The 58,554-nt window shown below is 39.8% G+C and overlaps 2 protein-coding genes across 2 annotated transcripts; both read left to right on the forward strand.

Moving 5' to 3' along the window:
- Positions 1 to 9,982: 9,982 nt before the first annotated feature.
- On the forward strand, positions 9,983 to 19,640 carry LOC143878893 (uncharacterized). The gene is made up of 2 exons (XM_077381108.1): positions 9,983 to 10,733; positions 19,048 to 19,640. Exons 1-2 carry the CDS (start codon positions 9,983 to 9,985, stop codon positions 19,638 to 19,640), a joined length of 1,344 nt encoding a protein of 447 aa, XP_077237223.1.
- Positions 19,641 to 25,908: 6,268 nt separating this feature from the next.
- LOC143878894 (cadmium/zinc-transporting ATPase HMA2-like) lies at positions 25,909 to 51,633 on the forward strand. Its single transcript, XM_077381110.1, has 7 exons — positions 25,909 to 26,152; positions 26,283 to 26,420; positions 42,793 to 43,102; positions 45,721 to 45,923; positions 50,344 to 50,549; positions 50,679 to 50,903; positions 51,260 to 51,633. The coding sequence occupies exons 1-7, from the start codon at positions 25,909 to 25,911 to the stop codon at positions 51,530 to 51,532; spliced, it is 1,599 nt and encodes a 532-aa protein (XP_077237225.1). The 3' UTR covers positions 51,533 to 51,633.
- Positions 51,634 to 58,554: the final 6,921 nt, after the last annotated feature.

A 58,554-nucleotide genomic window follows, 5' to 3' on the forward strand; every position in this document is an offset into this window, starting at 1 on the left:
CCCATTGTGTGATGAACGAGGTTTTGTTCATGTCCTCAGGCGCTATCTTGATTTGATTATAACCAGAGAAGCCATCCATGAAGGATAACAAGGCATGGCCAACAGTATTGTCGACCAAGATTTCGATATGGGGTAAGGGAAAGTTATCTTTAGGGCTTGCTTTGTTCAAATCCCTAAAGTCCACACACATTCGCACTCGGCCATCCTTCTTTGGGACTGGTACAAAGTTTGCTAGCCATCCAGGGTACTCTACCACTTGTAAGAACCCTACGTCGAGTTGTTTTGTTACTTATTCTTTAATTTTTAGAACCCATTCTGGTTTCATCCTCCTTAGTTTCTGCTTTTTGGTTTCACCCCTGGTACTAATGGAAGCTTATGCTAGACGATTTCCTCGCATATTCCTAGCATATCCTCGTAGGACCAAGTAAAGACTTCTTTGAATTGTCGCAGAAGGTTCACTAGTTCCTCACGCTCCTTGGAAGTTAGTGTTTTCCCGATTCGTATTTCCTTAACTAGTGTTTCGGTACCAATATTTATTACTTCAATTTCTTCTTTTAAAGGCTGAGCTCGACGCTCCTCCTCTTGTTTAAGCATTTGCTGTAACTCAAGGGGAGGTTCGTCGGCCTCCTCTTCGGAGGAAGGTTGTTCATTTTGATTATTCTCATAATTAGAAGCACAAACATCAGAAGAAGACACCAGAGGGTACTGAGAAATAGATTTCATTGAAGCGAAAGCAAGTATATTCTTATTGAAACTATCCTGAACAGGCTCGCGATTCACAATAGAAGTAGAAACAGAAATAGAAACATCAGAATTTTTAGAAATGACAAATGGATAGGCGAGAGGATCAGCACTCCAGTTGGGAATGACACAATCAGCTGCGGCAATGAAGCTCTGAGGATTAGCATATGCAGAATCTTCTCCAATCGCTGCAATAGTAAGGCAATCTCCCAGGGAGAGAGAGTTCAGGAGGTTTGGAGCCAGGTAATCCTGCCAATCTTCCTCTGTAACTGTGGTCTCAGTTGGTTCTGCAAAGAGGGACCCCAAGAGTCCTGGAGTAAGGTAGTCCTGCCAATCGATAGGGGGTTCTGCAACGGTACTGACGAGAGGTTCTTCTGGTATTTCCAAGCCATAGAAGATTTCAATCCCACAGAGAATCCTTCCTGTTTCTGGCTCAATCCATGGTCCAGCAAACTAGTCATAGGGGGTGGTTTCTCCTTCTTTGGCGAAATTTCCGTTCAGAGACAATGAGTATGAGGGTATTGAGATCACTCCCCCATTTCTGCGAATTTGATTTCTTCTCATCATCTTTTCTTTCATCTGATTCTTCTCTTTGTTTGTAGGCTCATATCCTAAGCCAAAAGTTCCTTCCATGGTTCAACATCAGGCCATGACACCATACCCTGTTGGTGCCATCCCAATCCCACCCCAGGGAAAAATCCCTAACTTTTCATCATCTTGGCAACTGAGGGGTTGAGGGTGCAAATGACCATAGGAAAAGTTTCTTTTGCAGCTTCTTCACAAGTGATATGTGCACTTTCTAAGGAAAAACCATTCAACATGATATCCTTTCCGGTGACAGAGAGTGACTTTTCTTTTGAAATTTGAGTGACTTCTAAATCTTCATCACCTCTTATGGTGATTATCTTGTTGTCCTTGATGAATTTTAACTTCTGGTGAAGGCTTGAAGCAATGACCCCCTCTTTATGCAACCAAGGGCGGCCTAACAGCAAATTGAATGAGGTTTTGATATCAAGGACCATGAAGTCTACTTTGAACTTCTCACCTCCAAGAAGGATTTCTACGGTAAGAATCCCAATGACATTTCTTCGGGTGTTATCATAAGCTAGGATTCCTTGCTGGGAATGAGTGAAACTTTTGGGTCCAAAACCCATCATGGTAGTTGTCTGAAGAGGGCAAACATTTAAGGCTGACCCATTATCAACTAGCACAGAGGGAATTCTCATGCCCTGGCAGGCAATAGTAACATGGAGGGCATGAACGTGATCACGACCTTGATGTGGCAAATCCTGATCTGTGAAGGTTATAGACTTGGCGGCACTAACCATGGCCACTAAGTCATCCAATTGATCTGGGGACGTTTCAGTTGATACTTGTACTGCATTCAATTCTTTGAGCACTGTCTCTCTATGCTGATAGGAAACTGTTAGTAGACCCCACACTATGATGTGGGCCTGAGTTTTCTTCAATTGTCTGACAATCTCATCATTCTCTTCGACAATTCTCTTTTGAACGTGATCGTCCACTACATCTGTGGCCAAGGCTGCTGGGTTTTCAGCTCGGAGCTCAGGAGGCTTGAATACCCTACCTCCCCTCATAAAATGCTCGACCTCATCACATTGAAGCTCAAAAGGGTCAAGGTTGTCATATTGGAAGATGAGAGGGGATGGAGGTTCAATTTTATGGTTCAGGACTAAGAGTTCAACTTTTCATCAACCTCTTCCCAACAGAAGTAGTAAGGCTCAAGGCTGGCATCAATTGCACATATTAGGGTTGAGGGATCAAATTTAGGAACATCAAGGATGATCATTCCTACTTGTGCGGGTGGGGGTACTGCATGGTTTGGGAGAGGGTTATTGGTGACGTTGGGTTTAGGAGGAAAAACTAGAAGACCATTCTCAAGCAGGTTTTGAATAACATGTTTAAGGGCTATACAACAATCTGTAGTGTGCCCGGGACCTTGGTGGTACTTGCAATGCTCACAGGGATTGTAGCTTTTCGGTAGAGGGTCGAGTGGACGGCGAGGGGCGGGCAATGTGATTTGTTTCCCGGCCAGGCATTGTTTTAGAACCGCGGAGGGGGGAGCAAGTAAGGGGGTAAATTCTCTTTTTTGCCGAATAGGAGGTTTAGGAGGATCCTGGCTGTAGTAAAAAACCATCGCTTTTTGAGCTTGGCTAGATGCGGCAACATTATTGACTTCTTTATTCAGAGGGAAAGGCTTCTTGTAATCGCTTTTTGCTGGAACAGTCCTGGCCAAAATTCCCTTGTTCATGGCATCTTCAATCTGGGTCCCAGCATTGATGAAGAGATCAAAAGTAGGACAGTATTGCAATGTCATGTATTGAAGCATCGAGAGAAGGAGGTTATTCAGCATGATCTTGCACTGTTCATTCTCGGTAGGGCGGTCCATCATTGAGGCTGCCAACTTCCTCTATCTTTGCACAAAAGTGATAAATGTTTCCTTAGGCTCTTGTTTAGTTGCCTCCAGATCACAGATAGTCACCTCAGACCCATCATCGTATGAAAAGTGCTTAATGAACTGCTCGGTGATCTCATTCCAGCTCTTAACCTTCATCTTATCTAAACCCAGATACCATTTACGTGCAACATCGGTTAGCGAAATAGGAAAGAGCTGGGCCATCTGTTCTGAATTCGAACCTTGGGACTGCGATCATATGATGAACATTTACACATGAACAGTAGGAGAACCAGTACCATAGTACTTGTCAAAATCTGGAATTTGGAAATTCGGTGGTAAACAGACATGAGGGAACAATGTTAGATCATCTGGGTTGAAAATGCTTGATTCTCGGCTCTTAATCCCTTTGACTTCTTGGAGTAGCAACTCAAATTTGTCAGCAAGGGACTTATCTTCTGGGGTATGGACTTGGGTGCGATTTTCCTCACCATATTGTTCTCGATCTTCCATGGTCAAAAGAGACTGGGTTGAGGGTGAACCTCAGATGTGGTTGCTATAGACTTACCCTTTTGCCGTGGGAGTACCAAAATTTTCTTCCCATTGGTCTTTCATGATCTTGTTCTCTTCATGAAGTAGGCTCATCTGATGGGTGAGTTCGATCAGCAATTCCTCAACACGAGGAGGCTGAAGGTTTTCAATAGGTTTAGACATTGAGACGAGAGTGGGAGAAGATGGAGGTGAAACTCTCACAAGACGAGCGGAGACTCGGGTCCAAGCTGCTTTTGGATGATCAATGGTGAATATAAGAACTCATGACAAAGAAAATATTGGAAGTTTAGACACAATAGTGCTCGTACTTAAAGGACTAGTTCTACCCACATTCTTTCAATGAAAAAGATGGTCTTATTTATTTGAAAATTGAAAGAATGCTACCAACGGATTTGTATGGCATGAACCTAAAAAATGGATGCCCCTAGTTCGAAGGAAATAACATTTTAGGGGTTTTAAGGATGCACTCAAAGAAGATGCCCCTAGTTTAAGGGAAAATGAAATCCTAAGCTAGGGTTATGAGATGAGTCTTTGAAAGGGAACCCTAATCTAAATGATATCAACCCACGATCAATGAATCGTTGATCAATGAGAGATGGAATTTCCTAGATCTAAGAGCAACGAGATTATTATCCCAACCTCAAAGGCATTTTCTTTTTGTGCTTTACTTGGAGGGCGCAATTTCTAAACCCTAATCTAGAGGAACCAAGAGATTTGGTTCATGACTTTGTTCGTGTTCCTACGACATCAGATGTAGCCTCAAGAGATCGGCTACCTATTCTAAAGATGGGAAAGGATTTCCAAGTCTAAGCTGAAGTACACATGTCCGATCTACATGAATGTGTAGGGTAATTTAGGGATAAGGCCAAGAGTTCTCTTAGCATGAATCCGTGTTCGATATACTTTACCGATGTCCAGAGTAGCAGTACGTGAACCAACAGATCCGTTTATGCACCATAAAGGTACTAGGCTAAGAGTGGAATGCTTCTCTAACACAGAGGCACCTGGTCATGACCTCCCAGTCAACCATGCTAGATAACACTCCGGGTTCCTAAATAGGACGTGTGTATATATGATATGCAAATGCAAGTGATGTAAGTGTCTGCAGTTTGGGGATTCGCATCTAATGCCCTCAAGTCTTTTAATTAATCTTTTGAAGGTTTGGGTGATTACCTTTTATGAACATGGATTATTGTTTTCACTTTTTCCTTTTTGTTCATGAGTGAAGCAACACCAAGGTTCATCTTTTCATACATGATTACATTTTGTTCTTTACATTTTATGATCATGTATTTGGTTCCATTTTTTATTTTTTTCAACACAAGTAAGCACTTAACATCTTTTAGTTCATTTTTATGTTTTTTTTAATTCTTTTTTTTTTTCAATTGTTTGAATTTTTCACATTTATTCCCTTTAATTATAACCTAAATGACTAAAGTTTTTAAAAGTTATAAAGTTAGGTAATCAGTCCCCAGCAGAGTCGCCAATCTGTGGATCCCGCCAGGAGGGTGTCCCATGAGGGTGTGTGTTGTGATGATAGTGCCTTTGTCTATTGATTTTGAATATGATTGCTTTTCTCGTAAATTTGGGATGAAAATCCTAATTTACGAGAGAAGCCATGACCAGAGTCGTCACCTAGACTAGGGATCTAGGACCTATAATTAACTCTGTTAATTTGGTCTATGATTTAAATCCTAGGTAAGTTACCTGGTTACGAGATCGGAAGGTGTATAGCACGAAGTGTACAGCATCGATCTTGCGTGACAAAAGTCAGACTTCCACTTTTAAAAGCTTCAATTGTTTAGGTTTAACTAGGGGGGTGAATGTGAATTTTATTAACCTAAATGCATTCTAATTGTTTAGCCGTTCACAGTTTAGACTCATGCGGGCCAGGAGTTTCAGTCCTAAATGCCTAGCTAAGATACCTAATGCCTAGTATGGGTCCTATGTAGTTGACTGAGACTGAGAATTAGATGTTGTTGGATGTTTAGAAGCTTATGAAAGCTAATCTCTATATGCCTAGTATGCAGGTTCTATATGACCCTAGAACTAATGCAGTGAATCCTAAGAGCCTAAGCTAAGACTTGAGTTTGAAGTGAGGGTTTAGATGTCCTAGATTTCAGGATTCTAGGTGAAGGGTTCTAGGATGAGGTGTCCTAGTTTTAGAATTGAAGAGTTAGGATAAGGTATCTCGGGACCCGGGTTGAGTTGGATTGGGTTGACTCGGTTGACTTGGGTTGGGTTCGGGTTCAACTCGGGTTGAGTTGAATCGGGTTGACTCGGATTGGACTCGGGTAAAGTTGGGTCCAATTTGGGTTGACTTGGGTTGGTCACGGGTAGTATTTCAGGTCCAAGTTAGACTCGGTTTGGACTTGGGTTGAACTCGGGTTGGACTCAGGTTGCAATTCGGATTGGACTCGGGTTGCAATTCGGGTCTGAGTTGGACTCGAGTTGTGGTTTGGGTCCGGGTTAGGCGAGTCCACTATGCCAAATGAGCCCTATTAGGTTAGAGAGGCTAACTAGATTAGGCGAGTTAGAGTCTGCTAACTGAGTTGGGTAAGTTGGGTTGGATCAGGTGAGTTACTAAAGGAGTTGGACCTTATGTGTGAGCCAAGTGGGCTCGGGCTGGACCGAGTTGGCTTGGGTTGGGTTAGAGTTGATCTCAGGTTAGGGTGGTGTTGAGTGAGGTTGGGTTTGGGTCCACCTCAGGTTGGGTGTGGGGTGGATGGGATTGGACATGGAGTACAGCTTGGGTTGGGGTTGAGATCAGGTTGCGGGTTAGGGGAGGTTGGGTTGCGGCTAGGGGTTGGGTTTGAGTGCGGCTCAGGTGAGGTTGGGTTCGAGTTCGACTCGGGTTAGGCTCGGGTTAAGGTGTAGGTCCGAGTTGGACTCGGGTTGGGGTTTGAAATATGCCATCTTAGGCATCTAATTTGAGCTAAGTACATATCAGGTGCATACCCTATTAGGCACGGGGTGCACGTCTTAGGCATTGGGTTCCTGAGATTTAGGCACTGGACGCACATCTCAGGCACTGAAACAAAATCACTTCATGACTTTTTGACCTTCTTTTCTGTACAGCCATAAAACTGAAATTTTCTTTTTTTTTTTGAAATGTGAATTTTGGAACTTTCTAGAATTTTTATTCTAAAGTTGAAGTTCTAGGCCATTTCACCATTTCCAATGACTAAATGGGAAGCATTTTGAGTATTAGGGATTTATTGGGGAAAATTCATTTTAACATTGGATCTTTATATGAACTATTTTATGTTCAATATTGAATGAAACAACATTTTTTAAAATCACACACATGTTACAGGCTACCTGATATGGGTTAATTTGTCTTTGTATGCTACATGGGTTATTAGGTTGTATTGTCTGTTGTTGTTTCCTTTATTTTCTTTGGTTGGTATTTGTAGTTGAAGGAGTTATTAGTGTGATGTAAAGGTAGTGGGTGTATGTGTCTAGTTAGTGGGAGAAGTTACAGACAGTTACGGGGCAGTTTCTCCTTGTACTTAAATTCTGTATTGTGTTAATGAAAGACATATCTATGTTTTCCAGAAAAATATCTCCTGCTGTAATCTTTTGCAGAAATTTTCCAATTGTTTATCACTTTGAGCAGTGTTCAAACGAACACCATAGCTCGGGGTGGCAGGAAGAAATCTCAGCAAAATTCCTTTTTGAGGAATTTAATTTCAGATCATAACAATTTGGTATCAGAGCAGGGCTCTGGGATGGCTGATGGTACACGTGGAGCCCAAATGGAAGAAAGAATGCGTAGCTTACAACACTCGCAAGAAGAGTTGAAGGAAACGACTGAACGCCATGGTGAATTGCTTGCAGAGATACTGCATCGTTTGGACGAGTGGAGGGCAGATGGAGGAAACCCTGAAGGATCAATCGGGCGTTCTCAAATTCGCCAAGGCACGGGACAATCATTTGGCAGTAATGGCGGCATACAGACACACACTATGAAGTTGGATTTTCCACGCTTTGATGGGAAAAATCCGAGTGGATGGCTTTTCAAAGCGAAGCAATATTTCAGCTATCACCAAGTACCTCAAGAGCAATGGTTAACAACTGCCTCTTTCAATGTGGAAGGAGAAGCTTTGGAATGGTACCAATGGTATATGGAATATAAACCACAAGCAACATGGGACCAATTCATCAAAGCCATGGATGCTCGCTTTGGACCCACAAGAAGTGAGAATTATGCAGCTCGATTGTCTAAACTTCAACAAATGTCTTCTGTCATGGATTATCAAAGGGAGTTTCAAAGACTTTCAAATAAAGTTAAAGGACACTCTGAAGAATACTTAATTGAGGTGTACCTAAGCGGTTTAAAGGATGAAATAAGGGTAGGAGTTCAAAAGATGAATCCCACCTCCCTTCCCGAAGCATTCAGTTTAGCTCGGTTGCAAGAGGAAGAAGTGAATGTGAGACGCCGGTTTATGAGGTCCGAAGCTCCTCGGCCTAGAGCTGTTGCAACCACCAATCAACAAAAGAGTCCAGTTCCAATGATTACAAAACTGACACCTGCGGAAGCTATAGATAGAAGGGAGAAGGGTCAATGCTATCACTGTGATGAAAAGTATACTCCCAATCACAGGTGTAGAACCCAAAAATTATTTTGGGTAGAAGGACTCTTGGAGGAAGACGAAGATGAAGATATTCCGGCTGTAGCAATTGAGCAAGACAATGAATTTAAAGAAAATGAGGATGATGTGGCACCTGAGATCTCTGTACATGCCATTGCTGGAACCCGAGCACCACAAACAATGAGGGTAATGGGTATGTTAAGGCATTGCCAAATCACTATTCTTATTGACAGTGGATCAACTCATAACTTTATTGATCCGATTGTCATCCAGCGTACCAACATTCCAACTCAGTCCGATGCAACCTTTGAAGTTATGGTGGCTAATGGTGAGAGACTGAAGGGAAATGGACGCTGTAGAGGAGTTTTCATGCAAGCTCAAGGTGTACCAATAAAAGCTGATTTTTATTTATTATCTCTGGGAGGATGTGATGCGGTTCTTGGAGCAGCCTGGTTGCACACGTTGGGCCCTATTTTGTGGGATTTCTCATTCTTATCCATGAAATTTAAAGATAATGAGAGAGAGTATACATTACAAGGCATTCCTTCTACTAATTCTGAGGTGGTGGGACCTGAGAAGATTGTTAAGCAGTTAAGGGGAACTGAAAAGGCGTATGTGTTGCAACTTTGCAACATGGCAATGGTGGCCAAGCAAGCAGAAATTGATCCACATGTGCAGCAAGTATTAGATCAATTTTCAGATGTGTTTAAAGAACCTAGTGAACTGCCTCCTCCTAGATCGCAAGACCATGGTATACCTCTCATTGATGGGGCACATCCAGTATCAGTACGGCCGTACAGGTACCCCTATTTCCAGAAATCTGAATAGTTAAAGAATTATTATCTTCTGGGGTTATCAGGCCTAGTGTATCCCCATTCTCATCTCCAGTTCTATTGGTACGAAAACACGATGGATCCAGGAGGATGTGTGTGGATTACAGGGCATTAAATAAGGTTACAATTAAAAACAAATTTCCTATTCCTGTAATTGATGCATTGTTGGATGAATTGCATGGGTCTGAGATCTTTAGCAAGCTTGATTTGAGGTCTGGTTATCACCAGATACGGGTGAAGGAGGAAGATATTCCCAAAACCGCTTTTAGAACACATGAGGGTCACTACGAATTTTTAGTGATGCCTTTTGGTTTAACCAATGCTCCCTCCACATTCCAGGCTCTCATGAATGATGTATTTAGGCAGTATTTAAGAAAATTTGTGTTGGTATTTTTTGATGATATATTAGTCTATAGTCGATCTGCTAATGAGCATTTGCAACATTTGAAAGCCACCTTGGAAGTCTTACGCAAGCACAAATTATATGCAAAGGTTTCTAAATGCTCGTTTGGGTGCAATGAAGTCAGTTATTTGGGGCACATTATCTCTAAGCAGGGAGTTGCAGTTGACCAGGAAAAGGTGATAAGCATGGTTAATTGGCCTAGCCCTACTTCAGTGAAAGCATTGAGAGGGTTTTTGGGACTGACAGGGTACTACAGAAAGTTTATACAAGGTTACGGTAAAATTGCAGCACCCTTAACAGCTCTATTGAAGAAGCATGCATGGGGATGGAATGCAGGGGCAGAACAGGCATTTCAGAATTTAAACGAGGCAATGACAAAATCTCCCGTCTTGGCTCTTCCTAACTTTTCTCTCCCATTTATCATTGAATGTGAAAGGAGGCAATGACAAAATCTCCCGTCTTGGCTCTTCCTAACTTTTCTCTCCCATTTATCATTGAATGTGATGCCAGTGGGCTAGGAGTTGTAGCAGTTTTAATGCAGATGGGCCGTCCCCTTGCATATTTTAGTCAAGCTTTACATGGTCGTAATCTTTCTCTCTCTACATATGAGAAAGAATTACATGCCATAATCATGGCTGTAAAAAAATGGAGGCCTTATTTACTTGGAAGAAAGTTTGTGATTCGAACGGATCAACGAAGTCTTAAATTTCTCTTGGAACAAAAGATTGCAACACCTATGCAGCAGAAGTGGTTATCAAAGCTTATGGGATATGATTATCAAATTGAATACAAAAAGGGAGCTGAAAATAAGGTGGCTGATGCCCTTTCCCGCATCCAAGATGGAGAAATTTTTGCAATTTCCAATCCTGTGCCAACATGGTTAGAAAGGGTGAAAGAAGAAATCATTCGAGATGCTTATCTCCAACAAATCAGAAACAAAATTGAAGAAGGAGAATTGGATGTGGCTAAATATAAGGAAGTTGATGGAATTCTATGGAGGAAGGGAAGGATCTTGTTGGGACCCGCTTCACCACTAAGGAAGGAATTTTTTTTGGAGCATCATGCCTCACCTACCGCTGGACATTCTGGGTTTCAAAATACGGCAATTAAGGAGAATGACCACTTCTTTCTATTGGCCAGGGTTAAGAAAAGACATCAAAACTCCAAGAGTGCGGCATTTGTCAACAAGTCAAGTCAGAAAATGTGGCCCTTCCTGGACTTTTGCAACCTCTCCCTATCCCAGAGAAAGTATGGAGAGATATTTCCCTTGATTTCATTGATGGCTTGCCGGTTTCCACTTCAAAATCAGCTATATTGGTGGTAATTGACAAACTCTCAAAATATGGGCATTTTATTCCTCTCTCTCACCCTTACACAGCCCAAACAGTAGCAAAGTTATTTTTCGATAACATATTCAAGTTGCATGGTATGCGGTCCACCATTGTTTCTGATAGAGATTCACTATTTAAAAGTAGCTTTTGGAAAGAATTGTTTAAATTACAAGGAACCTGTAAGCCCAAGGGTTCCCCATGGGTTCATTCAATCATCTTGTTTTGATGATTAACAAACGCAAATTGATTAGTCATTTATGGATTAATTGTTTGCCTTGAGTGTTGTGCTATACACAGGGAATTCACATGTCAATCCATGGTAGCACACACCATTGATGGCCTATGCTTGAAGATGAACCAAAGAAAGGATAAAGGAGCTAGAGCATATTTGGACAAACCATACCTTGGAGGATCAACCAAGGAGAAGTTCCACACAACCATCTCAAAGCATTGAACAAGCAAAGGAAGATCAATGAAGGCCAAAGCTTGTGGATCAACAACTTGCAAATGAGCTTGAACCAAATGGTGGCATCATCCTTTGAAGATGTCAAGCAAAGAAGCTCAACCTTGAAGATCCCAAAGCAAGCCATGCACTCAAAGAGAAGATCAAGCAATGGCTACCTCAAGAGTTCATTCAAGAGAGTGGTAAAAAGGGTAGATTGTATCACCTATCTCTCTTGTGTTTTCTCTTATCAATGCACATCTTAAAACCCCTAAAAATATGTTTTTGAAAGAGAATAACACACCCTTTAAGGACTTAAATGGATAAGTGAATGGCCATGGTGGTGTACCAACATGTTGGGACCCATATGGCATTCAACACAAGAATGAACAAAACAGAGTTCCGAAGCAATAACCTGGACCAGCAACTAAAACCTATCAAAACTTGTTTAAGAAATTTTCAAATATTTTTGAAAATATTTTTAACAGATAGCTCTCATTTTTCTCATATCCGTAGAGTATAAGAACATCGAAATCCGACGAGAAATGAGGGAGATATGAATTTTACAAGTTCGACACTGTTTGCTGGAAACCAGTCTCGGAACTCCGAGAATTATTCTCGGAGCTCCGAGCTCGGAACTCCGAGAACATTCTCGGAGCTCCGAGAAATGCACCAGGTTCTAAAAATAAAGGCTCTGTTTGGATTCTCGGAACTCCGAGAATTTTGCTCGGAACTCCGAGAATTTGCTCGGAACTCCGAGAAATTTCTCGGAACTCCGAGAACACTATGAATTCAAAAAAATATAGCCGTTGTTGTCCAACGGCTAGTTGAATTTTTGACCCAGTTTTGACTGTTTTACCCCTCAAACGGTCACATAGAGTTGGGACTCTATATATACCCATTCAAGGGTCCAAAACACATGAGGAACATTTGTCCAACTCTAATAAACCCTAGAAATCCATTTGTGAATCATTTTTGGGTTAATCTCTCACCAATCCTTCATTGTGCCTTGACTTTGGGAAAATCCACTTGAGATTGGTTAGGTTTAAACTTGTTTATCTTTGAGAGCATCCTTGGAGCTACAACTTATAATCAAGCCTAGTAAGAGGCTAATACTTCTTCTTCTTCTTTATTCGATCGGTGGCAAGGGCATCCGTGTTTAATTCCCTTGGGAGAAAGCGCTTAGAACTCGGCGAAGAAGGAGAGTCATTGTAAAGGTGGAAGGGCATCCTTATCTAATTCCCTTGGAGTGTAAAAGCCTCGGAGCCGGGCGTAGTGGAGGTCTCAATAGTGGAAATCCTCAAGTGCGACCTTGAGTAGAGTGGAGTAGGCCGTTTGCCGAACCACTATAAATCTTTGTGTCACTTGTGTTGGTATTTCTCTATAGCTCTCTCCCTCTCACTCTCTTATTTATTTGTGCTTGCATTTTTACATATTTGGAATTGAGTGAGTAGTTAGCATTTTGGTTTTGATTGAATATTGGTACCTTGCTAACTAGGCTATAAATCACCTAATTAAGTTTACTAATCAACAAGGGTTTTTGAACTTATATTAATTTGTAATATTGTTTAAGTTCAACTATTTGAAACTTAATTAAACAAGGGATAAGTCTTGGGTGAAATTTTAGTAAAAGTTTTCAAAAGGTAAAAGTTTTATAAACATCCTATTCACCCCCCCTCTAGGTTGCCAAACCAAGTCACTACTTGGATTTCAATTGGTATCAAAGCTTGGGCTCTTGATTAAGACCCTAACCGGTTAAGAGTTAAAAGATCAATTTTTTTTTTGGCAACTTAAAAGATGGAATCTAAACTACCTATTTTGGATGGTTCGGATTATGGATCATGGTTGATCCATATGAAGACATACTTAAAAGGTCTAGATAAAGATATGGTAAAGATAATTGAAAATGGATTTATTTTAAATACTAAATCTAAAGGATTAAATGAATATAATAAAAAATTATCTTTACTAAATACAAAAGCCCTAATTGCAACATGTTGTGCATTACCACCACACATTTATGAGAAGGTATCATCATGTACTAATGCTAAAGAGATTTTTGTGATTTTAAACAAACTTGAAAAATCTAGTCAAAGTGAAATCCTATGCTTAAATGGAATAATTGAGAAGTCTAATGAAAATGTATTGAAAAATATTGATTTCACATTTGAAGAACTACATTGTGCTTTTCAAGATTTGAATAAGAAACTTGAGGATCAACTAGCTAAGAATTCAAACTTGAAAAACAATATAGCTAGTATTAATAAGGAGTTTAGGGAAGTAGAAAAAGATCATGCACATCTTAGTGAAGAAAATGAAATGCTTAAAAATGATTTTATTGAATTAAGTGAAACTATTGTATCACTAAGAGAAGAAAACCAACTCCTTAAAGAAGAAGAAGAAAAGATAAAAATGTTTCCATCTCTTGAATCAATCAACTACAAAATGAAAATCAATGATTTGATAATCATGAATGAAACATTAAGGTTGGAAAATCATAAATTACAAGAGAATGTAAAATTCAATTACCATCATGATCACTCTTGTAATTCATCATGTTCATCCCGTCCATCTACCTACTCTTATGCATCTTGTGACTATTGTGGTAGATTTGGACATTACAAGTTTAAATGTACATTTAAACTTGTAAAAAGTAGTAAGTTTATTTGGGTTAGAAAAGATAAATTAACTAGAACAAACTTGCTTGGAACCAACATGGTTTGGGTTCCAAAATCCCCTACTTGAATCACATCATATGATTAGTAGATTTAGGGGTAATGAGATTAAAATGAAATATCTTTTGATAGATTTGTTTGTGTAGATACCATGTACTTATTCTTGTTTGATTCTCATGTATTTATACGTTCTACTCTAAGTGCACACACTATGATTTAGATCTTATTGCACTTAGTATTCATCCACATTCATGCCACTATAGAATTTAATGTGAAAACCATAATTTGATCCTAATAGAATATACAACCACATCACTTGCCCATGTGTTCAAATTAAATCTACAAGTATATCCTTAGCATTTGAACCCATATTGGTAGTTGCTAGTAATTACATTAAATGATCACATCTTTCTAGCAAAACCAAAGGAAACCCATAGGTTTAAGACTTGAACCTAAATGGTTTTAAAATCCTTGGTCTCTTCCCAAAATTCATAAAAGGATATAATTTGTAAGGAAGTTGAAAATATGCCTAGATTCAATGTATCACTTGAAATGAAAATATCATAGGAATCTAGAATCATATTTGGGCATTTAAAATTCACTATGGTGGTTGTGTACACTAGATTATGATGGGAACATATATCTCCCACACATCTTGGTTTTCAATGGGCTTATGCACTATGTGCTTAATGCCTTATCTTTACATTTGTGGTATGTGAATGTAGGAAGAAGATGTTTGGACCATGTACCTTATGTATCATGATCATTGTGTCCAAACATGGTAGACTATCCATGGAAGCTTTGATATAGATCATATCTTCCTCATGATTACCCATAGTGGTATACTCTCACTCATGAGCCATGGATGTCTCTCTTAGACATGGTTCTTTAATGTCCATTCTTCTATGTCTAAGTTCTATAGAATCAAGTCAAATTGGAATTCTTATATATATATTCTATAGATATCACCCCTTGGTTGATTATATCTACATGTATGAGATGTCAAACTTTAACTTAAAAGTCACTCAATTGGTGCCCTTAGCCTTCTTAGATTCTAAGAGGGAGATGGTACACTCACCATAATTAAAATATCTAACAAATGGGCATTGTGCCAACCTCTCAAACATGAATAGGTATACATTTACATGTGATCTCCCTGGCTAGTTATATATGTTGCATACTTAGGGAAGTAAAACTTAAATTTGAAAAATATTATCACATTTAGGGGGAGCATGAGCCAAAGATTGAACATCTTTTGTGCTATGCTTGTTTATCATGATGAGTTAGACTATGACTATCATTTTATCATGATAAACCGACACTTGGAGAGTAAAGTATCTTCGTAGCCCAAGGGTTGATCTAAAATCATTCATTTGAAGATCCCTTAGAGTCTATGTTAGGACTACCCTTTGGATTCATGCATTGCATGACTCTCTTTCAAAGGGGGAGCTTAAAGGTCAAGATTTGTCCTTAGTGGCTTATCATATGATACTCAATGTATATATCATTTGGATTATGATAAGTACACCCACTAGGAGCCATGATTGCTCCATATGTGGTTAGTTCGGGCTTATCTTATGCTCCTAAATTGGTATCATCTAGCATGTGACTGTTTTAAGACAAAAAGCCCATAGCCTAGGACTTAAAGTCATATCTTTTAGGCTTTTAGACTTATCTTGGATGATCTAGATTGGTATCATCTATTCCAAGAATAAGTTTTGATGGCCAAGCATTCAATTGTCATATCTTTGGCCTATTGTGTAATGTCATACCTTGTTTTTATATATGGCAAATGACAAATACAAAGGGGAGAGATTACCTTTGCTATATTCATGTTTAAAATGACTATAATGACTTGCTTATATAGTTCATTTTTTCATTCCCCACCTATATGTGCTTATATGTTCATACTTTAACAAAAAAAAAAAAAAAAAAAGGCTTAAATGTTCATCTTTTTGAATTTTGTGCTCAATCTTGAATATCTTTCTTGTTTCCCATTCATAGGAGAAAATTATACTTTGTAATCTTAATCTCTATGAATTTGATTGCTTATCATGTGTACTTTCACTTGAAAATTTGAATTTTCATGATAAGTTTCACTGTCATGCCATATATCCTAATAGTTAGCCATATTAGGATCAAATGTCCATTTCTATGCATGACAATTTAAGAATATATTTTTAACTTGAAATATACATATTCTTGCTTATCATGATGAGTCTATACTTACACATCACCTCATGATAAGATTCTAATAGGAATTTTAAAAACAAAAGGGGGCTTATCATGCTAAGTCTAAAACTTGCTTAATTTCTTTCATGATAAGTAAAATATAAGCTTTAACTTGCTAATCTATTACTATATTATGGGTCATAGGGTAGATTTATATTGGAGTTATATATATACTAAGATATACCCTAAAAAGTTGTGCTAAATTTGGAATGTCTCTTTGTTTTTCCAACATAGGCTTGACCTGTTTTGTGTCATTCATTTCCTATGTTGATTATCTCTTATCATGCCAATATACTTTAGATTATACTTTGATTTTAATTGGTAACTCATGATAAGTTATTAGGGGGAGCATCATATTCTCATTGAATATCTTTGATGCTTTATATAATTATGCTTAAATGCTTAATCCTTCCTTTTTGCTAATGCCAAAAGGGGGAGAATTTGTATAATTGATTAGATCCATTATCATATGCATTCTTGTATTATAACTTGTTAAATATAACTCATGCATATGTTGAGGGGGAGTAGTAATGATTAAATTGTTTATCCAATCCTCATAAGAGGTTCCTCCCACCTATCTAATCAATTTGGTTTGTCATCATCAAAAAGGGGGAGATTGTAAGCCCAAGGGTTCCCCATGGGTTCATTCAATCATCTTGTTTTGATGATTAACAAACGCAAATTGATTAGTCATTTATGGATTAATTGTTTGCCTTGAGTGTTGTGCTATACACAGGGAATTCACATGTCAATCCATGGTAGCACACACCATTGATGGCCTATGCTTGAAGATGAACCAAAGAAAGGATAAAGGAGCTAGAGCATATTTGGACAAACCATACCTTGGAGGATCAACCAAGGAGAAGTTCCACACAACCATCTCAAAGCATTGAACAAGCAAAGGAAGATCAATGAAGGCCAAAGCTTGTGGATCAACAACTTGCAAATGAGCTTGAACCAAATTGTGGCATCATCCTTTGAAGATGTCAAGCAAAGAAGCTCAACCTTGAAGATCCCAAAGCAAGCCATGCACTCAAAGAGAAGATCAAGCAATGGCTACCTCAAGAGTTCATTCAAGAGAGTGGTAAAAAGGGTAGATTGTATCACCTATCTCTCTTGTGTTTTCTCTTATCAAGGCACATCTTAAAACCCCTAAAAATATGTTTTTGAAAGAGACTAACACACCCTTTAAGGACTTAAATGGATAAGTGAATGGCCATGGTGGTGTACCAACATGTTGGGACCCATATGGCATTCAACACAAGAATGAACAAAACAGAGTTCCGAAGCAATAACCTGGACCAGCAACTAAAACCTATCAAAACTTGTTTAAGAAATTTTCAAATATTTTTGAAAATATTTTTAACAGATAGCTCTCATTTTTCTCATATCCGTAGAGTATAAGAACATCGAAATCCGACGAGAAATGAGGGAGATATGAATTTTACAAGTTCGACACTGTTTGCTGGAAACCAGTCTCGGAACTCCGAGAATTATTCTCGGAGCTCCGAGCTCGGAACTCCAAGAACATTCTCGGAGCTCCGAGAAATGCACCAGGTTCTAAAAATAAAGGCTCTGTTTGGATTCTCGGAACTCCGAGAATTTTGCTCGGAACTCCGAGAATTTGCTCGGAACTCCGAGAAATTTCTCGGAACTCCGAGAACACTATGAATTCAAAAAAATATAGCCGTTGTTGTCCAACGGCTAGTTGAATTTTTGACCCAGTTTTGACTGTTTTACCCCTCAAACGGTCACATAGAGTTGGGACTCTATATATACCCATTCAAGGGTCCAAAACACATGAGGAACATTTGTCCAACTCTAATAAACCCTAGAAATCCATTTGTGAATCATTTTTGGGTTAATCTCTCACCAATCCTTCATTGTGCCTTGACTTTGGGAAAATCCACTTGAGATTGGTTAGGTTTAAACTTGTTTATCTTTGAGAGCATCCTTGGAGCTACAACTTATAATCAAGCCTAGTAAGAGGCTAATACTTCTTCTTCTTCTTTATTCGATCGGTGGCAAGGGCATCCGTGTTTAATTCCCTTGGGAGAAAGCGCTTAGAACTCGGCGAAGAAGGAGAGTCATTGTAAAGGTGGAAGGGCATCCTTATCTAATTCCCTTGGAGTGTAAAAGCCTCGGAGCCGGGCGTAGTGGAGGTCTCAATAGTGGAAATCCTCAAGTGCGACCTTGAGTAGAGTGGAGTAGGCCGTTTGCCGAACCACTATAAATCTTTGTGTCACTTGTGTTGGTATTTCTCTATAGCTCTCTCCCTCTCACTCTCTTATTTATTTGTGCTTGCATTTTTACATATTTGGAATTGAGTGAGTAGTTAGCATTTTGGTTTTGATTGAATATTGGTACCTTGCTAACTAGGCTATAAATCACCTAATTAAGTTTACTAATCAACAAGGGTTTTTGAACTTATATTAATTTGTAATATTGTTTAAGTTCAACTATTTGAAACTTAATTAAACAAGGGATAAGTCTTGGGTGAAATTTTAGTAAAAGTTTTCAAAAGGTAAAAGTTTTATAAACATCCTATTCACCCCCCCTCTAGGTTGCCAAACCAAGTCACTACTTGGATTTCAGAACCCAACTCCAAATGAGCTCAGCATATCACCCACAATCCGATGGGCAGACCGAAGTTCTCAACAGATGCTTGGAGAATTATTTGAGGTGCTTTGCTTGTGCTCAACCGAAAACATGGGCTAGGTGGATTACTCTGGCCGAGTGGTGGTATAACACCACATACCATTCAGCCATCAAAACGACGCCATATGAAGCTTTATATGGTGTAGCACCACCTACACTATTATCATAGTACCAGGATCTACAAAGGTACAGGCTGTTGAAGAAGAATTAAAAGACAGAGACAAGGCTCTACAATTGATAAAAGAGAATCTTTGGATGGCTCAAGAGAGGATGAAAACTTTTGCAGATAAACATAGGACTGAGAAATCTTTCAATGTTGGTGATTGGGTGTATCTAAGATTGCAGCCATATAGACAGGTTTCTGTGGCAGCAAGAAGATCAATGAAGCTGGCAGCTAGATATTTTGGACCCTTCCAAATCCTCCAAAAGGTGGGACCCGTAGCATACAAATTGGAATTGCCTCAAAGAAGTAAAATATTTCCAGTTTTCCACGTGTCACAGCTGAAGAAAAAGATTGGGGAGCAAATTCAGCCAAGTACCAATTTACCACCATTATCTGAAGATGGAAATCTTCAGCCTTATCCAGAGTCAATCCTTGCAAGAAGAATGGTTAGAAGAGGGAATGCAGCTGACACAGAAGTCTTGGTTCAATGGCAAGGAACACCAGAAGCTGATGCAACATGGGAGAGGTTAAGGTGGCTTGAAGAAAAGTTTCCCGATGCGAACCTTGTGGACATGGTTTCTCTAAGGGGTGGGGAATGATATGGGTTAATTTGTCTTTGTATGCTACATGGGTTATTAGGTTGTATTGTCTGTTGTTGTTTCCTTTATTTTCATTCCTTGGTATTTGTAGTTGAAGGAGTTATTAGTGTGATGTAAAGGTAGTGGGTGTATGTGTCTAGTTAGTGGGAGGAGTTACAGACAGTTACGGGGCAGTTTCTGATGCAGGAGTATAAAGTCACATGCAGCCACATTTATTATTTTGGCCTTTGTCTTTAATACTAGTCTTTGGTCTTGGTCTTTAATACTAGTCTTTGGTCTTTAAAATTTAGTTTTTGGAAAGTTGTAGTTTTCTTAGTAAGTTGTGGTTTATTTTAATTGCCTTGAAAGAGTGCTTTGACTAGCTAGTAACTTGTGTGTGTCTAGGAAATGTCTCTATGCATTTATGGAGTCTTGGACTACAAGTATTTTGTTGTAATCTCTATAAGCATGAATGAGAATGGAGGAAAAGGGACTTTTGATTGCTGTAAAAATATTCTATGCAACTTTCCTTGCTTTGGAGTAGAGTGATTCCTCCTACGAATCAAGCTTGTGGCTTGGTCGCGTCGAGTGACTTCCGCGATTAGCAACGTTGAGTGATGTCCATTGCCTCCGGTTGAGGATTCCCGGAACTATCCTTTCCTCTTGGATCAGATCATTTTGATCTTAGCCATCCCACGTGGGCTCCGGCCTGCGTCAAAGTGGTATCAGAGCTACAAGAACCTGTGGCGCACTTTGTTCACAATCCAGAATTTTGCAGTCCAGAAAGTTGGGGTCTGTTTCGTGCTATTTTTGAAGGGGTTATCGGTGTCCGATCTAAGCAAGCCATATACCAACGGAAAGTTCGTCGAGTCTACTTTCCAACGCAACAAACGGATCGAAAATCAGAGTTTTCTACAAGGAGATATTAGCGTTTTACTAAAGGCCGACGGAGGAAACTGCAAATCCGAATTTCCTTCATTTTTCAAGCTTATAAAATGCGGCGTGGACGACGAGCCCGTGGACGACCTATTACTGAAATTTATGATGATGATGTGCGAGCTGAACTTGCCGAACTCCGTCAATCTAATCAAGAGCTTCGACAAATGGTGAATGAATTTTTAGAACGAGCGCCGGCACCCTCTTCTCCCCAAAGTAGGAGGAGTGCATCATTTGGTTGTGAAAGGATGAATATGAATGAAGACGGTGACTCATCTGGTTCCGTTGAAACTTCAGCAGCTCCACAAAATGATCGATGGAATATGGAACGCCTGGCTAGAGCTCTTGAAGGATCGGATAGAAGCATTCAAGTTAATGTTTCTGATTTTGAAGGAAAACTCAATCCGGATGAGTATTGTGATTGGATCGCCTCTTTGGAAGCATTCTTTGAGTGGAAGGATCTCTCTGACGAGAGGAAGGTACAATTCGTGGCTACAAAATTGAAGGGACATGGTCTTGTTTGGTGGCAACAATACCAACGAAATCGAGATCGACGAGGTGTTCCAAGGATTAGGTCATGGGCAGAAATGAAATTGAAGTTAGATGAGAAGTTTCTTCCTCTGAACTACCCTCAAACACTTTACAGTAAGTTTCATCAATTGCATCAGCTTAATGATCAATCGGTAGCCGATTATACAGAGCAGTTCCACAAGTTAATGAGTCCAATCAATTTGAACGAAAGTGATGACCAACTTGTTGCTCGATATAGAAGTGGTTTGAAATTTAGTCTTCGTGGTGAACTAATGTTGCACTCTATCCAATCTCTTGAAGAGGCATATCAAATGTCATTCAAAGCAGAAGATAAGTGTAAATGGAGCTCCTTTAGAAGAGGTGAAAATTCTAAAGTTTTAAAAGAAAAGGCGATTGCGCGAGGACAGAGGAATTCTGCACCTACTTTTGAACATCCAAACCCACGTGATGGGGGATGAAACAAGGATCGTGGTAAGGGTGTCTCTTCCTCAAACAAATATTTTAGATGTGGAGAACCGGGCCATCGATCTTATGAATGTCCAACGAAGAGGGCTGAAGTGAACCTTGCCGAAGAGGGATTTCTGGAAGAGGAGAAAGAACCAATTTATGATGAGGAACCCGATGGAGAAGTAGAAGAGGAGTATTGTGAACCAGATTGTGATGCTGAAAGTCTTGTAATTCGTCGGGTGATGACGGTTCAAGAAGATGACCAGTGGCTAAGGCATAATATTTTCCGAACTTATTGCTTGTCTTATGGGAAGAAATGTATTTTGATGATTGATTCTGGCAGTTATGAAAATATGGCGTCAAAGACTATGATTGATAGGTTAAAGCTCAAATGTGAACGTCACCCCAAGCCCTACAAAGTGTCATGGTTCAAGAACGGAGGTGAAATTATGATATCACAAAGGTGCCGAATCAAGTTTTCAATCGGAAAGTATGAAAATGAGATCTACTTTGATGTTCTTCCTATGGATGCTTGTCATCTACTTCTTGGGAGGCGTGGCAATTTGATCGGAATGCTCAACATGATGGAAGGAAGAACACCTACTTTCTTGTTAAGCATGGGGTAAAGTATATGTTGAATCCGTTGAAAGATATTCCTACCACTGTGCAATCTGAAAATAAAGTAAGCTTGTTGTCTTATAAAGCTTTTGAGCATGCTTTTATGAAAGAAGATGTTGCTTATGCTTTGGTGGCTGTGGGAGAGAGCCAAGATGATGTTAAAGTAATTCCGGAAGAAGTTTCAAAGTTGATGGACAGGTTTAAAGGCTTGGCTCCTGAAGAACTACCGGCTAGTTTGCCTCCACTCCGTGATATTCAACACCACATTGACCTCATTCCAGGTGCTACACTTCCTAACTTGCCTCATTATAGAATGTCTCCTAAAGAACATGCTGAATTACAAAGACAAGTTAAGGAATTGGTTAACAAGGGACTTATTAGAGAGTCACTTAGTCCTTGTGCAATTCCGGCTCTCTTAACTCCTAAGAAAGACGGAACTTGGAGGATGTGCATTGACAGTAGGGCAGTGAATAAAATAACTGTGAAGTATAGGTTTTCAATCCCTCGCCTTGATGATATGTTTGATATGCTTGCCGGTGCAAAAGGTTTTTCTAAAATTGACCTACGTAGTGGCTACCATCAAATTCGAGTCCGAATGGATGATGAGTGGAAAACAGCCTTTAAAACAAAAGAAGGCCTCTATGAATGGCTTGTTATGCCATTTGGGTTGTCCAATGCGCCAAGTACTTTCATGAGGCTTATGACACAAGTCTTGAAGAAGTTTATGGGCAAATTTGTTGTTGTCTATTTTGACGACATCTTGATTTACAGTGAGGACAAAATTCAACACTTAGAGCATTTGGTGAATGTGTTTCAAGTCCTTCATGAGAACTAGTTGTATATCAACCTTAAAAAGTGTTGTTTTATGGTTGACAAAATTGTGTTTTTAGGCTATGTTGTGACTGCAGGAGGAATTCAAATGGATGAAGAGAAAGTTCAAGCAATTCTTGATTGGCCTACACCTAAAAGTCTTACTAATGTACGAAGCTTTCATGGCCTAGCTTCATTTTATCGTCGGTTCATCAAAAGTTTCAGCACTATTATCGCTCCCATGATGGATGTTTTGAAAAGAAAGGAGTTCCATTGGACTGATGAAGCGGAAAAGAGTTTCCAACTTCTCAAATCAAAGCTTGTTAAAGCTCCAGTGTTAGCCTTGCCAGATTTCACAAAAACATTTCAAGTGGAATGTGATGCTTCTAATATGGGCATAGGTGCCGTCCTAATGCAAGGTAAAAGGCCGATTGCTTATTTTAGTGAGAAGCTAAGTGATGCCAAGCTGAGATATTCAACTTATGACAAGGAGTTGTATGCGGTGGTGCAAGCTATGAAGCATTGAGAACATTACCTCATTGGAGTGGAGTTTGTTCTTTATTCTGACCATGAAGCATTGCGGTTTTTTAATGCACAAAAGAAGCTGAATTCTCGTCACGCGGGCTGGGTATCCTACTTTCAAAGGTTCAGTTTTGTTTTAAATCATAAAGCTGGTTCTTCTAACAAGGTTGCTGATGCACTAAGCCGAAAGCACAGTTTATTGGTCACTTTATCTTATGAGATTGTTGGGTTTGATCTCTTACCAAAACATTATGCTGCAGATCCATTCTTTTCTAAAGTTTTGCAGGGGTTGAATGAAGGGAACAACAGTGATTTCATGATCATTAATGGCTATCTTTTTAAAGGGAACCAGTTGTGCCTACCAGAAGGTTCAGTAAGGATGTTTGTCATTAATGAGTTGCATGGTAGTGGACTTGGTGGACATTTTGGGAGGGACAAGACAGAAGCACTTGTAAAGGAGCGTTACTTTTGGCCTACCTTGAAGCGTGATGTTGCTCGGTTTGTGGAAAGGTGTTTTGTTTGTCAAAAGGCCAAGGGAAGTTCTCAAAATACAGGTTTATATCAGCCCCTTCCTACTCCAGAAGCACCTTGGGAAGATATATCTATGGATTCTGTCCTTGGTTTACCGAAGACACAGCATGGGAATGATTGCATTTTTGTTGTTGTTGATCGATTCTCAAAGATGGCACACTTTATACCATGCAAGAACTCCATGGATGCCTCTCATACGGCTACTTTATTCTTCCGCGAAGTGGTTCGTTTACATGGAGTTCCAAGGACCATTACTTCTGATCGTGATGTGCGATTTATGAGTCATTTTTGGAGAACAGTTTGGAAGCTTTTGGGAACTCGATTGCAATTTCTAGTGCCTACCATCTACAAACTGATGGCCAAACAGAAGTTGTGAATAGATCACTTGGTAATTTGTTGCGAAGTTTGGTTGGTGAGAATCCAAAGAGATGGGAATCTGTCATCCCTCAAGCTGAATTTGCCTATAACAGTTCTCTTCACCGATCTACTAAGAAGTCTCCATTTGAAGTTACTTATGGTAGAAATCCTCATCAAGTATTGGACTTATTGCCATTGCCAAATCAGTCCCGAGTGAGTATGGATGCTAAAGAATTTGCTGCCCACATTAAAGCTATTCACAACCAGGTTCATGAGCACTTAAAACATTCTTCTCAACTCTATAAATTAAGTGCTGATGTTCATAGGAGAAATAAGGAGTTTCAAGAAGGTGATCTTGTCATGGTTTATCTTCGGAAAGAAAGATTTCCTGCTGGAACTTATAACAAGCTTAAGCAAAGGAAGTTTGGGCCGTGTCGAATACTCAAGAAATTGGGACCAAATGCTTATCGTATAGAGCTGCCAGATGGGTTATCAATCAGTCCTGTTTTTAATGTGAGTGATTTATACTCATATCATGGTGATTTGGACAAAACTTCACTGGAAGTTGATGATCTTTCTGCTACACCTGTGAATCCTTCACGTGAAACAATTGATGTTTTGGATACACGTTCCATAACTACTCGCCGTGGGACTTATACTCAATATTTAGTTCCTTGGAAGGGAAAGCTAAGCACGGAGGACGCATGGGTCTTAGTTGAAGAATTAAAGAAGATGGATGAGCAACTTTGGCAGGAATTGACTTCAAACTCGATGTCGAGTTTTTCTCAAGCAAAGGAGAATGATGCAGGAGCATAAAGTCACATGCAGCCACATTTATTATTTTGGCCTTTGTCTTTAATACTAGTCTTTGGTCTTGGTCTTTAATACTAGTCTTTGGTCTTTAAAATTTAGTTTTTGGAAAGTTGTAGTTTTCTTAGTAAGTTGTGGTTTGTTTTAATTGCCTTGAAAGAGTGCTTTGACTAGCTAGTAACTTGTGTGTGTCTAGGAACTGTGTCTATGCATTTATGGAGTCTTGGACTACAAGTATATTGTTGTAATCTCTATAAGAATGAATGAGAATGGAGGAAAAGGGACTTTTGATTGCTGTAAAAATATTCTATGCAACTTTCCTTGCTTTGGAGTAGAGTGATTCCTCCTACGAATCAAGCTTGTGGCTTGGTCGCGTCGAGTGACTTCCGCGATTAGCAGCGTTGAGTGACGTCCGTTGCCTCCGGTTGAGGATTCCCGGAACTATCCTTTCCCCTTGGTTCAGATCATTTTGATCTTAGCCATCCCACGTGGGCTCCGGCCTGCGTCAGTTTCTCCTTGTACTTAAATTCTGTATTGTGTTAATGAAAGACATATCTATGTTTTCCAAAAAAATATCTCTCTGCTGTAATCTTTTGGAGAAATTTTCCAATTGTTTATCTCTTTGAGCAGTGTTCAAACGAACACCATCGCTCGGGGTGGCAGGAAGAAATCTCAGCAAAATTCCTTTTTGAGGAATTTAATTTCAGATCATAACACTACCACGGTTATGTCTTCATTGATGAGTATGGCCCCACAGAAAGCGGTCTTAGCGGAAAATGGACTCATTGTGAACGTTGAAGACGTGCAGGTGAGCATGATCCTAGCCTTTAAAGCCGGGGAAGTGATTCCTATTGATGGAATTGTTATAGAAGGGCAGTGCGAAGTGGACGAGAGAAGTTTAACGGGCGAGTCTGTACCTGTTGTTAAGCAAATTCAATCGCAAGTTTGGGCAGGGACCATAAATTTAAATGGTAGCTTCTTTATTCTTTTTCTTCACTTTCTTTTTCCACGGATTTTATTTTCTTAAAGATTTTAAAGTCAAGGCCTAAATATTAACAGATTATTGTAATTACATTTTTTTTCTTTTGGGAAAATTTGCAGGTTATATTATTGTAGAAACCACTAACCTAGCTGAAGACTCTGCAGTAGCTAGAATGGCAAAGCTACTAGAAGAAGCACAACACAACAAATCCAAGATACAAAGAATCATAGACAATTGTTCTAAATTTTACACACCAGGTTAGCTGTTGAATACTTTTGTTTAAATAAAAGACATTTTTCCTATAAATCTCTAGTTTGGAAACGATTTCTCAAGTGGTACTTTAAAATTATGAAATGACCTAAAAGTTTTAACTTTTTGAATAATATTTCTAAAATGTCTCTAAATACTAAACCAAACTCTTTTTAGCAAATAATTCTCAATCACCTCTAAAATTCTTACTTTTTTGGCCACAAAATTTCCAGTCCAAGTGTTTCATATATTAAAATGGTTCAAGTTACAAAAAAACAACAAAATCTTTTGGACAAAAAACATTGTGCATTAAGAGTTGCTCATGCAAAGGCACTTTGTAAAAAAATGTGTATTAACTTTAGTAGATTAGGAACTTGGATGTAGGACATTAGTAGTAGGTTTCCTATTCTACAAGGATGCTAGGATTAGTAATATCTTTCTCTCTCTTTTAATAGGATTAGTATCTTATTTTCTTATTAAGTCAATAGGAAGTTTTACTTTTAATGGCATTAGTTTCTTATTTGTGAGTCTCTTATGTTGGCAAGAGTTATATTGTTGATTTGGTAGGATTTAGTTTCTTGTTTATCTTTAAATATTAGAGCATGTATGTAAAAATAAAATCAATCAATAATATTGGAGTCAAAGTTTCTCTTTATCTCTTCTTCTTCCCTTTTCTCTCTTTTCCCTAGTGGATTCTAGGATTCTTCTTCTTCCCTAGTGGATTCTAAGACAATCTTCAGATCATACGCTTCGGCTACGATTCCCGTTTGATCTTCCGTGTTAGCTGGTACCAAACCGGATACAAGAACCTGCTGCGCGGGTTTACCCCAAGACCAAGCTTCTGCTCACGGTGAGGTGCTCCCATCAAAGAGAAGACATCTTGCTGCCAGAAACAGGTGCATCCTCATCTTTCATCTCTATCCACAGTTTCTTTCCTCTTTTCTGACGATCCAATTAATCCCAATTAGAAGAAGTCCATGTTACGAACCTAGATCGGTTCGCAACGGTTTTGATCTTCTTAAAGGGAAGATCGGCCATTAATCCACTTCGAGGAAAGGATCAATCCTCCTTTGTGCACAAGACACAATTTCTGTAACAAATTTCTTCATTCATTAAGCTCATCTCTAGAACTACAATAACTACATTTAGAATGGAGTCTTAACTACCAAGAGAATAGGAAAGCAAACCTACAAAATAAGAAACACTATTCAAGTTCTGCAACAACCTACATCTACGTGCCAACACTCCTACACAATAGCAATAGTGTCTAGAATATTGCAAAGTGATAACAACACCTCACAATTCTTATTGACTAAAATCTATCCAAAATTCATGTGGTTTATCTCAACAAACACCTCATCATGCTTATCCGCAACAACCACTTCATGGGCAATTCATTTTGCATGTAACAATCCACCCCTCTTCAAATCAACCTTGTCCTCAAGGTTGGAGATAATGCACTCGTCAGGAGAAAAATGAATTCTTCTTGAGTAGAATTTTTTGAAAGTCTTCTCTCTTATCCTTTTCTTTTTTCCTTCTTGCTCCCTTTCTTCTTTTCTTCGTCCTACGACTAGTCTCCATTTTGTATGGCATTATCAAGGGTTGAGGGAACTCAATTTTCAAATTAATCTGACCGTATTGATCACCAAAGGTCCATAACCATAATTTTTTGAAATTTTGACACACAAATGGTCGTGGAAGATATTCTGCCCGTTGGCGTTGTATATGTTGCAAGGAACGACGGATTTTCTAACGACGACCTTGTCGGAATTGACAAGGCTGACAAACGCCTTTCTTTTGTGGCTTTTTCTCCTTTCCTTTTCTGTACTTGGGAAGACAAGAATTCATTAAATCTGAAACATTTGTCACATAGATGCCATAAAATCTACCTCCACCATTACGATCTTGGTTGTTGGAGCTTTCCTTCGGGCCGCGCGTACGTGTAGCCGTCATCTCGTCAAGCCGAGTTTTCAGAGCAGAAAACATCACCTCCATCCCCTTGATCATCCTCTCGTGTCCCACCGCAAGAGAATGTACCGCAGTTTCCAACCGTCTGATCCATGGATCATCCATGCCTTGCTCTGATACCACTTTGTTACGAACCTAGATCGGTTCGCAACGGTTTTGATCTTCTTAAAGGGAAGATCGGCCTTTAATCCACTTCGAGGGAATCCTCCTTTGTACACAAGACACAATTCCTGTAACAAATTTCTTCATTCATTAAGCCCATCTCTAGAACTGCAATAACTACATTTATAATGGACTTAACTACCAAGAGAATAGGAAAGCAAACCTACAAATTAGGAAACACTATTCACGTTCAGCACAACCTACATCTACGTGCCAAACTGCCAACACTCCTACACAATAGCAACAGTTCCTAGAATAACGCAAAGTGATAACAACACCTCACAATTCTTATTGACTAAAATCTATCCAAAATTCATGTGGTTTATCTCAACAACCACCTCATGATGCTTATCCGCAACAACCACTCCATGGGCAATTCATTTTGCACGTAACAGCCCACCTCTGTATCACCACCCTCACCCTTGTTGAAACCCATCTACTAATTCCACCCAACCTTACCTTCCCAAATCTCTTCTCTACACTCACATCAAACTGCCCCTTGCGGCCTTGCTGTCCCTAATTTCAACCCAAAAAACAAAAAAATCATTTTCACTACGCATCCCATCTTCAACCCCTAAACTTCAACCCTTGCGAAACATCTTGCCGGTCCTTACCTCAGCGAAAGCAAGTAACATTTCGGGTTAACCCAATTTCGATTTCGGAATGGACCGAAACCTGAAATTTCGGATTTCGGTCGAAAGTTAAAACCTTGCCTCCAATAACATCCTTAAAACGCAGTCCCAAACACCTTTTGTCACCATTTCCAGCCACAATTCCAAGGAAAACAGCCTTGGTTAACCCTTTCCTACTGCTTTTAGCCGTCCTAAACTGGCCATCTAATTTCTTACAATTTAGCATTCTTGCTCCCTAATTTTTAGAAGTTTTAAGCCATCCTTGCACATCCCTGAGTAATAGACCTCCATGAAAGCCAAAATTTCCTAAAATCTAGCCATTTTCCTAGTTTTTCGAAAACCTGTGATTTTTCCTGATTTTTAGCCATCTTTCTGTTTAACACAAATTCCACTTTGCAAGTTCTAGTTTCACCCAACCTGCAAAAGCTACATAAAACCAAGTCGGTTGTTTTTTTAAGTGGACACAAGCCACTTATTTGATCGTGAACCTACAACCACATTACTCTATGGCGGCCTCTTATTTCAACAACCCTAGTACCCATTAAGTACATGATTTGTTTATTAAAGAATTGACACCGGTTACCTATCAAGAGAACTTGAAGATTCAAGCTAGAATGAGACGTGAGAAAGCCCATAAGACTAAAACCCGTGCCAAGAAGAAAGCGAACTGTCTTACTATTCAAAAGAATTGGCGCATGTAACAGGCCATAACAGGCCAGGTGAGAATATAAGGGGCATATCAGTTCGGTGATAAGATTTAGAGTTGGTGGCTACAAACGATCACTCGAGTTGCTTACTTGCGCAGAAAATATGCCGTTAACATCATTTAGAAAACCTAGAGAGTTCGGATCACTCAACTGAGAATCGTGATGAAATTCTTAGTTGCAGCGCACAAGTCAGAGATGATGGATGGAGATTTACCCCATTTCTATGAAAATGCCATTCATACCGAGCATAGTGAAGGATACATTCTGCCACATGTAACTCAGATCGAAGAGTTTATTGAATGAGTAATTTGTCGTCAAATGAAGTCGAACATTATGTCTCCATCTGCCAGATTACCAGGCAGATTGAAGTATCTGATTTGATAGAAAGGATTTTAATTCGAAGTCGAAGCGAGCAGTTCATTCATTCAGATCTATTTCACTGGGTCTAGATTTCAGGTTATTCTTTTTATTTTTGTCTAAACATAAGGGCGAGTTTCTTTCAAGTGAGAGGGACTGATGTAGGACATTAGTAGTAGGTTTCCTATTCTATTAGGATGCTAGGATTGTAATATCTTCCTTTCTTTTTTTTCAGATTAATATCTTATATTCTCATTAAGTCAATCAGAAGTTTTGCTTTTTATAGCATTAGTTTCTTATTTGTGGGTCTCTTAAGTTGGCAAGAGTTATATTGTTGATTAGGTGGGATTTAGTTTCTTGTTTTTTAGTTTCTTGTTTTTCTATAAATATTAGAGCATCTATGTAAAAAAAATAGGGAGCTGATATTTACGCCCCTTTTCATTCTGCGGACACCCGCATTTAAACCTTTTGACCGGCTGAAATGGGTTCTTGGTTATAACAGCAATAGTAGTTCTACAATGACGTCAATACCCTTCAATGAAACCCTAATTCCATCTCTCTCTCACGATCAGAATCTGTAACCCTAGTTTCCGCATCCTCTCGCCCCAAATTTGCATCCAATATCTGTAACCCTTGTTACCTCTTTCTCTCGCAAGGCCAAAATCAAGAGCTTCATGCTCTCTCTCTCTCTCTCTCTCTCTCTCTCTCTCTCTCTCTCTCTAAGTTCAAATCGAAAGAAGAGGTTCCCATCATCACTATTTTGCCGGCAACATTTGTAGCCTTTGCCCACGATCAGAGGTATGCCTCTCTCTACTCTCTATACTCTACTCTCTCTCTCTCTCTCTCTCTCTCTCTCTCTCTCTCTCTCTCTCTCTCTCTCTGACTGTGAAAATATCCAATGACTATGAAACCGGAGTTTTTCATTTTGGGCGATTAGATTCGCTTTAGAGTATGCCTCTCTCTCTACTCTCTACTCTCTCTCTCTCTCTCTCTCTCTCTCTCTCTCTCTGACTTGTGAAAATATCCAATGACTATGAAACCAGAGTTTTTCATTTTGGGCGATTAGATTCGCTTCTCAAGTGTTCGGTGAAATGCACCAGAGGGATTAGTTTTTCTTCTTGTTGGCTTAGATATTGGGTTTGGTTGTTAATTAATGGCTGTATATGCTATTTTTTTTTTTTTTTTGCTTTTCTTTGTTAAGACTAGAGCTTAGTTATTTATGACTGTGAAATTTCATTATTAACAACAAGTTATTAGATTGGAAATGAGTTAATGATTTTAGTTGTGAAGTTAGCTAATAAATAAAATTAGGTTGTTCATAGGATTTTGTTTTATGATTTGGTTCGATAATATTCTTTGATCTCGGCTTAATATACAAATTGTAATTCTAATTAAGAGAAGTGTTAAATTGTTTTGTTTGTACATAATACTTATGTGGCTTTTATCTTATTGTTTATTCCCAAGAAGAATTGCATCAATTGCTGGTAAGTCAATGCGTTTGTAGCCACATGGCATGTGCTATTCATTTTAATCTAACTCACTAACATTTTTTTTTCACTTTATAACATATATTTTTTTCCTACGATGGACATTCAAAGCCAAGAAGAATGCCCTAAGAATATGGAAATGCTTCTACCTCTAAAGATGGAGTTTGAAAATCGAGAAGAGCTTCTTGAGCATGTGTCTAATTTTGCAAAATCCCAAGGGTACATTATTGTAGACACCCCATTTTGACCAGACCCTAAAGTCCCCAAAATCGAATAAGAACTTCAAAAATTCGAATAAATCCCAAAATCCGAGTCTCGAAGCCAAATTCAGGGCCCCCCAGATAAGATGAAGGAAAATGATATATTTGTCCCTCTTATTACCCTGGACAGCCCACCCCTTTACCAAAAGAGTAGTCATAATCCCTCTAGAAGGGGGGCTGTCCAGATAAGAATGGGGTTGAGAATATGTTGCCTTTTCTATAAAATAGGCTGTCCAAGGAATAAATGGGGGCTGTAACTTTATCATTTCCCATCAAATGGCCAACAATTAGGATATGGGTAAAAGAGTAAAATCCCCCTCTCCAAAAGGGCATTCTTGAAAGACTTGTATTGCTTCCTCTATAAGCAATGAGCAAGGACCCTAAGATCAAAAAGGGGGCAAGTGTAGGGCCATGATGGAAAGCACATGTTTAGAGTCCTAAACTTTTCCTCAAGAAGAAATGATCTAAACCATTAAAGGAGATGGAGGGTTAGGATTAGAACTAGGTCCCTAACCCTAGTTATAAAAAAGCCAAAAAAGAAAACAAAAAAAAAATAGAAGAAAGGAAAGGGGAATCTTCATTTTCGTAGCAAGAGAGGAGCAGAGAGAGAGAGAGGAGAAAACCTTTCTTCTCCGACAAGTTGTGCCGGAATCCGGCACCTATCCCACCACCATCCGCCACCATAACCCTCATCTTCTCTTTCCATTTAACCTCTATTTTTCACCCCAACCACCTACCTCCACCATTTTTTCCTTTTTTTTTTATCACTCAAACCCACATCTATAAAACCCTCCATTTTTTCCGGTAATAATCCCTCACCGCCACCTCTATTTCCACCACCACATCCGACCACTTCCGCCTTCTTCTCCACCTAGTCATCTCCACCATCACCTCCATAACCCCCATCTCCTTCCTTCACTACCATTTTTGCCACCCATTCAAACCCAACTTCATCTTCTCCAACCCTATTCTCGGCCGGAATCTGACAACCACCACCACCACTACCATCTCTGCCATTTCCCCCAAAACCCATTATCTCAAACCCATCTCACATCCAAACCCACACCCAAACCCACTCTCGAAACCTCATCTTCTCCACCTCCATTAAACCCATTTTTATCATCTCAACTTCCATCTTCTCCTTTCCTTTGAAACCCCATCTTCAACCCCCATCAGCCACATACGCACAGGGAGCAGCAGAAAAAAGGAAAAATGGGTTTTGGTTAGTCATCTTCTCCGGTCATCCTCACCGGAATCCGGCAAGCCCATCCCACTCCGGCCAGCCTCTTGCCTCCATTGCAATCCACCATTTTCTTCTTCTTCTTCCCAAATCAGCCCCCATTAAACCCCACTCCATTGTAGCCCCAAACCCACTTCGCCAGATCCCATCCACCACCGTCCTCTCCTCCATTTTCGCCCATTTTTTTGTTTACCCCATCATTAGCCACCTCATCCGACCATCACCATTGGCAGCCATCATTTGAAACCCTTTCCCTATAACCCATATTCACTTCCACTATCCCTATCGACAAAGAAACCTTCTCTGCAACATCCTTCTCTAGAAATTGCTCATCATTTTCATTGCCTCTGCCTATCATCAAGGTGAAATATAGAGGAGTGCTTGGAATTCTCATATTCAGGTAGCTTCTGCATTCTTTTTTAATGGTAATCTAAGGCTAGTATGTTTGCTCTTGTTTAATTTCTTCCATGGCTGAATGGGGTTTGATGTGCGATTTGATTTCCATTCGATTTATTTTGACATGGCTTTAATCTTTGAACAGAAATATGGTAGCAGATTTCTCTTCTTAGTTTCGGCTTTGCTTCGCATTTTGATGATCTATGATTTCCAAGATTTTTAGCAATGCTCTGTGTTAGAAACTGAGTCAGTTTTTTTTTTTTTTTTCTTCTTTATTTTATCATCCCGTAACTACAAACCAATTGGATGTTACATGGTTTGTGTTTACTTAGCAGGTGTTCTTGATGGTTGTATGAGGCTAGTCCATCCATTGTTAAGGCAAACAATATGTTTCATGATGTGAAATGCCTGCTTGATTGGTAATGAGATTTGATAAAGGGATTTTCAAAGACAAGTAGTGATATCAACATGCCTATTGTTTTGTGGGTCTCTTGCATAGTTTTAGTTTGGGTTCTCTCATTTTCCTTGTGGTAGATGCAGTCAAGTGCAATTCAATATCTGATCATGTACATAGCTCCCATCCGGACACATGTGTTTTAACTCCATACATGTTTAAGCTATTCCCCAATCATTTCTTAGAAGGCTTCTCTTTTAAATTTTGATGTACTTGAAAGGCAAAGATACAAGGAGTGAAAAGTAGGCCAGCGTATCATCCTTAACATGGGAATGTTGTTGGAGGATAAAAATGTAATCCCTACACAGGAATGTGAGCCCATGGAGTAGTTGCTCTCGAAGTCGTATAGTCCAAATTCATCTTATCTATCAACTTGTGTTCATTTCAATGAAAGGGCTCCATTTGGGAGACAATTCTAATATCGTTGAGACATGGTAAAAAGGTTTAGAATAGGTCTCACTGGTCAAAGTTTGTCCCCTTAAACCCATATCTGTTAAGGACTTTACATCTTTTCCCTTTCATCAGTGGTATTTTGATCATGATAAAGATTTCTTGTTTTAATATGACTCCGGAAATTTTATTTGCATGAGAATGTGCAAATGAGAGCATGAAAGATCAGCCTGAGTATATGAAGTAAAAGGATCCCCATGATTCAAGTGAATATTATTCTCATGTAAACCATCTTGGCAGTTGATTAAGTGACCAAAAGATTCTAAATCCATGCCAAGTTCCCAGTTGTTCCATCTACCCTTTTATCTTTCTTTTAGATAAAGGACATGGATGTCACTAGTGTAGTCCTACTAGCTTTAAGATTTGAAAAGTTCATTCTTATTACATGATTTGTCTACATCAAGCTTTTGACTGAAATTGAGTAAACTCATCACTGTACAATTTGATAGTCGCATCTCTTGATTTCAGGGACTGTCCTGTTAAGTTTGAGATTAGAATTGAAAAATCTTATCTATTTTATAGCTTGGTTGTCATGTTTTGTTCGTTTAATGAAATGCTCTGATCAAATTTGAGGTTGGGATTAAAGGATCCCACCAATTTATGGTCTGGTGGTTACGTTCTTTCATCCTATAGACCATTTGTTGAATCAGCTCAAACATCTACTCCTTTGTGGTTCATTGTTCATTTTGAAAGAGTAGCCGATATTAACACTAGGAGGTTAACATTGATGGTTAGTACCTTGAACTGTGGCTGATATTAATCATTGTAGATTGTCTTTAATATTCATTGCTCATTATATGTTGGATCCCTTGTATCGCATTTTCTCTTTTGTGTCAAATTTTCAAATCACGGGCGGTGAGAAATTAAACTTTGGTCTTTAGGTCCCTCATCTTGTTCGGCTCAGTTTATTTTTCTCTTTGCTAGAAGCATCCATTTAGGCTCAGCTTATGTCTCATGTATGTTTCAGGGTTCTTATGGGGTTTCCAGATCATTTATCGATTTTAGAAATTCCCTCTCAGGTTGGACTATGACGGAATGCTTCTTGAGCCAAACCCTTCCCTTCCTGCCTTAGAGCTTTCGCAGGTTAAGGGATTTCTACCTTCTAGGGTCGTTCGTGGGGTTTAAGAGTCTGTCCTACCATCGTAGAGTTTATGAGTCTGTCCTACTCCATCATAGGGTTTAGGAGTCTGTCCTACCGCCATAGAGTTTAGGAGTCTGTCCTACCACCTATAGAGTTTAGGAGTCTGTCCAACCTCTATAGAGTATAGGAGTCTGTCCTACCCTGCTAGAGTTTACTAGTCTGTCCTACTCTTTATAGAGTTAGGGGTCCATCTATCCTCTATAGGGTTAGGAGTCTGTCCAACCGTTATAGAGTTTAGGAGTCTGTCCTATCCCTTCATAAAGCTTATGATTCCGTCCTTCCATCTTTCAGAGTCAGTCTTTGCATCTTCCTAGGCTTCGTAGTTTAGAAAAAATCCGAACTACGGATGGTTTGATCCCTAGCTGAGGGGTACGTAGGCAGCTCAGGCTTGCAACTGGCATCCTGAGTCCAGTCACCATTTTATAAATATTTCTCACTATTCTGTAAGTAAATAAACCAAAAACCTTTCAAAATAAATATGTTCAAATCATTAAAAAACACAAAAATTATTTTCAAAAGATCTTCCCATAGAGTTAGGAGTCTGTCCTAGGCGTTTGGGGAGTTTTAGAGTTAGGAGTCTGTCCTGGTTGTGTTGATATGCTGTGTCTTGCCGTGTGAGTGTCCCTAGAGTTACGAGGCCTCGAGTCGTGATCGGTTGGACACTTTGTCGATCCGATGGCTAGACTAGAACGTATTTAGATAGCCCATCGTTTTCCTTAGGACACACAGCCTTGTCACGCATAGAATGTAGGGCCCACCTGCATTAGTTTAAGGCTAAAAACCTGTATTAGCTAAGGCATATAGGGAGTCCTAAAAATCACAATTCACTTGAATTTAAGCAATCACACAATAAGCTTTAAAAACTAGTCGAGTCTAGTTGATAGAGTTTAGGATAGCGGTCCTAGAGGGTTAGGCATCGTAGTTTAGCATAGGTCGCCGAACTACGTTGACTCTGATTCTTCCCGAGGCCGGGATACGTAGAGCAGCCAGGATGGATGGCCATCTTGGTCCGAGTCAAGTATCACCTTAGAGTTTAGGGTTTGTCGTGTCGAGTCATGAGTTGTGCTGTCTGTTTTGCTATATTTTCTTACTTTCATGTACAGATCCTATACCTTTAGCTGTAGCATGCATGTGTTTGTCCACCAGAACTCAGACATTAATTAGGCATGACACTCATAACCTAGCTATTCTTAGGTGGCGTGTCTTTCATTTCTTTTTGTGTGTGCTTATTATTCCTATCTCCAAGACATGCAGGATTAGATAGACGTTATCTCGGGGATATTCGTTGTCATTTCGCATGATTTTCGCTCAAAACTCTTCAAGGTTAATAATAAATGGCATAAGACACCAGGTGCTTGCACTTGGGCGAATTGGGGGTGCCTAATCCCTTCCCCATTCGTCACCAGGCACGGACCTTTTGTATCTCTGGTTATCCGTTGCGATAGAGCACAGTATGGGTTCCAGGGCCCACTTCCTTGGATGGCAACTCTTTCTTTGTTTAAGGTGCGTCTCGAATCCGGGCCAGTCCCTGAATCGAGAGGTATCTCACTTTACATCGCCACTCATGCTATGAGGGGCACTCTTTCGAGAGTTCCTTGGTGGAGCTCTCCTTCACGTGGACGATCTAGAGACTTTCTAGGGGGGCTCGTCCCCCTGCCTCTCTCGAATCAGGGTCCACAATTATAAGCATTAAGAAATCAGAAAAGGACAAGAAAGTTATCATTGGATGTGATAGAGGAGGTATTTATAGAAATACTCATTAGATTCCAGATAATCTTCGTAAAAAAGACAGTTGCTCACGCTTGATAAATTGTCCATTTAGAATTGATGGTAGAAGGATCAGCAATGGTTCGTGGATACTCAACATAAAAAATTTAGAGCACAACCATAAAGCTTCAGAAGACATCTCAGGTCATCCCTCCAGTCATCGGCTTTCAAAAGAAGAGGTTTTGCGACTTAAGGAAATGACTATTGCAGGTATACAACCACGCCAAATGCTTTCTTCTCTTAAGCAAAGTAATCCACAATTTTTATCAAGAGTGGTTATATGGTGGCCGACCTTTAGATTGTAAAGGGCAGAAGGAGACAAAGCCTTTTTCCTTGGTTCAAAACTGGGCTTTCCCTTGGATTAAAAATCAAGGGGGAGAGGTTTTCTCTCTCTCCGCCCTTTATATTAAAGACCGGCCACCATATAAGTTCTCTTTTATCAATATCAAGAGATGTCTACAACTGTATTGCCAAGGTTCGTAAAGAGATACTAGCAGGCCGTACCCCAATCCAAGCCTTAGTAGATGAACTTGCCAATGGTGGTTTCTTCTACAATCTTAAAAATGATGAAGAAGGTCGTTTGACACATTTATTTTTCGCTCACCCTCGATCAATAATATTGAGCAAAAGATACTCTAATGTTTTTATGATGGATTGCACCTATAAGACCAATAAATACAAGATGCCATTATTTGATGTTGTTGGAATGACAAGCTTTAGTTCTTCATTTTATTCAGCTTTGCATTTCTACCGAAAGAGGAAACAGAAGATTATGTATGGGCTTTGGAAATGCTTGATGACATGCTGGTGTTTCTCAACAAATAGTATTTGTAACAGACAGGGAGTTGGCCTTGATGAAAGCCATACAGATTGTATTTCCAAGATCTATTAATCTTTTGTGTGTATGGCATATTGATAAAAATATTCTGTCGAAATGTAAACGCATTTTTAAGATGACGACAATTGGGAGGAATTTTTATCTGGTTGGAATACTTTGATAAACTCTCCAACCGAAAATGCATATCTTGAAGCTTGGAAAGAATTTCAAGATAAGTTTAAAGAGAAGATGATTGCTATCAATTATATTTCCAACACTTGGCTACCTTATAAAGAATATTTTGTAAAGGCATGGACAGATAAGCATCTTCACTTTGGGAACCGTGTTACTTCTAGGGTAGAAGGTGCTCATTCGCAACTTAAAACATACTTGCAACTTTCAACTGGTGACTTTTATTTGGTTAAAAGGAAACTATGTCTAGCTATTGAAAACCAGTTTTAAGAAATCAAAACCCAGCTATCAGCAGAAAAGATTAAAGTTCCTCATAAGTTGCGTATCACCTTTTTCCATGAGCTCGTTAATCATGTATCCGTTTTTGCATTGGATAAGCTTTTCCAACAATTTGAGTTGGCTACAACTAATTCAACTTTGCGCACATGCATGAATCACTTTACGGCTACCATGGGGCTTCCTCGTGCACACAAGATCAAATATTTATTGGATGAACGTAAGGTATTGTATCCAAGCGATGTCCACTCACAATGGCGAATAGATGATCGAGAAATCGATGATATGAATTGTGTTAAAATTAGTCGAGAAGAACAAATGAAAAAAATAGTTGAGAGCTTGAAAGATGAATACCCAAAATGGCCTTCCTCTCAACAGGAGATTGTTTTAAATCAACTTTCTCAGGTTGTGAACACTTCTACACCTATGCTTCATGAACCTAATGTTCAAAATCCGAGAGGAAGTCCACCAACATCAAAGAGTCGAAAGACAATCAGCAGCACAAGACGAGACCCTTCATCATTCGAGATTGTGGAAGCAACAAGAAGATGTAGTATATGCAAAGGCATTGGCCATAACAGTCGTACATGTCCACGACAAACCGTAGGTACCTCTTCAGCAGCTTATTTTTTTATGCCCGTTCCAATTGGGGTTCCAATTGGGGTTGGAACTGAAATTGGCATTTCAGAAGTGGGCACTTTTCCTAATGAAACTATTGGATTTGGGAACAATTAGCAAATGGTAAGTTGCTTATATTGCTTGCAAGGTCAAGTTATGAAATTTAATAATGTGATGGATTTAAGATTTTCTTTGCCGCAGATGGAGTTTTTTTCTATATACCCCTCCCTCAAATTCTTGCAGAGGTGCTTTTTTGTCATATTGTAGGAAAGGGAAGAATCTTTTGTCATGACCCCTTAATGACCCCATAATGAGTTTTTCATTTGTCATGACCCCAAATGAGTTTTTCTTTCCTTTTTAAAAGGACATTGATGTGTTTTCTTGAATTATTTTGTAGGAACCTTGGGCGATCGAAGTGGCACTCATTCAAATCTGAAGCCTTGGGTGTTTTTTTTTTTTTTTTGACCATCAAAGTGTCACTCATTCATTCGAGCACTTCTTGAATGAATGTGTCATTGATTTTGTAGTGTGTGACCATTTTATTATGTAAATCGCCCCATGGGTTCATTATTATTGAAATACCTTCCAATTTACTTTTAGATTTTCATCAATTAAATGATATGAATTCTCGCAATGTGTTGAAAATGAATCAAATCGGTGCAAATTTACGAATCTTGGTGGATTCGAACCACCATCTTCTTGAGACAAATTTCTCAAGCTCTCTACCCGTTTTGAGCTAAAGATCCATTTGAATTAGAAAAGCATCAAAGGCAATAAGACAGCTAGAGGATGGTGTTTTGGACGGTGACTTGTTCTAAAAAGACAGCCAAATTCCAAATGGCTACTTCCATAATGAGAGCATATACTTTAATAAACATGTTCTATATTTGATATGAAAAAATTCGTATCAGGAACATAACCCACCTCTTTAATCCTACAGATCAATATGTTCAACTCTATTGATAATATTTATTTGTGTATGTGATTTATCTCCTAAAATAAAGACATGGATCTTCTTTTAAAGTTCAATCCAACTACAACCAAGCTCTTTTCTTATCCATTAATCCGAGGAGAGATCTCAAATAATAGAATCCGGTTTACATTCCATTCCATGGATGAATTTCACCACTTCTTCGAGCTTTCATGCCCTTCCGAGAAGATCAACCATGCTACCGTAAAGTCTCTTCATCTTCATCGATCGAAAATAGTACCATCCATCTTCAACCAAACCAGCATGGTTGCAAGCAAACAAAACACCCACCGGTAAAGAGATACTATTTCAATCCAGAAGCTTCATGGATTCGAATAGTTCTAGAGCTTCTTGAATGCGTCCGTTCTGAGCCTGACCTGCTATCACTGTGCTCCAAGAAATCGCATCTCTTTCCGGCATCCGCTCGAAAACCAAATTCCCTTCCTCCACACATTTGCAATATGTAACCAAAAGTGCGTTGTCTAATTCATGCATAAGGCGTACAACTCTATTTGGCATGGTCTGAGACACTTCAACAAGCACACACTCTCTATTATCAACCTTCAAATATAAGACATGCCATTCAATAGCCTCAATGGAAATACTACAATTGTGAGCTGTTCGGTTCCAGTTTTGTCTTAACATTTCAACAATTCAATTTCTGGCAGCTCTATAACCAATTGTAAGGCATCCAATTCAGAGAAAAAAATCTGCAAAAATAATTCCTTGAGACCGAAATTGAGGACAAACTATTCAAACGTGAAACTTTCGGGTTTTAAACTTGATTTCTTGGCACAAATTCAGCCCATATGGAGTTGATTCAACAACAATCAAAATTCTTTCCCACTATACTGTTAGGGATTGAATTCACATTCACAACCTCCAACAACAAAAATTTAAATTGTAAGCTCAATAAAAAAGGATCTGAGCGAAGGTATAGAAATACACAATTTCTGCACTAAGGTGCTGCCTTGCCTTATTTTGAGCGATTTCATGGCGTTGATGACCTTGAGGAGGTTCCCTTGGTAATAGAATTTTGTGAATTCATTGATGAAGGTTGAAGGATCTGAGCATGTGGGGTCTAGTTTGTTGGAGGGGTCTTGGAGGGAAGCTTGGAGACATGAAGGCAAAAGATCGCATCTTCGCCTTGGGTTTCTCCTACTTGGCTAGAAATAGCCGTGTCCATGGCGAGGGTTAGGGTTATGCTTAGGAGAAGAAACCTTTCCCTGCTCTCAAAGAAAAACTGCTACTACTGAGGATAGATTGAAGAAGGAAAGTTATTAGGGAGAGAGAGAGAGAGAGAGAGAGAGAGAGAGAGAAGGGCGGGGGTTCTAGATTGGGCTCTAGGCGAGAGAATGGGGAAACTAGGTTTAGAAATTTTGATCGTGAGAGAGATGAAAGAGGGGTTTCATTGAAAGGATATTTGCGTCATTTTATAATGACTGTTTTTGTTGTAACCTAGAACCAATTTTAGCCGGTCAATAGGTTTAAATGTGGGTGTACGCAGAATGAAAAGGGGCGTAAATATCAGGTCCCAAAAAATATCAATCAATAATATTGGAGTCAAAGTTTCTCCTTATCTCTTTCTTCTTCCTCCTTTCTCTCTCATTTCCCTAGTAGATTCTAGAATTCTTCTTCTTCCCTAGAGGATTCTAGGTCAATCTTCGGATTTTATGCTTCGGCTGTAATTCCCGTTTGAGACGCCGTGTTAGACTTCCTTAAAATAATGTTTAAAACTCAATCAAGATATTAGTGATTAATTAGAATCAACTGAACCTATCTTTAACTTTTTGCAAAAAAGGATACTGAGAGATGATATCCACAACTGTCTCTCGATTACAAGTCCTCTTTGGATGTCACCAAAGTATTTGAAATTCAAAATGGAATATAAGAATATTTTGATTTAATCTTATTTCCAAATGGAATATTTGAGGCCTCTTTGGAAGCCATTAACTATATAATTCCTAAAACTATTAGGGAAATGATATCCCCCCCTCCCCACTCCCGACGGATAAATCCCCCCATTTAACGTTATTCGTTAAGTTTTAAAGGCAAGAAAACATTAAAAGGGGTGAATTTATCCTGAAGCAGTGAACCATTCTCCCAGTTTCTCAAACTATTATAGCCATTATTTGGAATAATCATATCTAACTTCATCAAAGGGAAATGATATCTGCGCCAAGGTGTTTCGATAAACAAGCACTCCACTTGGCGTAGATATCATTTCCCTCATCAAAACCTTTTGCAAATAATCTATAGAAGATTACATGCAATAATTTTTAGAAGTAACGGAAGGGGCTCTAAACTTTTTTCACTGTCTTCTGACAACTTGGTGGGTGATGCAACAGCCAATAAGCAAAGTTTAAAAATAGAGGGGATGAAAATATCAATTTGTACAAAGTCCAACCACTCTCTACCATTTTAAATGTGTGTATGTGCATGGGAACTACTGCCTGGTTCTTACTTCCCTTCTTATTTTTTTGCAGCTGTACTGTTAATTTCAGCAGGTATTGCAGTGATTCCAACTGCATTTAAAGTTCATGATCGGAAATGGTGGTATAGCACAGCATTGGTTATTCTGGTAACAGCATGTCCATGCGCGCTCATCCATTCTACACCGGTTGCAACATTCTGTGCACTTACTAAGGCGGCGGCAAGTGGGATTTTAGTGAAGGGAGGAGATTATCTTGAATCACTCGCAAAAATTAAGATTGTGGCTTTCGACAAGACGGGGACAGAGTTCACGGTGACAGAGTTCCGATCCAACAATCCCGACTTTAGCTCCGACACATTGCTGTAGTGAAGAAATTTCTCTATTTTCTTTCTCTCTCTTTCTTTGAACAAAATATAAAGGGAAATATTGATAATTACGCCCTTTCATGTGCCAGGGCCACCCCCTCCCAGTGGGTTCTTAGCTAAGAAAAGATGTCACAAAAATACAAAGGGTGGCCACGGTAAACATGAGGGCGCCGTTGTAGTGGTTTTGTAACTAAAGAAAGTGGTCCTAAATAGGGGTGTAAATGGATATTCGAGAATTCGATTACCATCCGCATCCGACTCCATTTAAAGCGAATATTATCCGGATCCGTTTCAAGCGGATATTATCCGAATCCGTTTATGAGATATCCGGCTCTTAGCGGATGCGAATCTGGTAAATGGTATATCCGAGAAGTAAATCCTTTTTATTTATTATTAATAATATCATTAATATTTATTTTTTGTAATGACACACTATCTTTTGTTTCTAAAAGAAAAGTGAATTTTCTTTTTAGAAAAAAACAAAAACAAAAAGTGTTTTGGGTAGGAAATGAAGTAATCTCTCATTTTAAGGGCATTCTTGGAGTTTGACATGGCTTCTTTATGAAGCAACAAGTTTGGGTTGTAGGATGAAAGAGACAAATGGATGATGGTGATTGAAAGAAGATGTCATAGTTTCTAGAGAATTCTAGACCAAAAAGGCTATAGTCATTGATGGTAAATGGACGGCTCAGATCAATTTTTCAACTTAGGGTTATATAAAAACCCAAAATGCAATTAAAAGATGAGACTTCTAAGGTTTGCAAGGAGAAGCAAGAGAGAGGAGAAAGGAGGAGGCTGAGACACCATCTTCGGCATTCCTTGGTGCCTCAAATCCCACCAAAATCCACCGCCGCCCCTTACCACCTTCTCACAGCCACCTCTATCACCGCCAATTACCTCCATCTCTAACCCAATCCCCATCTCCATCCTCATTTCTCTCTATCTTCCACAATCAGCACTCCCACTTCCCCTGTTCAAAATAGCCCAAACCCATTCCATCATATATATATATATATATAAAAAAACCCAAAGACCACTACCAACACCATCATCCATCCCCACCTCCTCTCTCTCTGACTTTGTTTTAAAAGGAAGAAGAGGATCTCATATATTTTAGGGTTTGAGAGTTAATTTTGTGAAGAGAAGGTAGAAGTCTGGTTTTAGGGTTTGGAAAATTTATTCGAGGAGTAAGAAAGGGAAGAAAGATAAAGTGCTGCAATAAAATGTTCGAATTTACCGGATAAACGGATACGGATAATATCCGAATTCAAAAAAAATCCGACGGATATGAATTCGGTAATAGATATTAAATATCCGTCAAATTCGAATTCGAATAGTGTATACTGTAATCGAATTCGGATATAGCCATATCCTATTCGAATTCGATCCGTTTACACCCCTAGTCCTGAAGACATTAAGTGGGTGGCCATGGTTAAAATACGGGGTGCATTTATCATTAGCAAGGTTTTAAATTTTGACCGAAATCCAAAATTTCGGGCTTCCGTCGAGACCGAAAGCAAAATAGGGTATACCCGAAACGGTATAAAATGTCGACCGAAATTTCGTTTCCCCTGGTATTTCAGCCGGAATTTAAGGAATTTCACCTAAAAATGGATTTTTCCCTTTATTTAATAATATCCCGAAATTTCAGCCGAAATTACTGAAATTTTCTACGAAATAAAATATTATTTTATTTTATTTCGCAGATTTCACCCGAAATTTTGAAATTTCGGCTTAAATTTTCGGTTTTGGTGAGGACCGAAACACTCAGGCGCTTTCCGAAACTGAAATTTGAAACCTTGATCATTAGCCCTATAAAAAAGGAAACTATATATGTGAAATATCTTTTCTTCTCTATCGGGCACTAATCCAGTTATGTTACACGGGTACAAACTAATCCAATTATGTTATTGATAGGTGCACCACGAAAACCTAGGATCAGGGCATTCAAATGTTATTCAATACCTAGATCTTGAATATGCCTTGATCACCGAATTCAATCAAAATCAAATTAATATTTTTAGATCTGTTGGGAATTATACTAATCTAACTAAGCAAAGTACTAGATTACAAAGAAGAATAGAAGCTCATCTCAATCGCCATAAGGGATGATCGATCTGGGCAAAATCCTCTAGTAGTTCTCTCTACATGATCTGATCATTGGCGGGTATAGTTAATTTAGTGCTACACTAAAACACACTTACCTAAATAGGATGCAAAGCATTGATTACCCGTATTCCCTTTATTGATCAGGTGGTCAATGAGCAAATCTAGTAATTTCAAACTTCATTTCAGTCTTCAATCCATCACAATTCATTTTGATGGGGCCCTATTAGGGACGGTCTACAGCTAAAAAGCTATTTGATCTGATGGTTAGGATTGTCTGATCAGTGTCACTCTCGGGTATATGATCGATTTGTGCTTCCTAAATTAAATTATAATGACTCGATAATTAGAGAAGACAAGGAAGTGTTTTCACGTATGTTACCTTATCAATTACAAAACCTCTCTTCAACTGACAAGTACCGTTTATTTAGTAGTATATGTTCCTTCAAAGCATGTGGTCATTTCATGTATCATTTATTAGATTTAAAACAAAATTCGGAATGTTTCAGGATTTCAAGCATAGAGAGTAAATCAAGCCATCCGATGGCAGACGCACTTGTTGGTTACAATCGATTGAATGGGGTCGAACCCAAACCGGAAAATGTGAAGGGATTCCAAATTTTTCCAGGAGAAGGAATTTATGGAAAAATTGATGACAAAAACATTTGTATTGGAAATAAAAGGCTTGCAACCAGAGAGGGATGTGTTACAGGTACATAAATTCTCTCTATAAACTTTTGTATGATATTTCTTCCCCTTGTTTTATCAACTTTCACCTGTGTCTCTTCATTTTATACTAAACTTTTATATGATATTTCCTTCCCTTGTCTTTGCATCTTACTGTTGTCTCTACTTTTTATACTCTTTGGAAACTTGGTCCTTAATCTTTTTTCAGCAATGAAAGATCATGCCTCTCTGGAAGCCATTATTATTATCTTTTTCAAAACTATTATGACCATTATTTGCAAATCATATAGGATACTGATACTTGCACTACCGTGCATGTTTTGATAATTTTGCCTTTAATTGGCTGCTGAGAGCTTTTTGTGAATTGTAATAGCTTTAATTTGATGGCTGTTGAAATGATACTGATATTTGCACTACCATGATTTAATAATTGTACAAACTCAGCTTGCCTTTTCTTTTTTAGTTAGGTTGTTCGGAGCCGTAATAACATTTGACAGTTGTTTATGAATTAAAAATTCCCTCCTCATTGGATCCCTCAGCTACATCGCCCTCAGACACAGCGTCGACATTTCTTATTTTGGCTTCCTCCATCACCAGATTCTAACCATCCTCTGGGGGCCTCGTTGAGCTAGCGACGGCCTCCCCAAAACTGTCCAATGAGGCGTTGGCGTCACCTGGCACTCCAGAGTGCCCGTGAGCCTCTTCATGTACTTCGATATCCACCACACCATCATTCTTTTTACCGCCCGTACCACCGGGATCCATGTCATCCACGCCCTCTTCGCACATTGTGATGGCCTCGACCTATTCTGTAAAAAAGACGACCTCTGGATTGGGCGGACTTATCCTAGACAGCCGGGCAGCCCAAGGTAGGGAAACCACTAGCGGCTCAACCAAACCCGCCAATAGGTCGGGCAGGATCTGTGTCTTCCGCTTATCTCCAAACTTCTTAGGACTCAACCCTGCATTCATACGACTAGCTTTGCTCAGTCTTTAGGCTGAAGTGCCCCATTTCCCTCGATTTCCTCCTCCATACATGCGAGAGTCTCCTTGTCTTCCACAATAAGGGCAGGGATTATGTTAACCTCCTATAATCGCTCCTTCGACAGGATCACCCAATCAGTTACCACGCCCGGCAAACAGAAACTTGCCCTTCCAGTCTGGCACCTTTTGGGGAAAACTGCTAAAAACCTTCACTCCTACTGCTGTGAAATATTGAACCACCCTTCTTCGGCATGGCTCCAAACCACAAAAAGGTACCTGAAGAGATCAAGGGAAGCCTCTCTATCCACCACCCATGTCAGGTACATAAAGCCAATGATGACCCCCCACCCGTTCGACGTAATCTATGCAGGCGCAATACCATAGAAGTTGATAAGGGTTAGGATCAACTTGTACATCGGAAAGCGAAAGCCGGCCTCAAACATGGCTTCATAGACCTTCAGGTTTTCACCAGAGAAGCATGCCCTCTGTTGGTATTTAGGGGCAATGAGGCCTATATTCATTGGGACGTAATAATCGTCCGACATGCGAACAACGCCCTTGAAAACTAAGCCGAAAGAAGCCTCGGCAGCAGTGCAATGAGGCCTATATTAGTGGGGCATAATAATCGTCCTACATGCGAACAACGTCCTTGAAAACTAAGTCGGAAGGAGCTTCGGCGGCAACGAATTCCTCCAAGCGAGCTATGAGTGGTTGACTGGTGGAAGACGAGAATGCTCAATCTCTTAGAAGCAGCAGGAGAAAAGCAAGAATGATAAGTTCAACGGACTTGAAAGCACCACTTCATCTTCCCACCTTTAGCACACGCCAGGTGGCCCCATCTTTATTGATTGGCTTATTGAAGCATCACCCTAAACATGATCCCGTACAGGGCAAAACATGCCCAATCATTACGCCCAAAAAATGTCAAATTTACAACAAAACACTCCTACTCGTCAAAAAAGAATGCATAAAAATAAGGACGCCAAGCAGCATGCAAAGACATGAAGGATCATCCAACCAAGGACCTACGACCTCAGAAATGCCTTACATGAACTGGCCAGAATGCTTCGGAAGTGCCTCCGGCCCCATCCACTGCGCAGCCTAGACGAGAGAAATATGTCGCAAGCTAGACAAATGCATCCTTGGATTCTTTTACAGCCTAGACGAGACCATCTAACCTTAAGGGGTTCGCCATATGATTCATCATTGTGGCCTAGACGAGCGAAACATCTCGCGGGCTAGGCGAATGCGTCCTTCGATTTCTCAACAGCCTAGACAAGAGCGCCTATCCTCGCAGACTTCTCCATTTGATTCCGTGAAGATTCCGCTTCACGGCATGGACAAGAGCAATATCTCACGGGCTAGACTAATGCATCCTTTGGATTTCTATCAGCGCCTAGCCTCAAGGAATTACATATGAGTCTGCTCCACGATCAAGACGAGCGAAATATCTCGCGTACTAGACGAATAGGTCTTTGGATTTCTTCAACAGCCTAGATGAGAGAGCCTAGCCTCGCATTCTTCGCCATATGATTTCGCTTCACGGCCTAGACGGGCAAAATATCTCACAGGCTGTACGAATGTGTCCTTCGATTTCTTCTACAGCTTAGACGAATGCACATTCACCATATGATTCTGCTTTGCAGCCTAGACGAGCGAAATATCTCGCGGACTATACGAATGTATCCTTGCGAAATATCTCGCAGACTATACGAATGTATCCTTGCGAAATATCTCGCGGACTATACGAATGTATCTTTGGGTTTCTTCTGCAATTCAAGAAAAATGAAAAAATTATACAAACAAGGCTCTCGGCCTTTCTTATAAAGAAATAAAAATTACATGCACGGTTGAGACTCAAGGACTGGATGACAATACAAAACAGCAACAGAGACCCCCTCCCTTGAGACGAACCAATCCTTGTGAGGATCCTCTCCTTCTTTGCTGCTCCAAGCTCCCCATGGTTGATGTCTCCAAGAAGCCAGCGACGCCAACCACCGTTCCTCCATCATCCGAAAATGCCACGCCGACATTTCCTCAAGGTTGAGGAGTTGCTTAGCACGAGGGCCTCTAGCAGTTTGGGCGCCCTCGAATCGCCATCAACACTATGGCCTCTTTAGAGACGTCTGGCCGCCACACTGCTCGTCCAGACAGAATCACCGAAGCGAGCTCACCACCTCCCCGCACCCCTCAACCCATAGGGACGGAAGAAGCCCCTCCGTAGCCGGAACCCGTTGGAGCCAAGCTCGATGCACACCCCGAGCCAACCCACGCCTTGACGCCATGGTTGAAACTCGATGTAGCTCTCCTCACCACGGTCAAAACTCAAGACAGATCTCCTTCTTCGTCCAAGAGCGAAGCCTGTTTACCCAAAGACTCCATTATTCCGGAAGCTAAGCCTCCCCTCTGCATGAACACACCCTCTCCATCATGTGTCTCCCCCTCATCTGGTACCATCACCCTCGGCTCCGCCTAAGGAAGAAGAAAAGAGCTAAAGGAAAGGACGCCTGAAGGAGAAGCCGAAGAACTCCGTTTATAGACCCATCTGTCTCCTTGAAATCTCCAAGCAGCATTTACTGCAAGAGTCGCATCTCTCTAAACATTGCGACACGTGGACGACCTCAGACAAGGAACAACTTCCCATGCTTACGACGTTACTCACCCTTCTCCTACCATGAGGAAACGTGCACTAGCTGTGCCGCTTCGGTTCACAACCCCACTCTACATCTCGAGAGAAGGGCAAACCCCGGCACCTCAAGCGTCATGGTCGATTTACGCCACAACATAATCTGACAAGACAGGAAGTGGGGGGCTTATATGATAGAGATCAAAATTGTTGAAGCCCCTCAGATGATGACACGTGGCAAGAGAAAGAAAAGCACCCAAGCCTACTTTCCAAGCACGCCACGAGCAGGAGCGTAGCATGGAGATCTGTACCTGCCACAATCACCCATCAGCACTTGCGGAAGATCTCGCCCGTATAGAACCCCCGAATTGTCTCCATCAGTAACAATGGTGTCACCATACCCTGATATGATGCATCGCCATTGACTTGAAAAGCTCTACCACATCACAAAGATCTCCCCAGCGATATGCTCTGTGCCATACCGCCGTTACATCAACCCTGGAACAACGGAACCTCCTACAAAAGGGGACCCTCCTTTCCATTCAAAGGGATCAGCTCCCTACCAAACCAACTCACCACGTGTGTGGTAACGCACTGCCTTTACTATGCCAAGTTCTCATTCTGTTGATCTCAATACTGACTTGAGCTTTTGAGGTTCCTACGGAGTTCAAACTCCATGTGGTCCCCAACCTGTTGTCCGTCAGCGCAGGTCACGGATAGAGTTGACATCAGGCGGGATTGACACTGTCGCGCCCGTACATCCGATTGCTCGGACAGATTTGACCATCATCAAAGCTCATGGCTGCTGTCATTTATTTTTTGCTATTCATTTTAGGTCCAATGGGAGAGGGGATCAAGGACGGACTCACAGTAGGACTAGGATACGTGGTGATGGAAGGGAAGGTAGTGGGAATTTTCAATCTCTCAGACATGTGTCGAACTGGGGTTGCACAAACTATTAACGAGTTGAAATCGTTGGGGATCAAAACCTCCATGCTCACTGGAGACAGCCATGTAGCAACCTTACATGTTCATGATCAGGTATGCTCAACACCAGTCTAAGTACAGTTCCCTCAAATTGGATGGTTACGATCATTTGTAATTTCACTAATATATTAAATGAATTATAACTATACCACTAAATAGCATTTGCCCGTGTGTGTGTTGAAGTTAGAGCAAGCAATAGAGCTAGTACATTCAGAGCTCCTGCCGGAAGAGAAAGTGAGAATCATCAAAGAGCTCAAGAAAACAGGGCCAACAGCCATGGTCGGTGACAGAATGAATGACGCTCCGGCATTAGCTACGGCCGATGTTGGTATCTCTATGGGCATCTCCGGCTCCGCAGTCGCCACTGAAACCGGACATGTAACACTAATGTCTAACGACATTCGGAAGGTACTATGAAACAACCAATTTCTCCAAAAGCTTAAGCTGTTAGAATTGATGCAATTTAATCATTTATACTTCAAACACTCCCCCTTATTTGTGGCCCTACTTTTGGGTTGGCCATACACGTGGATTTTAAATATCAAAGAGTTGTTGGGTTTTGAAACCAGAACCTTCCATGAGGTGACCGCTCTGATAAAATGTGAAAAATACAAATTTCTCCAAATGCTTGAACGTAGTTGGTGTTACTTAATCTTCAATTAAACACTCACTCTCACGGGCTCTTATACCATGTGAAACAACCAATTTCTCCAAAAGCTTAAGCTGCTAGAGTTAGTGTTATTTAATTATTTATACTTCAACAGGAACCACAGGCCATCCGGCTCGCACGTAGGACGCGTCAAAAGATAATCGAGAACATCGGATTATCAATCATTACAAAGGCCGCCCCTGTCGGATTGGCTATTTCCGGCCACCCTCTCGTGTGGGTGGCAGTCCTCTCCGATGTTGGCACGTGCTTGCTTGTCATCTTCAATAGCATGCTTCTCCTTCGACGAACTAAGACTCCGAAGAGTAAGTGTTGCCAATCCGAGCAAGGCTCCGACCCAACCCGAGAAGCATTGCTGTTGCATGTATAATTCATGTTCGACAAAAGCATCAATCAAAATAGAGACATGAAAGGGGAGGAGGGAGTGTTGAAAGAAGGAAAGATTTCCACGAAAGCTTAGGAAGCTTAACAGAAGCAATCAATTAAAATATAATTATATGTTTGGAACTGTGAATATGTTAGGGAATTTTGTTTATTGACATAACTTAAATTCATGATCTATATCTGAACTTCATCAATTTAAATTTCAGCTAAGATCAGCTCCTTGACAAGCTTCTAGCAGATATTCGTCTTCAATTCTGATTGTTTTACCCAAAATTTAGATGAATTTAGCTCAGGAGTTAGGGCTACTTACCACACATGCAAATTGCAGGAAATTATTAGATGAAATTTCAAGACAAGAGATGGGAGACAACAATTAAGATGCTCGGTCACGATTACAGCACAGGAAGGAAAAAAAACCTTGCAATATACAAGGGAAGAATAAGACAAGAAAGAAGAGCTGAAATTACCAGATCTGATCAAAATGATGGAGGGAAATGCTATTTATAACCCACAAATGAAAATCAAATGCAAATGAGACACAAAAGCACTTATTATTATTGCTAATAAAGGCCTAAACAAGCTGTCTCGTGTGACGTTTCTTTTAACACTCGGATAGGCCATCGGCTAGCCCACCATGCATGAGAGGAGAGATAGGAGGATCCCTTTGCATCAGACACTCAGGGTAGACAGACCGTCCGACTCGGGATACACGACAAAACCACACAAACTAGACGTCAGTGCGAAAGATAGACAAACTAAAGAACCAGACTCACCTGGGAAGATGAATATGCATTGCTTCCTTAATCTGGGTACAGCTACGGAAAGTAAAAGGGTACAAGTGCTGGAAAAGTAAAGTTAAAGTGCTAATACATGTTTTGAATTTGGTTCGGGGACCTCTTTCTTAGAAACTGATGCCTCATTGTATAGCTTTATTTTATTAACCATTCCTCATTCCCCCAGTTTTTCTAGGAGGGAAACTTTTTGGTAAATATGCATCATGGGTCACCTTATTGTCATGTCCTACATAGGTGGTTATCATTCACCTTCCAACGATTGGAAACAACTATGCCACATCCTTGAGTCAACCCAAACAGAAAGCAGCGTGCTGATTCGGTCCACATTCATGGCCACCTCAGATGCAGGTTCTTTCATCTTGGGTCCTCATTGTCCAAAACTTTCTTCAAGCATGTGCTTTCCTTTCCCCCAACATCACAAAGAGGAGCTCCCCATATAGGCCTCCAAATCCACCCACCTGTAATCACATATGAGGTCTTGGCCGTTGGACGACCCTTCTTGGAAACATTGGGTGGATCGAGTTTCCAACGAAAAAGGTGATTCCTGGAAAGAAATCGGCATTTATCATGCTATTCATCTGTCAAAATTTCGTATCTGCGCCGATCCTTCCGAATTAGCTGCCGCCCTCGATTTTTGGTGCTCCGTTACCGACCCCCCTCATTTCAAAATAGGTCCCATGAGCACGACGCTCCTTGACATTGCAGGTTTAACTCGGTTTCCTCCTTTGGGGATGAATACTCTGTCTGTCTGAACATTACCGAAGATTATCACAGCTTAGTGGTTGACAAGAAATCGGTCAATCATACTTATGAAACCTTGTACCAAAAATAGGATGGAGCAGTGACAGACCAAGAATACCTAGCCTTTCTTCTAGTTTGGGTATGCCAATTTTTTAGTCTATCCAAATTCTTGCAAAATCATTAAAGGTAGTCTAAAACTAGCAATGGCTTTATTCCAAGGCCAAAAATTTGCCCTAGGTTCCATATTTCTTGCAAACCTTTATCGCAGATGCCGCGACTTCATTTGAGCGGGGCGTAGGGGGTAGGGGGTGGGGGTGGGGGTGGGGTGGGGGCGGGGGTATCCTCTAATGGCCCGCACCGGGTTCTTCAATTGTGGCTCTATTCATATTCCTAGAAACTCGGCCGTCTCTTGCGAGTATTCAGGATCCTCTCACCATCGGCTTCGAGTATACTTCGGATGAGAAGGAGTCTCTCACCTTTTGGGACTGCTTGCTTTTCTTTTTGATCTGAAAACTTGAGTGATTTTCCTCCCCATGTTCTCCACCTTTTTGGGCCCATCATTTTTTCGAGATTCAATTACCCTTTCTACGACCTTGGACCAAAGACTCTCAACCAACATTTGGGCCACCTACCTGATCCCTCGTGATCTTCATTTTGGTATTTTTCTTAGATGCTACAAGCATGGACAAGTGCAGGGTAGAAGTGTACTATCCTCAGTTGCTTGCTCGCCGATTTGGCCTCCCACAGTCTATCCCTTATCCAGTTACTTATTCAGCCAATACTAACCTCTTCGACAGGTTGATTTTCTTTTCTTTAGCTGAAACAACAACAAGCTCATCTATTTATGAAGAGTTGAGATCGGCTTTTAATCAACATAAGTTCATTGTTCGTCCCTAGTCGACTGACACTTTCAACCTCTGGTGGGAGAGGTATAGTGGACCATTTCTAACCGTTTTCCCGAAACATCTTACTAACGATCCTGATGTAGAAACTTTTTCGGACAAGTACGAACCAGACTCTGAGGCTATGAACCCATTTTCCAAGGGAAAACTAGGTAAGATCCTAGCCAAACCTCCTCCGCTTCTTTACTCCATCATTCCCTTCTCTCACAATCTGTGTTTTCTTGATAGGTATGTTAGCCCAAGGGTTCCTAAGGGTTCAACTAATTACCTATGTTTTGATGATTAACAAACCCAAATTGATTAGCTTTTATGGACTATGAGTTGCCTTGAAGTGTATGTGCATTAGACAGGTTTTCAATTGTCATATCTCATCTAACATTACACATGTTAGCCCAAGGGTTTCCGTGGGTTCAGCTATTCCTTTGTTTTGGTGATCAACAAACCCAAATTTATTAAGTTTTAAGTCCTGATGAATTGCCTTGGACTGTTGTGCTATAGAAAGGCTATTCACAGGTCAATCCATGCTAGCACACCACCACACATGACCAATGCTTGAGGGTGAACTAGTCAACTGTCAAAGGAGCTGGAACAAACTTGGATCATCATGCCTTGAAGGTAAAATCAAGGAGAAGCTCAAATTCAAGCATCCCAAGAAAGCCATGGACTTTAAAGGAAGATCTAACGAAGGCTAGTTCAAGAGACACTCAAGAGAGTGCACATTATGGTAGATTGTATTTCCTTTCTCTCTCTCTTATGTTTTCTCTTGATCAAGGCACACTCCAAAAACCCTAAAAAGTATTCAAAACGTGTTTGATAACCAAAGCAAAAGATTGTGAAATACAAAAATAGTTTTCAACTTTTTAAAGAGATTTTAATGCAGACCGGTCGACCGGCCTACCAGGGTCGACCGGCCCCTGAGAAACACAAAATCGTATTTCCAACAGCATATGAATCTCGGACGACCGAACCCTCCGGTCGACCGGACCTGAGAAAAGTTTGTTTTTAAAATATGAACATAAGCCTTCGGGTAGACAACCGGACCTCACCGGTCAGCTGGCCCTAGTGGAAAAAATATAGTCGTTGAGGCATAATGGCTAGTTTCTAAAATGACCTAGTTTTTACCAAAATGTCCATCAACGGCTAGCTAGCTTTGGGTAAAACCTATATATATATATATGTGTGTGTGTGTGTGTGTGTGTGTGTGTGTGTGTGTGTGTGTGTGTTTGAACTTGGATTTATTATTGATGAAAAGGTTTTCCATCCCATCTAAATCCTACATAAACACTTGCCACCCATTTTTCCTTACATATCCCTCTCCATTTCTTGTGCCTTGATCTTGATTAGATCTTTGAGAGATTAAATTAGGCTTTACTTGTAATTTACTTTGAGAGAATCATTGTGAGCTAAAACTTGTAATCAAGCCTATGAAGAGGCTAAAACTCTTCTTCTTCATTAAACTATAGTTGTAAGGTGGAAAGGGCACCTATTCCCTTGGAAGTTTATAAGGGCTCTAATTTCGGCCGCTAAGAAGAGATTGTTGACGAGTACTCGGAGACAGCCTTCTTCGTTGGTAAGTGTGGAAGTCACGGAGCGATATTCACTGTACCAATTCTCAATTAGCCTTAGTCCTCAAGGACATCTTGAGAAGAGTGGAGTAGGTCTTGGTTTATAGATCGAACCACTATAAAAATCCTTGTAATGTATCTTTTCTCTTGGTACCAATCTCACTCACATTTATTTGTGCTTACATGCTATATCATCATTACATTGATTGAATTTCACTTGTTCATTCATACGTAGCTAATTAGGCCAATAACTCTCTTAATCAAGTTGTAAACCAATTGATCATAAATCATCAACATTATTGTTGTCCCATTAACCCAACTTGATTAAGCAAAGATAAAACTAGGGTGAACTTGGAAAGTTTCAAAAAAGGTAAATCTTTTTTAAAGACAACCAATTCACACACCCCCCCCCTATTGGTTGCCATACTTGGGATTTTTCACATTTCCCAAATCTTGAAGATCAACCATAAACAAGTGCAAAGGAGCTAGACAAAACTGGAGATTTCAATCCTTGAAGATGAATAAAGGAGAATTTCAATTCAAGTCGATGTCAAGCAAGCCAATTATCAGGAGGAGAATCATATTGAAGACAAGATCAAGAGAAGTGAGATTTTAACTTAAAATGTACATCCTTCTCTTTTGATTTTTTCAAACTCAAGGCACTCTCAAATGTTTCCCAAAATGTTTTCAAATTGGGTTTTACAAATTTTAAAAACGGTTTTAACTTAAAATTTGGGAACACTCTGTTCCTCGATCGACTGCCAAATAAAGTCGACCGCGAGCCTTCTGGTCACAAAAAAAAAGGAACAAAGTCTATCGAGCAGACGACCTAGCTCAGTCAACTGAGATCCCCGGTCAACCACACCTGATAAAAACTATAAAATAGCCCAACAACTAGCTGGGCAGTCTATTGAGGGGTCGTCCGTCCAAGCCCGCCCGAGCCGTTGGAGGCCCATTAACGGCTAGTTTTTGTTTTTTTCACTGTAAATGCATAGGAACTTCATTTATTCGGGTTTCTAACTCTCTACCAACCCTCTTAAGCCCTCATTAATCATTTGCAGAGTTTTTATATGGTGGCCGACCGTCCAACAACAAGGGCAGAGAGAGAGAAAACTTTCACCCTTGATTTTTGATCCATCATGAGCCCCTTTTTTTACTTTTTGTTGGATGATATTTTCTCTCTCCTCCCTTTACATATAAAGGGCGGCCACCATATAATTTCTCTCATTTGCAAACCTATTTTGGCTTTCAACTCTCATCCAAAATTCTAGTTTCCTGATTTGGAATAAATCTTTAAGAGTTTGGCTTTAGGCATTACTTCTAATATAATTTGAGAGTTTTTTTCTTCAAGATTCAACGTGCAATAAGCCCTATCAAGGAGGCAAAGCAAGCACTAATCTCTTCTCCAATTGTACTATCATTTCAAAGGTGGAAGGGCACCAACTATAAATCCCTTGGATTTTGAAGCTTGTTTGTACATAGCTTGGATCCGGCACTCAAGTAGGATCAAGTTAGTGGAACACATCAAGGAGCTAAACTTGAGAAGAGTGGAGTAGTTCTTTAGGTTTAAAGGCCGAACCACTATAAATCCTTGTGTTCATCTCTTTCCCTTATCTCATTTTCAATTGGTATTAGAGCTTTGGCTCTAGATAACGTTAACTGATTTAGAGTTTAAGATCCACTAAAATGGCAACCTTCCCTCAAAATGTAGATTGATGGCCAATCTATAGACTACCCTATTTCAATGGAACAAACTATGGGTATTGGAAAGCTAGGATGAAAATATATCTAAAAGCCCCTAGACTTTAACACATTAAAGAAAATTGAAACATGGTATATCAAACTTAGCATAAACATAGAAGAATGGGATGAAAATGAACAACTTGCCTCAACTATTAATGTAAAATCTATGAATGCCCTAATTTGTGCACTTTTACCGAAAGAATTTAATAGGGTAATCAACTTAAAAACAACAAAAGAAATCTGAGATTTACTTGGAGTAACTCATGAAGGAACAAGTCAAATAAAAGAATAAAAAATTAATCACTTGTTTAGGCAATATGACCTCTTTGAGATGCAACCAAATGAAACAATTTCTGAAATGCATACAAGATTTATAAATTTGATAAAAGCTTTAAAAGGCCTAGCAAAACAAATTTCAAACAAAGAACTAGTTTCTAAAGTCCTAAGATCCCTTCCCAATGATTGGGAGTCTAAGGTAGCCGCTATAATTGAGTCTAAAGATCTATCTAAAATGAACTGAGAAGAACTAATAAGATCCTTGACAACCCATGAAATAATCTTTAAAAATAAAATAACTGTAATTGAAAACAAAATGGAAAAAAAGGAACTGCATTGGTTAGTGATGCATGTAAAGAAGGAGGAATCTTAGAAGAGGACACTGCCCTAATGTCAAGGAACTTCACAAGGTTCCTAAGAAGAAACATCGGAAACATGGGTGATAGGAGGATGATAAACTGCAACAAGAAGAAAGAAGAAGTTGAAGATCAACCAAGGTTCTTCAAATGTAAGAAGGTGGGACACACTAGACCTAAGTGTCCACTCAACAAGGTGACCATCTCAAATGAAAGTTTCAAGAGGAAAGAGAAGAAAGGAATGGCAGCCACATGGGACGAGGCTGAAGACAGTGAATTCTCTAAAAGAGAAGAAGATTGCAATGAGGCAAGCTTAGTAGATAATGTTGGTTTTACATTTGATGAATTGTTTGATGGTTTTCAAAAATTACATGAACAACTTGAAGAACAACTAGCTAAGAATATAACACTTAGAAATTCATTAGCTAGTATTACTAAAACATTTGTATGATTAACTAAGGATCATGAATACTTACCTGTTGAAAAAGAAAATTTTAGCTTTGAACTTGGTGATTTAAATGAGATTATTGAAAAGCTTAGTAATGAAAAGAAAGATTTATGCGTGAAAAAAGAAGTTAACGAAAAAGAATAAGAAATTATCAATTAAGTAATAGTTTAAAATCCTCATTTG

The sequence above is a fragment of the Tasmannia lanceolata genome, unplaced genomic scaffold (assembly GCF_043159265.1).
Source record: "Tasmannia lanceolata isolate RefF3 unplaced genomic scaffold, GAP_Taslan_0.1 ptg000006l, whole genome shotgun sequence".
Classification (NCBI taxonomy): Eukaryota; Viridiplantae; Streptophyta; class Magnoliopsida; order Canellales; family Winteraceae; genus Tasmannia; species Tasmannia lanceolata.

What these genes read in the sequence shown, in the direction of transcription:
- LOC143878893 (XM_077381108.1), top strand. Translation starts at nt 9,983, where the DNA reads ATGACAAAATCTCCCGTCTTGGCTCTTCCTAACTTTTCTCTCCCATTT. An exon ending in GGCATTTGTCAACAAGTCAA is followed by an intron (nt 10,734 to 19,047) that starts GTCAGAAAATGT and finishes CTATTATCATAG; the next exon opens with TACCAGGATCTACAAAGGTA.
- LOC143878894 (XM_077381110.1), top strand. Translation starts at nt 25,909, where the DNA reads ATGTCTTCATTGATGAGTATGGCCCCACAGAAAGCGGTCTTAGCGGAA. An exon ending in TTCTAAATTTTACACACCAG is followed by an intron (nt 26,421 to 42,792) that starts GTTAGCTGTTGA and finishes ATTTTTTTGCAG; the next exon opens with CTGTACTGTTAATTTCAGCA. An exon ending in TGTCTAACGACATTCGGAAG is followed by an intron (nt 50,904 to 51,259) that starts GTACTATGAAAC and finishes ATACTTCAACAG; the next exon opens with GAACCACAGGCCATCCGGCT.